The 59192-nt window shown below is 34.2% G+C and overlaps 5 protein-coding genes and 1 pseudogene across 8 annotated transcripts in view; 3 read left to right on the top strand and 3 right to left on the bottom strand.

Moving 5' to 3' along the window:
* Positions 1-17707: 17707 nt before the first annotated feature.
* Positions 17708-18932, top strand: LOC122308862 (probable methyltransferase At1g27930). Its single transcript, XM_043122133.1, has one exon. It carries the CDS (start codon positions 17908-17910, stop codon positions 18766-18768), a length of 861 nt encoding a protein of 286 aa, XP_042978067.1. The 5' UTR covers positions 17708-17907; the 3' UTR covers positions 18769-18932.
* A 6382-nt stretch (positions 18933-25314) lies between these two features.
* Positions 25315-26979, bottom strand: LOC122311710 (annotated as a pseudogene).
* A 15910-nt stretch (positions 26980-42889) lies between these two features.
* Positions 42890-49200, bottom strand: LOC122311186. Of its 4 annotated transcripts, XR_006242740.1 has the most exons (7): positions 48775-49200; positions 48571-48674; positions 48186-48299; positions 46751-46834; positions 46252-46402; positions 43447-43520; positions 42890-43151 (listed from the first exon to the last, which is right to left on the bottom strand). XR_006242740.1 is itself a non-coding variant. In XM_043125625.1 (5 exons), exons 1-5 carry the CDS (start codon positions 49040-49042, stop codon positions 46346-46348), a joined length of 627 nt encoding a protein of 208 aa, XP_042981559.1. In that variant the 5' UTR covers positions 49043-49199; the 3' UTR covers positions 45703-46345. The 4 variants fall into 4 exon arrangements, 1 of the variants encoding a protein (XP_042981559.1); XR_006242738.1 differs by lacking the exon at positions 43447-43520 and having other exon boundaries at positions 48775-49199; XR_006242739.1 differs by lacking the exon at positions 42890-43151 and having other exon boundaries at positions 43216-43520.
* Positions 49201-49970: 770 nt separating this feature from the next.
* Positions 49971-53493, top strand: LOC122308826 (alpha-ketoglutarate-dependent dioxygenase alkB). Its single transcript, XM_043122076.1, has 7 exons — positions 49971-50297; positions 50391-50542; positions 51135-51493; positions 52355-52493; positions 52605-52671; positions 52826-52947; positions 53326-53493. Exons 1-7 carry the CDS (start codon positions 50191-50193, stop codon positions 53463-53465), a joined length of 1086 nt encoding a protein of 361 aa, XP_042978010.1. The 5' UTR covers positions 49971-50190; the 3' UTR covers positions 53466-53493.
* Positions 53494-55350: 1857 nt separating this feature from the next.
* Positions 55351-55966, top strand: LOC122310996. Its single transcript, XM_043125326.1, has one exon. The coding sequence runs from the start codon at positions 55486-55488 to the stop codon at positions 55777-55779; it is 294 nt and encodes a 97-aa protein (XP_042981260.1). The 5' UTR covers positions 55351-55485; the 3' UTR covers positions 55780-55966.
* A 2109-nt stretch (positions 55967-58075) lies between these two features.
* Positions 58076-59192, bottom strand: part of LOC122311828 (chlorophyll a-b binding protein, chloroplastic) — a 1601-nt gene continuing 484 nt past the window's right edge. The window contains exons 2-4 of the mRNA XM_043126543.1: positions 59048-59192; positions 58396-58910; positions 58076-58309 (exon numbers count right to left, since the gene is read on the bottom strand). The exon at positions 59048-59192 is cut by the window's right edge and continues 79 nt beyond it. Coding sequence (XP_042982477.1) covers positions 58292-58309; positions 58396-58910; positions 59048-59192 — 678 coding nt within the window. The 3' untranslated portion in view covers positions 58076-58291. The remainder of the gene's footprint in view (positions 58310-58395; positions 58911-59047) is intronic.

A 59192-nucleotide genomic window follows, 5' to 3' on the forward strand; every position in this document is an offset into this window, starting at 1 on the left:
CATCTTTTGCATGTGCATGCCTTGATTAAAGGGTTGAACTTTAAAAATATTAAAGATGATTGATTGTCATCTTTCACATGTGTATGTTTTATTTGAATATTTTCAAAAGTGATTGATGCTTTTTTAGACTTATACAAAAAGTAAAAGATTAAGTTTGAATTTTTTGAAAAGGAAAGTGTACTCCTTTTGTCATATGCAAAAAGTAAAAGATTAGGTTTGAATTTTTTGAAAAGGAAAGTGTGCACATTTTATCATATGCCAAAAGTAAAAGATTAGGTTTGATTTTTTTTGAAAAAGTGAATGATGTTGTCTTTGACAATTGAAAAAGAAGAATCTTTTATTTGAATTTTTTGAAAAAATGAATGATGTTGTCTTTGACATGTGAATCTTTTTAAATTTGAATATGAAGTCTCATATGCCTATAAATAGATCATTTGAGAGCTTCACATTCACAACACCAAGAGCATACAACATTCATTCAAAGCTTTCATTCTCTCTTCTCTAAGCATTGAGCCTTAATCCTTGTTCATTTTGAGAGATATAGTTTGCGCTGTATTGTTCTTATTTCACTCATTGAGGAGTGTTTTCTGATAACCTACCCACTATCAGCTATTGTATCAGAAAAAGGGTGTGTATAACCCTTGTGTGTGTAGAAAGTATTCTACACGAGGAATAGTTGAATCACCACGTGTAAGGTGATTGCAAGTGTAGAGGGTGTTCTACACGGATCCTTTGTAGCGGTGTTGTTCAAAGGTGTAATAGGTTTCTATCTCCACCTGAAGGAGATTGAATAGTGAATTTGGAAATCCTCAAGGGGTAGCTTGAGGCGAGGACGTAAGCAGTGGGGCCGAACCTCGTTAACATACTGAGTTTGCTTCTCTCTTACCCTTACTCGGTATATTTATTGTTATTTCATATTTTGTTTATATTTTATATTATATATTTGATTTATAATTGTTATTTTTTTAATACAACTCAATTCACCCCCCCTCTTGTGTTAGTCATCTGGGCAACAATTGGTATCAGAGCTAAGAGCTCTATTATAAGACTAACTATTTTTTGAGTTAAGATCTTATGGCTAACATTTCAGCTTCGTTTGGTGAAAGTCAATCTAGCAGCCGGCCTCCACTCTTTTGTGGAGATAATTACTCATTTTGGAAAGTTAGAATGAGAATATTCCTTCAGGCTCAAGGTCGAGAAATCTGGAAATGTATTGTAAATGGACCTTATATTCCAACAAAAGTGGTTGATGGAGTAAAGGTCAAAAAGGAAGAAGAAGAGTTTGATCGTGAAGACGATAGACTTTATACTTTGAATTTAATTGCTATGAATTTATTATTTAATGCTCTCAATGGAAATGAGTTTAATAGAATAATGACTTGTACTACGGCAAAAGAAATTTGGGATAACTTGGAAGTTACTTATGAAGGAACTTCGCAAGTCAAGGAATCAAAAATTTATATTCTTACTCATGAATATGAAATGTTTAAGATGAATGATGATGAATCTATTTCTAGTATGCACACTCGTTTTACTAACATCATAAACAGCTTGACAGCTCTTGGCAAAGTTTATTCCAAGGTGGAGATAGTAAGAAAAATTCTCAACTCTCTACCAAAATGCTGGGAATTAAAAGTGACAGCGATTCTTGAAGCTAGAGACCTCAAGAAGCTCGAAGTCAATGAACTCATCGGGTCACTTATCACCCATGAGTACACATTGAAAAGAGGAGAAGAAGAAGGAAAGCCAAAGAAGAGCTTAGCACTTAAAGTTGTTCCTCATGAAAGTGAAAGTGATGAAGATGAGGAAAATGAAGATAAAGATGAAGAAGTTGCGATGATAACAAGAAGAATTCAGAGGTTCTTGAAGAAAAATAGAACTCCTCCAAGGAAATCTTTCAAAAAGCTTTCCAAGAAAGATTCAGGTAAAAATGACACTTTAATTTGTTATAAATGCAATAAACCTGGTCATATCAAACCAGATTGTCCTCTGCTAAAGAAAGATCGGAACAAGGGCAAGAAAACAATGAAAACTACATGGGATGATGATTCAAGTAGTTCAGATAGTGAAGCAAGCAATGGAGAATCAGCAAATCTTTGTCTTATGGCTAAAGATGATATTGAGATAACAAATCTTGATAATATTGAAGATCCTTCATATGAAGAATTGCAAAATATTTTAGAAGAGGTATATGAGGAATTTGAAAAATTGGGTATCAAGTATACTGCTTTGAAAAAGAAAAATTCTTCTTTAACAAACGAAATTGAAATTTTAAGAAAAGAAAGTATCATTTTGAAAGATGAAAATCTTGAATTGAATAAGAAGAAAACCGATTTAGAAAATATTGTTGAAAACTTTACGAATGGAAAAAGAAATTTTGAAAAACTTCTTTGTAGTCAAAGATGTGTTTTTGACAATGCAGGTTTGGGATATATGCCAAAACAAAAATACAAACCTTATAAAAATTTCTTTAATAATCATTCTACATCAAAGACTAATATTCAAAATTCTTTTCATAAAAATAAATTTGTCAAAAAAGGATATTATTATAATCATTCAAGTTTTTCATATATGTCAAATGCTATTTGCAATTTTTGTAATAGAAATAGTCATAATTATCATACTTGTCCTATTAGAAGAAATCATACAATGACTATTAGGGTCATATGGGTACCTAAAAATCTTGTTTCTTCTAATACTAATAAATAAAGGACCCAAAGAACTTGGGTACCAAGAAAAATCATTTTAATTGTTTTTATAGGGATGCATGAAGTCTTCCACAAACAAAAACAAATGGTTTTTAGATAGTGGATGTTCAAGACACATGACGGGAGACAAGACTAAGTTCTTTGATCTTAGATCTAAAGAAGAAGGACACGTGACATTTGGAGACAATTCGAAGGGAAGATCGTGGGAATACGTAAAATTGGTAATGAATCTTCTCTTATAATTGAAGATGTTCTACTTGTTGAAGGTCTAAAACATAATCTTTTGAGCATAAGTCAATTATGTGATAAAGGATTTACAGTTACTTTCAAAATGGATAAGTGCATTATTTTGAATGATCATGATTGTAATATTTGTTTTATTGCTTTTAGAAATAATAATGTTTATACAATTGATTTTGAAGAAATTAACTCACAAGATGCTATTTGCTTTTCAGTTCAAAATGAAACTAGTTGGTTATGGCATAGAAGATTAGGTCATGCCAACATGGAACTGATTTCCAAACTTTCAAAAAATGATCTTGTGAGAGGTTTACCAAAAACATATTTTCTTAAAGACAAAATTTGTGATGCATGTCAATTTGGTAAACAAACAAAAACTTCTTTTAAAACTAAGAAACATATTTCCACTACTAGACTATTACAACTGATACACATGGATCTTTTTGGACCAAATATAGTTCCAAGTCTAGGAGGAACATATTATGCATTTGTTATTGTTGATAATTTCTCTAGATATACTTGGGTCATCTTTCTTGCTCATAAAGATGAGGCACATAATGCCTTTACCAAGTTATGCAAGAGAATTCAAAATGAAAATGGCTATACTATTTCAAGTATCCGAAGTGATAGGGGAAAAGAGTTTGTTAATAAAAATATTGAAACATTTTGTGATGAAAACGGTTTTGTGCATAATTTTTCTGCTCTTCGAACTCCTCAACAAAATGGGGTAGTAGAGAGGAAAAATAGATCTCTTCAAGAGATGGCAAGAACAATGCTCAATGAGAACAACTTGCCTAGTTATTTTTGGGCCGAAGCGGTAAGTATTGCATGTTATGTTATAAATAGAGTTATGCTAAGGTCTAAGTTAGATAAAACCTCCTATGAGCTTTGGAATGAGAAAAAGCCCAACATTGGTTACTTTCATGTATTTGGATGCAAATGTTTTATTTTGAATGACAGGGATAATTTAGGCAAATTTGATACAAAATCTGATGAAGGTATCTTTCTCGGGTATTCTACTAATAGTAAAGCTTATAGAGTATTCAATAAAAAGACTTTGACTGTACAAGAATCTATGTATGTAGTATTTGATGAATCTAATTCTTCACTCTCCAAGAAATCTATTGATGAAGAAATAGGAGGTATAAATAATACGGAAAGTCTCAATCTCAACAAAAAGAAAAACAATAGAGGAAGTTCAACATGGAGCCATCAGGAAAGATCATCAAAATTTAATACAAGATGCAACCAAATAGTAGAAATTTGTGAAAGATCATCCATTGGAACAAATTTTGGGAGAACCTTCACAAGGTGTAAGTACTCGATCATCTCTTAGAAATATTTGCAATCATACTGCTTTTCTATCTCAAATTGAACCAAAAAATATTGATGACGCACTTCTTGATGAATCTTAGATTCTAGCTATGCAAGAAGAGTTAAATCAATTTGAAAGAAATGATGTTTGGACACTTGTTCCTAAACCCAAAAATCATACTATTATTGGAACAAAATGGGTTTTTAGAAACAAGAAAGATGAGTCCGGAGTCATTACTAGAAATAAGGCTCGACTTGTAGCCCAAGGTTTTAATCAAGAAGAAGGAATCGATTATGATGAGACATATGCACCTGTCGCAAGATTAGAAGCTATTCGAATGCTACTTGCATATGCTTGTTATAAAGATTTCAAACTTTTTCAAATGGATGTTAAAAGTGTTTTCTTAAATGGTTTTATAAATAAAGAGGTATATGTTGAGCAACCTCCAGGTTTTGAAAATCATATTTCCCCAAATCATGTTTTCAAACTCACAAAAGCACTATATGGACTTAAACAAGCTCCTAGAGTTTGGTACGAAAGACTTAGTGGTTTATTGATTGAAAAAGGTTTTTCAAGAGGAAAAATCGACACAACTCTTTTCATTAAATACGAAAATGATGATATTCTTTTGATTCAGATTTATGTTGATGATATAATATTCGGTGCTATTAATGAAAATATGTGTCAAGTTTTTGCTAAGACTATGCAAGAAGAATTTGAGATGAGCATGATGAGAGAACTTACATTCTTTCTCGAATTGCAAATTAAGCAAGCAAAAAGTAGGACATTCATCAATCAATCAAAATATATTAAGGAATTACTGAAAAAGTTTAGGATGGAAAATGCTAAGGAAATTGGAACACCAATGAGCCCATCAACTAAACTTGATAAAGATGAATCCGGTAAGCCAGTTGACTCGAAGATATATTGAGGTATGATTGGTAGCTTATTATATTTAACAGCCAGTAGACCAGATATTATGTTTAGTGTGTGCTTATGTGCACGCTTTCAATTATCTCCAAAAGAATCACATTTAATTGCAGTTAAGCGCATTCTTAGATATCTTAGTGGTACAATTAACCTAGGGTTATGGTACCTTAAGCACACATCTTTCGATCTAATCAGTTACACAGATGCAGATTATGCTGACTGTAAAATAGATCGAAAAAGCACTAGTGGAGCATGTCATTTCTTAGGTCATGCACTAGTTTCCTGGTTTAGTAAAAAACAAAATTCTGTTGCACTATCTACTGCTGAGGCAGAATATGTTGCTGCGGGTAGTTGTTGTGCTCAAGTTCTCTACATGAAGCAACAACTTGAAGATTTTAAACTTATGTATAATCACATTCCAATCAAATGTGATAATACAAGTGCTATAAATCTTTCAAAGAACCCAATACAACATTCAAGAACTAAGCATATTGAAATAAGGTATCATTTTCTTCGAGATCATGTGCAGAAAGGCGATATAATATTAGAGTTCACAAACACACACGATCAATTAGTATATATTTTCACAAAACTTTTACCAGAAGATAGATTATGTATGATCAGAAGAGAAATAGGTATGATGCATGCTATGAATATCTCTTAAAAGATAAACCAGAGTCAATAAAAATAGAGATAGATTTTTTAAATACTTTTACATAAACTTGAGATTCTTAGCCTCATGTTTGAGACGCTCATTCTCTTCATACAATATCATGTCATTCTTATCCATGGGAACCGGCAAGCGGACTGAAGAATCTAATAAAGATTTCAACTGTTTATTCTTCTGTCGAATGATTCATTCTCTTGTGTGAGACTCTTGAACAATTCGTTGAAGTACAACAATTTGTTCTTTGAGCTTTTCAACTTCATGATTTTTAGCTTGTAGCCGCTGAGAAAAAGCAACAATAGAGGAAGAGTAGCGAGTTTCAAGACTCACCAAGTCATAAATAGCATCAGAATCTGACTTATTAGTCAGATTATTATTTTCTTGCTGCAACATGGCACTAATGGCAACTGCAGAAAGGACAGGAGGTTGAGATGCAGAATGCCTCATGGATGGATCTAGAGAAATGTTAGAAGAATGAGCCATTGAGAAAAGAATAGAAGGCTTAAAACGAGAATGTTGAAGGAATGCAGATGAGTTATAGATATGGGAAGAAAACTTAATGCGGATTAGATGAACTTCAAGACTGATTTTATAGAGATAGCATAAAGAATAAGACAAACTATTGTCTCTTCAAATCTTATTTAGTCAAAAGAAATACAAGATATGCTGGACACACATTGTCAAAAGTTTTCTTACTAACCCAGCGAGATTAACAGTAAATTGTCCCTATTTTTCTAGTAAACGATGAACCTCTGCTGTTATCTGCCGATATTGACCTTGTATCTGAACCCTTTCTCGTTCTAACTCCTCTATTCGTGGTTGCAGATCATGAGCATACCAATCTGTAAATTTTTTCAACTCTTAGTTTTCTTGCTTTAGTCTTTTATTCTCACTATCCTTATTAGCAAGTTTCTGTCGTAACTCAGATATTTGCATGTTAAGATGATCAATCTCACTAACCCTCGCCATTAACCTTCGAGACAAGATCGTAACAGAGGCAGCATATTGACTACTGAGTATTCTTGATTCTGCAATAATTTCAGAATCAGCCTTACTAGAAAAATGGTTCACTGCTCCTATCATGGTATTGACGGCCTCAGGAGAGAAGATTGATAATTGATGTGTCAAGGGTTCCTGATTCAAGTCTGGAACATTAGTGGAAGAGAATTGCTCAGCCATTCTATCGTTGTGGTAAAACAGAACTCAGGTCAAGAAACAATTATTTTTTTGGCATCCGATAGATGAAAATGATCATTTTTTTATAGCAACTCAGAGCCTTCAATCACGTTTTTCAACAACATCAGGTGATTGTTTAAATCTCTAGCCGCACTAAATTCATAGAGTTAGGCCTCGAGTTTTTGCAGCATTTGTCGGGTCACGGACGGCTCCTTTTTCAACTATCTACAGTGACTATTAAATGCATCGTTTTCTTTAGTCCATTTATTTACTGCCGATCCTTTTTAATGATGCCAAAAGGGGGAGAAGTTTTAGACTAGGACATTAACATTGTTTAAATTGCTAAACTTGTTATATATGCTTGGAATTATATTTATACTTTTGCTTGAAAAACTAACGCATATTTTCAGGGGGAGCTTAAGTATTAATACAGGTTTCAAGTTCTATCAAGTATTTGTCATCATCAAAAAGGGGGAGATTGTTGAACTCAAGGTTTCAAGTTTCATGTGATTATAAATCTACACATGGATTTTGATGATAACAAATACTTGAATTCAAATAAATCTTGAATTTTGATGATAACAAATGAATTCAAAGAATAAAGGAGTTTCAAGCTCAAGTTGTTCACACAATGGAATCAAGCACATCAAAGAACCAAACATGAGCAAGAAGGAAACAAGTTCACATTAAAGTTATAGAGTAATGTTGTAAATCTCTTAAAATTCAAAATTAGGATTAATACTCAAAATTAATATTTTATCATAAAGCATTAAAATACATTTTCCACATGTGCATGAATATTTTTGAAAATTAAATTTGAAAATTTTGAAAGATGATTGATTGTCATCTTTTGCATGTGCATGCCTTGATTAAAGGGTTGAACTTTGAAAATATTAAAGATGATTGATTGTCATCTTTTACATGTGTATGTTTTATTTGAATATTTTCAAAAGTGATTGATGCTTTTTTAGACTTATACAAAAAGTAAAAGATTAGGTTTGAATTTTTTGAAAAAGAAAGTGTGCTCCTTTTGTCATATGCAAAAAGTAAAAGATTAGGTTTAAATTTTTTGAAAATGAAAGTGTGCTCATTTTGTCATATGCCAAAAGTAAAATATTATGTTTGATTTTTTTTTGAAAAAGTGAATGATATTGTCTTTGACAATTGAAAAAGAAGAACCTTTTATTTGAATTTTTTGAAGAAATGAATGATGTTGTCTTTGACATGTGAATCTTTTTAAATTTGAATATGAAGTCTCATATGCCTATAAATAGATCATTTAAGAGCTTCACATTCAAAACACCAAGAGTATACAACATTCATTCAAAGCTTTCATTCTCTCTTCTCTAAGCATTGAGCCTTAATCCTTGTTCATTTTGAGAGATATAGTTTGCGCTGTATTGTTCTTATTTCACTCATTGAGGAGTGTTTTCTGATAACCTACCCACTATCAGCTCTTGTATCAGAAAAAGGGTGTGTATAACCCTTGTGTGTGTAGAAAGTATTCTACACGGGGAATAGTTGAATCACCACGTGTAAGGTGATTGCAAGTGTAGAGGGTGTTCTACACGGATCCTTTGTAGCGGTGTTGTTCAAAGGTGTAATAGGTTTCTATCTCCACCTGAAGGAGATTGAATAGTGAATTTGGAAATCCTCAAGGGGTAGCTTGAGGCGAAGACGTAGGCAGTGGGATCGAATCTCGTTAACATACTGAGTTTGCTTCTCTCTTACCCTTACTCGTTATATTTATTTTTATTTCATATTTTGTTTATATTTTATATTATATATTTGATTTATAATTGTTATTTTTTTAATACAACTCAATTCACCCCCCCTCTTGTGTTAGTCATCTGGGCAACACTTAGATATCGCCTAAAACATTCCAATGCTTCAGACTTATGGTAGATTAAGTAGACATGACTGTAACGTGAAAAATCATCTATAAAAGTGATGAAGTAGACACCTCCGTGTCTTGCCCTCACACTCATTGGACCACAGATGTCTGAGTGGATTAATTGCAGTGGAAAAGATGCCCTAGTGGCTTTTCCAAACAGTTTTCTCTTAACTTTTCCCATTAGACAATGTTCACACGTGGGCAAGATGACCTTATCGAGATTGCCTATTAGGCCTTCTCTAACTAATTGAATCATTTTATCTTGCCCTATATGGCCAAGTCTAGCATGTTATGTGTATGAATCCAAATTATCAATAAATGAAGAAAGAAAAACAATAGATTTATTTATATTAGAATAAACCAAATTCAATATTATAAAACCGTCTTGAAGAAAAGCATTGCCATAAAATACATGGCCCAAATGAAAGGAAACATAATTGTTTTAAAAAACAATCCGTAAACCAAGTTTTAATAGAGTAATAACTGAAAGTACGTTTCGTCGGATTTCGGGAGCATATAGCACATTGTGGAAGAAAAGAGTGTGGCCACCCCGTAAGTCCAGCTTGAAGGTACCAAGTCCCAGTACCTTCACACTAGCTCCATTCCCCACCTTGATATCACGGCTCTCAGTTGGAATCCGGCGATACTCCACAAATTCGACTCTGTCTCGCGCTATGTGCTCGGTCGCTCCTAAATCAACATTCCACAAAGGATAGGAGTCAGCAACCATCACATGGCTAGTTACAAAAACAATGCGAGAAAAGTCAGAGTGTACCTTCTTCGACTCAGTGCAGTCACGAGCGAAGTGGCCAATCTTTCCGCAGTTGAAGCACTCTAATTTTGACTTGTTTTTCCCGCGCCTGCCCCTCTTGGTGCACTGAGAAGTTCCTGACACTTTTTTAATATGTCCAGCAGCCACTCCATTCTTGGACTTCTTATGCTTAGGCCTTGATGCCTTGCGTGAACCAGCATTAGCCACATAGGCCGTATGATTGGGCTTAGCAGCCTCTAGGCGCTCAGCCTCCAATTCCAAATGACGTGAGACATCATCAAAGTCTTTGATATTCTCGTTATGCGTCAAGTTCTGGCTCATATTCTCCCAAGAATTCGGCAGTGATCTTATCACTGCCTGTACTTGCTGTTCATATGTCAGGTTGTTTCCTGCCGACCTAAGTTCGCAGATCATAGTTGACATATCCCTAAGATGCTGCTTCATCATGTGGTCAGAGCGCATCTTATAGGAGTCGAACCTCATGGTTAATCCACGCAACCTAGTGGCTAAAGTTCCACCAAACTTCAACTTCAAAACCTCCCACATGCTTTGGGCAGTGTCATAGATTTCGAACTCACACATTAGATCATTGTGCATGCTGCTTAACATAATTATGCGCGTGCACCGATTTTTCTTAGCCCATTGGGTATAAGCTTATTGATTTATCTTGTGTTGTTTCGAGTTCCCTTCCTCGGGCATAGTAAGGGTTTGAGATAAGGCCTCTAAGACCTCTTGCTCATCTATGACATATTGGATCTTGCGATGTCATATGTCATAGTTTTCTCCATCTAATTTCTCTCATTTGTTTAAGTCGGCAACAATATTCCTGGATGTCATTTCACTACAATACGCAAAGAAGGGATATTACTTACACACCTAAGAAATTTGCCGTGTCCTTTCAAGTTAGAAAAAGAATAATTTAGACATGTCGCAAGATCAAAAAATCGCTAGACTTCAGAATCATCTCTTACGCTACAATAACCAATTATTAGATTTCTATCTCAATTCCCGCGCAAATTTTAAAAAACAAATATGGGAGAATTTATCATCATAAATCTCAACCATATTCCCACTATCTTAAGTAGTCATATAGGCCTAGTCACATGTAAAGACATAACCTACTAAAACCATTATAACCTTTTGGGCCAGTCTACAAGGACAGCTACCCAGACCATAGCAACCTGTTGGGCCAGTCTACAAAGACAGCCAGACTACAGCAACATGTTGGGCTAGTCTACAAAGATGGTTCATATGAGACCATTATAGTCCATTTTTCTTATTCCATCAGTGCATTTACAGTTCTTACTGGGACCACTGTAATCTTTTTGGCTATGTAGTGCATTTACAGTTCTTACTGGGGTCACCAAGGGCTTTTGGCTATGCAGTGCATTTACAATTCTTATTGGGGTCACTGTAATTCTTTCAGCCTATCATTCACACTGACAATTCTAACTAAGACTATTTAGTGGGATTTTCTATTTTAGCACTAAAAGAAATAAAGACTAATGTCTAAACATTCAAGTCTAACATTCATAGATGATAAAATAATCATATTTCCATATGTTCAATACACACATACATGTTATCACATTTAATCTCAAAATTAAATAAAAGATCATATGTAATATAACATTATGAAAAAAAATAGCATGAAAACAAATAAATATTCACATGTTATCACATTTAATCTATAACATTAAATAAAAGATCACATGTAATATAAAAATATATCTAAGCATATATTAAATCATGCCAATTTTTTTTTTCTTTTCGGTTTAAAAAAAAATCTCAGAAAAAACACTGGGCTGAAAAGCCCAACCCGTGTCTTTTTTTTTTCTTAAACCCAAACAAAATGGGCCGCAGGGCCCAAGCCCATGCAAAAAAACAGATGACATAAGTCATCTTCTTCCTCCAGCAGTTACTGTTCATGTGAACAGTAACTGCAAAAACCAGCCAAAAACAACCACTGTATTAGGATGTCACCGGTGCCGTTGTTCGCCGGAAACAACTTCCAGAGGAAGCTGGGTGCTGCCACATCACCTAGGCGGTGCTGGCAGCACCAACCTGGTGCGCGCAGCACCGCTGTGGTGCCCCCACGGTGCTCCGTGCACCGTGGGCTCCTACCGATGCTTGCTGCATCGTGGTGCACGCAGCACCATTACAGGGGTGCCGCGCACCATCCTTTGGTGCGCGCTGCACCGTCTGGTTCAGGTGGTGCGCATTGCACCACCGAATGCAGAGGTGGTGCCTTTTGCACCACCGTGTGTGGGTGGTGATCGCAGCACCCTTTGGTGCGCGCTGCACCCCCACGCATAAAGGTGGTGGGTGCTGCATAGTGGCTTAGCTCAGAATTTTTTTTTTTTTTTTTAAGAAAACACTGCAGCACCACATGTGTGTGAATCACATAAAAAAAACATAGTTTACATGCATATGCAAAAAAAAAACTGGAAGCAATTATAAAAGCTCTGATACCAATGTCAGAATGCACAGCGGAAAGTACCTCAAGCTTAGCTTATAAAGTTGCTCCACAAGTTTCTCCAGATCGACAAAAGTTTTCACTTAGTGGTAAAGCGTACTACTAGAGTAATGTTTTAACAATCCACAGCCTAAATACTATCTTAAGAGAGAATTAAAGAGAGAGAGCTTTTTGCTTTTTCTGATCATTACCCAGAATCAAAAGAGGGGGACTATATATAGCCCCCTACACGGCTGGCCTTAAAGGCTAGTCTTAATCTGCCATTTATTTGGCAGAAACACATGACTTTAAGCCATGCATTACAAGCAAATAACTCATGCATTAGGCAGAGTAAAGGAGGGGTTTGCCCCATGTGGGCGCCCCTCCAATTAACAATAATAATAATAAGATTCACTTTTTTTTATCAAGAACTTAGGTAAAAATTATCTATTATAGGCTTGTACTTATCATTAGGGAGATATTTAGAAACAATTATCTGATTCTATCTCATTTTATTATCAAATATCATTTACATATAAATATTTTAAATTAATTATCACAAAATTTTCAAACTAATCCTTATAAATTTTTTAAATTTTAAAATAAAAATAATATTAAAAATAATATTTTAATTTTATAATATTTTTTATTCAATTTTTTTCTCATTTTTTAAAATTTAATAAATACTTAATTCAAATTATTTCATTATTATTAATAAATTATATTATTTTTCTTTATAAAATTTTTTATCTTTAAATTCAATTTAACCACTGAGAATTTTAAAATGAGAATTTTGAGTTTTAAGATGAAATATTATTTTAATATTATTATTTTAAAATTTAAAAAAGTAAGATTGAGATGAAAATTATTTATTATATTGAAAAATAAAAAATTTAAATTATTTATTATATTTTATATAAAAATTTAAAAAAATTATAATGATGAGATAAAAATTATTAAAATTGTGATATATATTTTAAGTATTTCTGATTTCCAGACCATTGATTGCATGTTATCCGGTACTTGCGATCTTGCCGTGTGTTCGTTCAGCCGCTGTCGACTTCAGTACGGTTTGTTTTGTACCGTCCACGACTCCATGACTTTTGTTTTACCTCATCAGGTTATGGGTGGATGGCAAAATTAAGATTGGCGTTACTCCTGAGCTAATTTGCTTACAATATATCTCTCACTATTTTTTAAACAATTATCATATTCCATGCGTCGCTACCTATCCTTTTTTTTTTTTCTTTTTTTTTTTTAAAGGGATCACGACCTATTTTATTAGCCAAAGCGGAAAACAAGGAAATAAAAAAATGTACTCAGTTAATTATTATTCATTTTTAAAATGCACCAAAGTATATACAGCTCCGTCGACTGGTACCATGAAGAATTTACCATACAGCTTTTCATTACGAAATAAACACACATTTTTTAATTATCATGTGTAATAGAAAAATCTAATTATTCAAAAAAGTGATTAAAAAAATGATGTATTCTTTACATGTTCAAGTGATACTTTAATAGGGTAGAATTGGAAAAACCAAAGAAAAATTTTATTTTTTAAATATGAAGACTATGAAACTTTCAAATATAGCAAAGTCACTTTTCATTATATATTTTCCATTTTCAATCAAATTGATAATCTTAATTACCACAATATTAACTTAAAGTACTTAGATAAAATAAAGTCACTTAAATTAATATGATTATAGATATTAAATTCAAAATAAACGATAATATTTTTCTTCTTAACATAACAATAAAGATATTCATTACTTGTTATTAAGTTAGTTGCAACTTTTATTAAAAAAATAATGTTAGATGTAATTTTAAAATATATAAATTCACGCATTCTTTTAAGAGTATTTTTTAGAGTTTACATTTTTTTTACGTAAATTTCAAAATTTTCATTTTTTTAAAAATAATCATTACTTATATACTGTAAAGATGTATTAATCATATTCCAGTATTGAGTATTGACAGTTTAACCCCCAAAGCGAAACTGTTTTAAGTTGCAAAATAGTACCTGTACTTCATCCTGTGGTTGTTCAGAGTCAAACAAATGTCAGTGTGTCCTTACGTCGTCCAGACGGCCTCCATCTTTGGAGAGGAATAGCTAAGTTAATCCACGTGGTGCGTTGTGATAATGAATGAACCCACCAAGATCAAACTATCAATTTCGAAGTTAACATGTCAAGCACCACTGCAAGTATTCGTACAAATCATACCTAAAAGAGATTTTTTAAAGAAATTTAGTTCGTAATTTTCAGCTCACTGTATTAAAAATTAAAAAAATAAATTAATTAATGATTATATTCTAAAAAGATCTGTTCTTTTCTCTCCAAAGTTATAAAGTCACTACGTGAGCATACTGAAGAGTGCGTTACGCGTTCTAATCTTCAGACGCCACGTGTCCAGACAGATGAAGATGAGTAAATGAGTAAACAAAATACAAGTGTTTTAATTAAATACCCAATAAATTAAGTTAATAAAAAATACAACTATACAACTAGAAAAGTTAAAAATTAAAAAAAAAATTTAAATAAGAGCAATTATGATACAATTTGTGGTATTTATGTGAGCCCTACAGTGATAATGTCAGAAAGAGTTTTCGTCCAAACATTGATGGGTCGTATATGAACAAAAGATATATTATTATATATGGAGCCTTTTCTACTGTAGTGTATATATGGAGATCCACTATATGCTACAAGAGAAAAACTTATGACCGCTGCGAAGCGGCTTTATACCCTTTATTGTAAAGTGAGACTGATCTCCCCCGCACTATCACTTTTGCTAATAGGTCGAATGAATTTCATATTTAAAACTAAAAAACAATTAAGAAATAATTATAGATCAATTTTAAATTTATGATAAGAAAGTCGATGGTCATGGACGTTATATTTATGAGAAGTTTATAAATACAAGAAAATTAGGTAAAAATATATTTATAAATTGACGTAATTTCATATGATATGTTAGATTTATTTTATAATATAATATATTATATTAAGTCATGTCAATTTATAAATTTAGCATATGTACACATTGACCTGATTAGTTTGTTTTGCATAAGATCCACTGCGAGCCACCATATATGGCCAGTTGGTCACCCATATTTTTTATTAAGAAAAAAGTTAGTATGTCGTCTATCTTTGTCGTTCCATTTGATTGCTTAGTAATATTTTTTTCACTTAATAATTAAGAAAATAATTTTTAATATATTGATGTATTTTTTATTTTGTTTAAAAATGTTTTAAAATGATAAAAAATGTGAATAAAAAAATTAGATTAAAAAAAACAATATTTTTATACTTGCAGCCACTTGCAGCTTTACTCTTTTGATTAATTGTCTATACTTTGCTTTAGATATTTTAAAATTTGACGCGAGCTTATTGCCATAAGTGACAGTGTCATATGTTTATGTAATATGGTATTAGTGATAGAAATGCTTATTTAACAAATAAATTATATAAAAGTAGATATAATATAACTTGTTTAAAACCAAATTTGGCCACTTCGTCGGTGAACATTTCACATTTGGAAACGCCACTTCAACTTTAATAATGACTCGCGAGGCCAAAAGCATGTAGTTTAAATGACATGATACCTAGAACTATATAAAAGAAATATTGAGTTAAATTCTCCCTCCAAATCTCTTAATATCAAAAAAATAATAATGGCTCGGCATGTGATATTTCACACGTCACATGTATACAAACTTAAAGAAAAAAAAGGACTTAAAATAGAATAGAAAAGCCATAAATTGTTATAAATTAAGTAACAAAAAAGTTTAAATAAATAAATATACTAGATGACTGTGAAGCCACCGTGGGATGTTCTTACCAGACCTTTTATTACGATATTTATGCTTTATTTTTAAGTGTTTTTTAGTTTTAAAAAACCTAGGTGTGCTTTTTAGTTTTAAAAAACTTAGGGCTTTTAGTTTGATATTTTACTCTATTTTTTGCTTCTAAGTTTATTTTATTTTAATTTGTAATCTCTTAATTTGTTTTTATTTTTTTTTTCATTTTTAAGAATTGACATTGTATATATATATATTATATACATGCAGTGGCGCACATCTTTTTTGTCAACTGTACATATTATTTTTAATATAACAATATTTCTAATAGTTTACCTGTGGAATTTTGAAGAGGGGATGTTTTGATATTATTTCGATCATTAAAAATTTAATAAAAGACCATATTCTTAATCAATTGGCTAATTTGATATCCCAAATCCTAAATTGAAATAGTCATCTTCCATAGAAAAATGGAAAATGTTGGGGGATCCCGCTCTTTTTTTTTTTTTTTTTTTTTTTTTTTTTTTTTTTTTTTTAAGTTTTTTTTTTCAATAGTTAAGAAAATATTATTTAATAATATTATAATTTTTGTTATTTTTAAAATATTTAAAAAATAATGTAAAAAAAAAAAAAAACCTAGTGAGAGCCCCAACGGGTGTAGCACGTCCCTAAAAAAATTATGAGAAATACTTTTTGCAGTCGGGAGATGCAGTCTGCGTGCAGTCGGCTGTAAAAAAAAAATTAATACAGGACCTACATGAAAAAAAAAATTTATTTTTATAACTTTTTATAATTCATGTAGGTCCCCTTGAATATAAAAAAAAATTTTTATAATTTTTTTTATTCATTCTGTACAGCCGACTGCACGCCGACTGTATGTGGCGACTGTATGTAGCAAAGCTGAAAAATTATAATGACAAGTTACTGTGAGAGAAACTTTTTACCGCATTATCATGACATAATTCATAAAATAGTTTAAAAATTCAAATTTTATAAATCAAATTAATAAGATGTATGACACTAATTTACAAGCAAAAAGATAAATTTAGATTCTTTAGAATTTGGAGAGGAACTTGTCTTTAGGCATAATTTGGATGTTGAGATAAAGATGAATTGAGATAATAAATTTGTAAATAGTAATAAAATTATTTATAAATAATAGTAAAATAAGATGTTTTATGAGATTTTGAAAGAGAAAAAAGAAAAATTGAATAAAAATATTATAAAATTAAAATATTGTTAAAATATTAATTTTTAATATTATTTTTATTTTGAGATTTGATAAAATTGAATTATTTTTATATTTTTTTTAGTTTAAAAAAATTATAATAATTAAGTAATGATTTGATGATATTTATATTTGTAATATTTAAAAATTAAAATAAAATGAGATAAAATCCTCTTATAATTCAAACGAGACCTAGGTTTTACTATGAAATATACATGTAAAGGTTCAGTTTGACAATATAAAATTTTCATCTTATCATTATAATTTTTTTAAATTTTAATATAAAATATAATAAATAATTCAATATTTTTTTAATCTTTTCAAATCTCAAAATAATAATAATATCAAAATATAATTTATCTTAAAATTCAAAATTTTCATCCCATTTACTAAATCGAACTTAATCACAGCATTTATTAAGATTTTAATGTCATTCGAAAAAGTCACTAATATTATAATTATTCCAACAGTCATAGATATTAGATATTATACAACTTATTTTGATGTATTCGTACCAGTAGTTGTAGATCCTAAAATACCTATCTCTCTCCCTCTCTCAGACTCTCTCTATACTAACTCCTAAAATTCAGACAAAACTGTCTGATACATCTTCGAAAGACACCACTCGATATTAAGACCCAACCTCCACTTTGCCCATTAAAATTTAGGACATAAGATTCTGCTTGAAAATTGGACTGCCAAGAGAAACGTGAAGAAATGAAGAAAAGCCGTTCAGTTACCGAAAAGACAATGTTCATCGCCATGGCTCTGGCCGGTCTAATGGGCGGTGCTGTGCTCATCTCCAGCTTCATCGGATCTGGAGAGAACTACCTACTCTGCGCGCTGGCCGGCAGCCCAAGAAGCCTCGCCGTCGCCTCTCACTCACCCACGGAGACCCAGCTCCGAGCCATCCTCCACTACGCCACCTCGAGTGTGGTCCCACAACAGTCCCTGGCGGAGATTTCCGTCTCCTTTGAGGTCCTCAAGTCACGCGCGCCTTGCAACTTCCTCGTCTTCGGGCTCGGTCACGACTCGCTCATGTGGACCTCGCTTAATCCACGCGGCACGACGCTATTCCTCGAGGAGGACCCCAAATGGGTCCAGACCGTTCTTAAGGACTCCCCTGAACTCCGGGCACACACGGTCAAGTACCGCACGAAGCTCTCACAGGCCGACAACCTGCTATCCTCTTACCGGTCCGAACCGCAGTGTTCGCCGCGAAATGCTGTCCTACGCGGCAACACCCTGTGCCGGTTAGCGCTGGATAACCTGCCAGATGAGGTCTACGAGAAGGAGTGGGACTTGATCATGGTCGATGCGCCGCGCGGGTACTCTGCGGAGTTACCGGGTCGGATGGGCGCGATCTTCTCGGCGGCTGTAATGGCGAGGAACAGGAAGGGATCCGGGGTGACGCACGTGTTCCTACACGATGTTGATCGGAGGGTAGAGAAGATTTTCGCTGAGGAGTTCCTGTGTAGGAAATACTTGGTCAAGGCCGTAGGAAGGCTCTGGCACTTCGAAATACCGTCGGCAGCTAACGCGAGCGATGGTGGCAGTAACAGTGTTAGTTTTTGCTAGAGTACTGGACCGACGATCCTGGGTCCTTCTTGTTGTCAATCTTTTTTGTTAAACTGAGAGGCAATGATTATTTTACAAAAAATAACTACCTAAATTAATTAAGTGATAATGTTATGTTAAGGCAATTAAGGGAGAATCCGAATGAAGCATCTGCTGATTTGTAATGGGTTTTCCTATTCAAGTTTTCTTCATTTTCTTCAAAAATCTTGTGTTTTCTGTGATGAGGTTTGTTTGCAGAATTTTGACATTTGTTTGTCTTTCTGATAAAGACATTTTAAAAGAAAAATCACGCATACCTTTTGAATTTTGAATTTTCTATGGATATTGTCGTCGTGAGTGAGGCTGGGGATAAGTTAGAAAAATAAAAATATATATTGTCTTGTAGTTTATGCAATTAAAGAATGAATGGTCTCGACACCACAAAAGTCTCAAATCATTGCTTGGCTGTTTGGTTTACCTCAATATTTAAGCCCTAATCAGGGACACTGGTGCATTGCATCTCTCTCGCAATTAGCTTTTGTCAATACTTGTTAATTCAATGAAAGTGAAAGCTTTCAAATATTATTTCTTTCACTTTCTTGGGTCTCTGACATTCCAAACCGCGTAATCTATGGTTTCTCTCCAGTATGGATGGCGGAGGTAGGACTTTTCTATCCGAGTTAGGCTATTTATCCTTTAAATTTACGAGATTTTTGGACAGTTGGGCTGCACATGAACGACGATTTCATTCCATTTGTCATCCTATTTCACTCTTATCTAGATGTGTCCATCAATTATCAAATCAAATTTTATTCTTTTAACATAATAAATTCAATAATTGATGGGTAAAAAAGGTATCAAGTTTGATACGGAATGTATTACGTATTTTCCCTTATATAATAAGTTGGTCTGACTCGTCCATGGACATTACGAGAGTTTATCCATTGAGCTTATGCACGTATGGTTATATAGATAATATAAGATAAAATGAAAAATTTATAAATAGTAGTAAGATAATTTGTTAATAATAATAAAGTTATTAAAGTTAAAATTTTTATGAGATTTTGAAAAATGTGAGGAAAAAAATTGAATAAAAAAATTATAAAATTAAAAGAGGGTTAAATATAATTTTTAATATATTTTTTGTTTTTGAATTTAAAAAAATTGAATTATTTTTCTTTTTGTTTTGTTTAGATGTTTAAAAAAATTGTAACGATTAAGTAGTGATTAAATGAAAAAAATTAAAAAATTAAAAATTGAAAAAAGTGATGCTACTCAACTCCTTATATCCTACACCTCGAATGTACTGCTTGAGTTAGCAACGCACCTGGCATGGCAACGTGGGCTCCAAGTCGGAGTGGAATGAGATTTTGGGCTCTTTTTATTTTTTATTTTTTAACTTCATATTTAACCCATTTTTTAAAAAAAGAATTTTTGTACAAATGCATCACAAAAATGAAACTCCAAACTTATCCCTTACAAAAAGAATGCAACTACATATGTCCATTACATCATCAATCATTTTCCTTTGAACCAACAAGTGGAGTATTCCCAAAAAAATTAACCCCGATAATGAAATTGTTATGATGTAACTATTTTTCTCCACTTTTATCTTGCACCTCTCCGCCTATAGTTCAATATTCAATGCTGCTTATATCTTCTCAAAGTCACTTTTTGATCTAACAATTGTTTGCTGTAATCGTTGAATTGTCTTTTAGTCATATATTGGTATTTCAGGATTATATCAACAGAAAAATCTGCAAGAATGCCTAAACTACAAAATTGAGCATATGCTGAGAATAATATTCATACAAGCACATCTTTTATGATAAGCACATCTATTCATAAAAGCACTAGCTGAAAATATCAGTATGCATATTCATGTGTTCATTGGTTAGCAATATGCATACCATGTCACCTTACAGTGGGGAAGTTGAATCTAAGATGAACTTAAATGATGAGAACGAGTGATTTTAAATTAAATGATGAGAACGAGTGAATTGAAATTAAATGATAAAGAACGAGTGACTAGAGTGAAATTATAATACCTATTGCATATTCTAAGAGAAGCTTTTATCTTGAGTGAGTATAAAGTGTAATAAAAGGTTACAAAATCATTTTCCATGTAATAAGACAATCATTTATCAACAGTAGCAGTTGCAAAATCATTCTCCATGCAAATTAATCACTGGTAGAATCAGTGAGAGCTTTACAAGCAACACCAAAACATCTGCTTACTACCAAACCCACATCAAGATTACCCCTCTGAAACTCCAACGTATAATTACATTCAAACCCACGGCATTATGAAACTACAGTTCGAATTTTTAGAAATTCCATGAACACAGTTCATTCGAACAAAAATAAAATAAAATTGAGAACAACAACAATGATGAAAAGTTCGAACACAGTTCAAGTTCAGCAAAAATTCACAGTTTGAGTACCAACATTTACGCAAAATGCCCAGCAATTCCACAATGAACCTAACATTATTTCAATGCCCATTTTCCAAAACAACAAACAAAGAAGCTATAGACGCAGACCTATACTCACCAAATGCAAAAGAGCTTGCCTGCTCGCAAAATACTCGTGTTCCTGCGAGGGGTGGTTGCTTCGGGTTGGACAGAGTGTTACCAGGAGGATTGTTGCTTGGGTTTGGATTTTCACAAGCTCGGATGGGCTTGGGTATTTTTGGTTTCAGATTTGGGGTGATTGTGGTTTCAAAATGGGGAATGGAAGAAGATGATATGAAGAATGGACGAAGCTTCTTCGATTGAAAGTAGGACTACAAATGAACCGAATCGAGTCGAGTTCGAATAAAGATACTCAAGCTTGATTAACATGTTTATTCCTTCGAACTCGAATATCCTTACTTGAACTCGATTTGTTAACCATTAATGTTGTTTAAATTCGACTCGAGCTCAAGCGACTCAAATTTGAACTCGATTTTTTATTATGAAATTTTTAATCTTTATCTTTTAATTAATAAAAGTTTTTAAATTTTACAAAAAAGCTCAAACCATTGAACTATTCAACTAAATAATTTTAATTCAAAATTTTTATGGTATAACTTTTTTAATAAAAATAACTTATAGTTATAAATCAAAAGAATAATACACAAGATAAATGTAATAAACTAAACTATTTAATACATATAGATAATATAATAAATCAATAGTTGTAGTTGTAGGATATATTATTATACAAATTATCTTATACACATTTTGGAAACATAACATATCTATATTAAATAAGGTAAACTATAAATAAATTAATAATATATAATTAAGTATATAAAATATAAGTCACATGCAATATATATAACACATACATATAAAAAACATATTACAAGTTTCAAAACGAGCTCAAATGAGTCAAGTTGAGCTTATATGAATTTTGTTCACAAGTTTAAACCCAATCATACCGAGTTTATACGAGTTTTACTCGTTTAATATTCGAATCTATGAATATTTTATTTATTGAATGAACTAAATTTAAATCGAGTATACACGAGCTGAGCTCGAATTGTTTACGAGCTATACTATTAATTTGTAGCGCTAATTGAAAAGGGTCTAATGAAGGGGTTTCGGTTTCAAAGGTAATGATTTTGATTTCATGGGTTTCATAACGAGAGTTTCGATCTAAAGATGGGGAAGGAAGAGGGGATTGATTGAGTTTCAAACGAGGGGTTCGGGTTCAAGTTTCAAAGGGAAGGGTTTGAACTTTGAGTTCGAGTTTCATAGCGAGGGGTTCGAGGAGCAGTGAGAGGCTTGAGTTTCAGTGGTTTGATTTTTTTTCTTTTTTAAAATGCTAATGGAATCCTCCAAATTTACTGCTCATGCATTTTAATTTTTTTAATTTATTGTTTTACTTAATATTTAAAGAAGTGATTATTAATATAATTGTTTTTTTTTTCTTATTGATTAAGGATATTAAAAAAATATCTTAAATCATCTTATTCTACCTTATTTTATTTTATCTTATCTCAAAATTTAAATATAATTTAAATATAAATATTTTTCAATTGAAAAATGCTACCCAACCCCATATATCCTACCGCTACAACTTACCGCTTGAGTTGGCAACACACCTAGCATGGTCATATGGATAAAGAAAAAGAAAATAGATGATGCTTGCGGCCGCCTAGTACTTACCACTGGACGTACCATTAGCACAACTGTAGAGATTTTTTTAACCAATTTTTTAAAATCCTTAATCAATAAGATAAAAAAGTCTTGAGCCGCTTGATTTATCCTGCAACAAAAAGGCGACAAAAAATTACTTTATGGTTGATGATTCTAATTTCTATCAGCCAAATTTCATAGTCTAGAGGTTTGGATTAGTCTAGAGGCCATTGCAATACAGAGACTGTATTTTTCAAGTTTTTAACATACAAATTACTTTTAGTGCGAATATTTTTAGAGAAATATTATTTCAAAACAATAAATTCATAAATTAATATAATCTAATGTGATATATTAAATTATAAAATTATTTTTATTATAAAATAGATCTAAAATATTATATAAAATCAAATCAATTTATAGATTTATTTTTATAAAATCTCTTTATATTTATAACATTTCTCGTACCTTTAGCATAGGCACCTGTTCTCATTCCTATTTGGTACTGCTTCATTGGATCCTCAAAAGACTCATATCAAGTACTGCTCCTAAGCCAAAAGATTTGATTCTTAAAATTACAGAGAAAAAGAATTAATTCCATGGGTTTTTTTTTTTTGGGTCATGAGAGAGGAGGGGCGAATACCATTAGGCCGATGAAAAACTCTATTTAAGAGCATCTTTATTAGCTTGGCCAAATTATCTTTAAATTTGATCAATATTAATACTTCTTTACATTTACTTATTCCATCTAAATTCAATCCTTATATTGGATTACTCATTCATTCTCTATATAATAAAATATTATTAAATTAATATTTTTTTTAAAATTTTATTTTTATCACATTTTATAATTCTACGAATTTAATATTATTAAATTTGACCAATATCAACATTTCTTTACATTTACATATTCTATCTAAATTCAATCCCTACATTAGATTAGTTATTCATTCTCTATATAATAATAAAATATTATTAAATTAATATTTTTTAAAAAAAATTTATTTTTATCACATTTTATAATTTTACAAATTTAATATTATTAATAATTATATTATAATTAAATTAATATTAAAAAAATATATTTTCAAAGGCCATTTAATCCTTTGAAATGAAAGTGTAGAATATTTTAATATTTTAATTAGTGAAATGAAAGTGTAGGAGTGAGAAAGTAATATTTTATTTTTTGGTAAATGAAAGTGGTCTTTTATCTTTAACTAATGACTTTAGCTAAGATTGTAACAAAAATGTAAAATGTTTTAGATTTACCCAATCCAATGTAGGTATTTTTTATATAAATAATTCAAATTTTGGCTGACATTCTCATTTGGCCAAGCCAATAAGGTTGGTTTTATCATTTTCACACCGTATGCCATACATAATTTTTTTCTCTTATCAAATATGTGGTATAGAGATGATGAGTAGAAGAACTTAATTAGTTTAGATGTTAAGAGTATTTCAAATCAACTAAATAGATGTGAATAGTAGTGAGTTAAGATGTTTAGTGAGTTTTTTGTAAGAGTGTGGGTTCCATTGAGATGTGTTCGGATGTATGAAGTAAGTTAATATATGTTTAACTTTTTATAAGAAGATTAAAAAGTTGTGGGTTCTATCAATGATTGGTTTGTTGTTGTAGTGGTAAAACCACATGACCCACTTGAGATAACTTTAGATTGGCATGCCATGTGCGTTTATATATTGAATATAGTCTAATGTATGAAAATATCTCAATCACCTTAGTATCCAAATGCAACCTAAGTCTATACGCTTTATTGATGGATTTATTTACATTAGGTATTGATTTCATGTTATAAATTTGTAACTATGTACAACAGTATTCTTTTTAAGTCATATGTATAGAACTCTCCTGAGATGTAGAAGCCTCGAAAGAAGAAGCTGTTCTTGAATCATGACTGACAAGAAGTCTGTTAGCTCAGTACTTTTCTGCCAAGTGTGAAAATTACGGTTAAATTTGTCTACTCCACCATATGACATTCGTATACATCATTTTCCTACTATTTTTTTTTTTGGTTTTGTGTGTGTGTGTGTTGTTTTTTTTTGGGGGGGGGGGGGGGGGGGGGGGGGGGGGGGGGGGGGGGTGTTGTGGGCTAGTTGCACTTGCAGCCAGTAGATTTGATATCAATGTAAGCTCATTGGTGGATTAGAAGTCTTGTTTCAAAACGAAGATTTGTTACATAATAATTAGTTCCATCAATTTCCTTTTACCTGCCTCATAGTCACAGGACATCTGCTTTGGTTTCTTTTGTCACAGGCGTGCCCTGGATCATCACTGACCAGGAGGATGCTGAAATCAACCCCGTTGAGTTGCAATTTTCACATGAAGACGATCTTTCCTTCTTAGAATATATCAGAACTTCAAGAATCAAAATAAATGTCAGACGGGCTATTGTTTCTTAAATAAACATTGTTTAAAAGGCATAAACAATGAGAACCATCCAGTTAGAGCACCAGGGTTCTCAAGGTTCTGGTGGGAAAACTTATAGGGCTATTATTCTATGGATCTGTCAAGAACAAAAGGGAATACAAAACATGGTGCATAGAAAGTACAAAGGGATGAAGCTGTTGTAGACTCGCATCCTTAATTATCATGTACAGGCCCTGCTAATTAGTTATGAAACTAGGCCAAGGATGGCATAGTATATCCTTGGCCTAGTTTCAAATGACTTTTTCCTGATCAGGAGGCTGGTAATCTTGGGAGGCTGACCGTGTTTGTTATCAAGTAAACACAGCACAAAGTCAGGCCAGTGCAGTGCAAGGGCCAGCCGCTCCTCGCCAAAAACCAGGCCTGTCGCGTCAAGCAGAACATGCCATGAGTTCCGGTGTGCCTCTGAGATCCAATGCAGAGAGTATCTGGTCCCACTCAAATAGACTGGGTAAGAGAAAAGTCCCTTTGGAGTGTACTGGCTAAGTTGTGACCCTTTGATCCTCAAGTCCAACCAAGTTTCTGGTGCTGCAACCACCTTTGATTCTTTGTGAGCTGCAAATTCCTTTATGTAATCCAACTCCTCGCTGATAATGATCATGTAGAAATTGCCCCTGAAGGAGGGATAGCTCTCCCCAATCATCATCATAGCATCCTTGTAGTTGGGCATGAAAAGAACCAAGTAGCCCTTCTCTGATAGCCCACAATGATCCAAGGCTCGGTTCCTAGCTTGGATTTCCGGGATTGAAATGAAACTCCCTTGAAAAGAAGATTTCTTCGTGAGGATATCAAGAAGTCTCGATGGGTGCAACTGGGTTTTGTTGAGGTCGAAGAGAATACTACTGCAAACACTATTGGTTTTTCGTCGGGTAGGGTCTCTGAAGATGCCTCCTTGATAGAGAGATTATCGAGGTGATCAATTTTGTTGGTGTCCTCTTCCACAAGACCATTGCAATATTGAGGGTACCTTGCAAAGACATACTGCTGAACATATTGCATCTCACTCGGGGTTATCGGGCCTGACCACCTCAGGTCCAGGCCATGCAGAGTGGAAATGGCTTCGGCAACCAACTGAGCCGGTATCACACGGTGATTTCTGTTTTCAAAGTAAAGTTGGATCAAATATCTTATTTGGAAGGACACAGCAAATAATTCATTAGTAGTACAATCAATTGAACTTGCCTTGAAAACCATGCTGCTTGGCCTGCTAGTTTGTGATTTGGGTAAAGAATCCAAAAGAGATTCCTCGAGTTCATGAACTAGTACCACATCCTAAGCATCAACAAAGTGGGAAATTATCTCATAAAAACTGAAACAATAGTTACAATACTAACAAAGGTAGGAACAGAAGTGGAAATAAGTACCTTATTAGACTCTCCATCAAGAATGACCTTTTCTTCCACGTTCCCTCCCATGTTGTCTTCTCACGGCTTCTTACAAGTCAAGCCAAACTACAGGCATGAACACTTAAAACCAGGAGACAAATAAGAAATAAATGGGAGAAAGCCACAAAGATTGATGTAAAGAAAGAGACCAACGACACATGAAGAAGGGGTTGCTCAAGTAATGGATTGCATGAAAAGAACTTAAAAAGCAACTGATGACAGCAAAGGCCCACAAGACGGAAATATACGATGCATCCTACAAATGATGAACACGGGTCGAATAAATTACTTCTCGCCCAAAAAGAAAAAAAGAAAAGAAAAGAAACGAAAAGAGGATATAAAAGAAATTAGATTTCTAAAAGTGAGCCGATTCATTGACTTTTGAAATTCCCAACGTACCCCTGTAAAACCACGAAATTGTCTACCAATTTCCTTGAACAAATAGGTTAGATCTCAATTATCAAGATTATGAAACGAATCAAGTAATTTAAAATAAATAATCAAACTTGCAAGACACAACGATTGGTTACGAAGGGAAACCCTTTAAAGAACTCTTTAAAGGTAAAACCCTACGGGGCAGCCAAACCCAGGAAAGTCAATCTTATTATTTGAAGAACAATTACAAGCAATAATCAATTACAAAACCTTTGCAATTCGACTCTCTTACTTGCCTAGACAAACGACCCGTTTGTCTTCTACCGCAGTAGCAGCCAGAACCTCTGGCGATCTTCAAATGTTGACCTCCCTTCTGGAACTCCAAAGGCTGAAACACAATCGATGTTGCTTCGCACTCAAAGCACGATCACACTCAAGAAGATATGAAAAATCCCATGAAAATTCTCAAGTGAATTTTCTTTCATAAACACTCAGGATCTCCTCTGTATAATTCGTGGCTTGAAGTCCTTGAAAAGATGCAAAACCGAATCCCCTTTAAATAGAAGATCTGAAAAGAGTTCTAGTTGCAGTAGGACTCTGCTGACGGTTAGCAACAGACGCGAAAACGCGTCCCGACAGACTGCTAACATTTCGAGATAACTTCTTCTGATATAGACTGAATTCTGTTCCGATTTCTTCTGGATAAGTGTACTGCTAACAGAACTCGATTTTGACTTCAGGAACTTATCTAAACAACACCTAAGACTTCTAGATAGACTCAATATTGTTTAGATATAAATCAATACTTATTTTACATTCATCCAAATTTAATCAAATAATGATAAGATAAACCTTATCATTCATTCAAATTTAATCAAATAATGATAAGATAAATCTTATCATTTAGTCATCTAATCCTAGCCAATTTTTGCCTTTACAATCTTCCCCTTTGGCGGATTGGTGACAAAACCAATTTGATGAATGTCTTGGATATACAATCTTCCCTTTGGCGGATCGGTCACAAAATCAACTTGATGAATGTAGTGTGTACCTAAGATAAAAACAACCAGCAGACCAAGATCTCGTGAAAAATATCTTAATACAGTAATGATAAGAAATGACATAGAACATTCCTTGAAACTAGTCCCAATAATAATCAAAGGTTAGATGCAATGTAAACCTACAAAAAGAAAGTGTTCTAGTCATCATCAATAACCATGTTCAATACTTAATTCTCCCCCTCAATATTCTGCTGCTCCCCTTTTTTATTTTCAGCAAATTCATTAAACACCCACTTACTCAAACTCCCCCTAAATTTCACAATATCAAGATATTCCAATTTATTTATCTCCCCCTTTTTGTCACTAATCTGACAAGACACAAAATAGAATAAATATCTTATGTGAGTCAATATGAAGATACTAAGAAAGACATGGTGAACAACTCACATGTGTCTCAATTTTTCATGGATTAAATGCACTTGATGTATGAGCATGAATGCATGTTTAAACAATGAGCAAATGATTGAGACAACTTAGTTGAGAGAAAAAAAACAAACACTTGGTGGGCATTCCATGAAAACCGAATGACAAAGGCTAAGGACCCACTCAAAAACCGTCCTCAATACATGCAAACAAAATGCTCAACTGAGCAACCATAGTGATTTCAACGCAACCCAATCACATATAATGAATAGCCCCTCATAAATCGGCTTAAAAACATATCAACCCTAGAAATTTCAGAAGACCGAAAAACATATAAGCCTTACCTTGATTAGGATGCAAAGATGAGTAGAACTGGATGATCTTCAGAATTTCAAAAGTCTAACTAGTGATATGAGTGAATGAAGGATTTGGTTGGGTCTCAAAAGAGGAAGAAATGTGTGAGAGAGCTGGGCGCCGTGCAAAATAAGAGAGAAAGGGGGTGGGAGATCGGCGCATGTATGAGACACAAGAAGGAAAAACATAAGGCACATAAGTGTCGTGTGCCTAGGCACGTGCCCGAGGACAAAGAGTCCCACTGGGACTACTGCAACACTAGCATAAGTGACCAAAAAAACACAGATTTAGGCTCATATCTCAAACAAACAAAAAAAACTTCATATTTTTATTTCTGTATTTATTTTATAGAAACCAGAAAAAATAGAGATTAGTAAAAATAAAAACAACAAAAAAATTTTATTTTTAATTTTTTATTTTATATAAAGCAATAGGGCAAGTAACATGCCTAAATGCATCTTAGTTCAAACATAGTGTAACTCACAAAACAAATTCAATAAAGTACACCCTTTTATTTGCAACAATCACTATGGATATTCACTCCTCATAAGATCATCAATGTCAAAGTTCATGTGAGTGTGTGAGTGAGTATACTTATAACAAAGCATTTTTATGAACTCCTTTCTTCAATATCCTTTTTTTTTCCTTTTGATACCTTTATTCATGAAAGATTGCTTCTTATAGATGCTCACAAGAGTTTGTTGCTTCACCTTAAAAGTCAAACTTTATGCTAGGGCCTAGATACATGAGCATCTCCTCCAAACACTAGTTTGCACAATCCCCTTTTTTAAGTCCATTTTTGTTGCTCATCTTTTTCCACAATGATTAGAGCAACGATTCTTTCTATAAGGACTTAAGGAGATAGATCCGTGTAGGGTGTTTGTCTTTTTCCACAATGAATTAACACCGACTTTTTCTATATGGATCACTCTTTGTGTTTGGCAAGAAGAGAGCTCTTTATTGATGTACTAGGTTCAACTAGTATTAGTCAATTCAAGGTAGGAACTCTCTCTTTGATGAGCATCTCATTAAATGATGTGAACTTTAATTATAAAAAACATACATATAAGTTTTTCATTGTGCATTGAAAATGAACTTTGCTAAGATAATCCATAGGGTTAGTATACACAAAGTGAATTGCACAAAGTAAAGAGATGCATAGGTTCAGGAATTTATTAAGTAAGAACACAAATGCTCAAACTTTGACATATCAAGCATGCACTTTCCTTAAAGAAAAGTTATGAACCAAACCAGAATTTTTTTTTATATTATATTTTTCTTATTTAAAACTGAAAAACAGAAACGTAAAACAGAAAAATAAAATGCATGTCCTAGGCTAATGCAATAATATAACGGATGCAAGAACATGCAAGTAATCATATCCATTAATGTGACATGGCATCCTCTTTGACCACCCATTTTGCTTTAAATTTTGGCCTATTCTTTTTGTCAACATCACTTTGTATGATCTTTTCTTTATTTTGAAAGCAAAAATCTGCTATTTCACCAATTTTGAGATTTAAAAATTTGATTTGTTGACTCATATCACAAACTTGATTCTCTAAACTATTTCCTTTCCTTTTTAGATTTCTTTCACATCCATTTTTCTTCACTTTATTCAAGTTAAAGCAATTTGGTCTTATATGACCAACAATACCACAATAATGACAAATAGGAATAAACTTACCTTTGGACTTACCTTGTTTGGGCTTCTTTGTCATTGATCTATCATGTGAGGCTCTTAAAACATGAGTTGTAGATACGGCCTTCTTTGGAGTTTCCTCATCTTGACTTCCTTTAATAAAAATGATATTTTTTGATGAGGTGGCAGCGGATGATGAGTCTTTAAGTTCCATACCTTGAGAAGTCATATATCCCAAACCCGTGCGATCACAACTAGATTTTTGAATACTCAACATCTCTTCTAATTTTTGTGTTGCTGTTTTTTCTTGAACCTTTTCCAACTCTTTTTCTAATGCAATTTTTTGATCCCTTAATCTTGCTATTTCAATATCAGAAATTTTGAATGCCTCAAACAAGTTATTTTTCTCACTCTCCATATTAGTGAATTTCTTGTACAGCTTCTTGTTGAGTTTCTTTAATTTGATCACTTCTTCACACACATCATTGTAAGCTTCTTGTAAACTCAACTCATGATCATCCACAACTAGAGCAACCTCCAAATCACTATTGTCATCATCACTTTCAGATTTTGTTAGCTCAATATCAGAAAAATAATTAACAACAGTAGAAAAGCCACAAAAGTATTGTCATAATCAGATGATGAACTTGAAGTTTCAGATTCTGAACTATCACTAAGTGTGACATTCAATGCTTTTCCTTTACTTTTCTTGAAATTTGGACATTCAATTCTTATATGACCATAACCAGAACATTCATGACATTTTACTTTATCAGATTTTTCTTTATTCCATTTTTCAAAATAATTTTTCTTTGCAGAAAATTCTCTACCTCCTTTTTCCTTTCCACTATACTTTTTATTAAATATGAATTTTCTGAATTTTCTTACTATAAGATCTATATCCTTATTGTTAAGATTTTCTTCATCAGAAAAATTATCTTGATTTTCTTCTATAGTTTTTAAGGCAATAGACTTACATTTTCTTGCTTGAGGAAGCGAAGATTCATACGTTTGCAAAGAACCTACCAATTCTTCTACCTTTATTGCATCAAGATCTTTACTTTCTTCAATAGCGGTAACTTTGGGTCGAAATCTTTCAGGTAAAGACCTTAGAATCTTCCTCACGATCCTTGAATCCTCCACCTTCTCGCCGAGATTAAATCTGGAATTCACAATATCATTCAGTTTAGTATAAAAAATCATTAAAATTTTCATCTTCCAACATTTTAATCTCTTCAAATTTTGAGGTTAGCATTTGCAATTTCGAATTTTTTACTATTCTTGTGCCTTCATGTGTAACCTCCAAAATATCCCAAGCTTCTTTAGCAATCTCACACATGGAGATTCTTTTAAATTCTTCGGAGGATACCGCCATGAAAATAGCGTTAAGTCCTTTGCTATTTAAATTGCAATTGCTAATTTCATCTTTTGTCCAAGCATCTATAGATGTCTCGGGTTTAGTCCATCCTTGTTCAACCAAAGACTTGAGAAAAGCCCTCATACGAACTTTCCAATAAGCATAGTTTTCCCCATCGAAGTATGGTGGAACGTATAATGACGTCGACATGATCTACAAGGGCACGGATCACACTCGAATGAGTGAACCACGCTCTGATGCCAATTGAAATTCCCAACGTACCCCTGTAAAACCACGAAATTGTCTACCAATTTCCTTGAACAAATAGGTTAGATCTCAATTATCAAGATTATGAAACGAATCAAGTAATTTAAAATAAATAATCAAACTTGCAAGACACAACGATTGGTTACGAAGGGAAACCCTTTAAAGAACTCTTTAAAGGTAAAACCCTACGGGGCAGCCAAACCCAGGAAAGTCAATCTTATTATTTGAAGAACAATTACAAGCAATAATCAATTACAAAACCTTTGCAATTCGACTCTCTTACTTGCCTAGACAAACGACCCGTTTGTCTTCTACCGCAGTAGCAGCCAGAACCTCTGGCGATCTTCAAATGTTGACCTCCCTTCTGGAACTCCAAAGGCTGAAACACAATCGATGTTGCTTCGCACTCAAAGCACGATCACACTCAAGAAGATATGAAAAATCCCATGAAAATTCTCAAGTGAATTTTCTTTCATAAACACTCAGGATCTCCTCTGTATAATTCGTGGCTTGAAGTCCTTGAAAAGATGCAAAACCGAATCCCCTTTAAATAGAAGATCTGAAAAGAGTTCTAGTTGCAGTAGGACTCTGCTGACGGTTAGCAACAGACGCGAAAACGCGTCCCGACAGACTGCTAACATTTCGAGATAACTTCTTCTGATATAGACTGAATTCTGTTCCGATTTCTTCTGGATAAGTGTACTGCTAACAGAACTCGATTTTGACTTCAGGAACTTATCTAAACAACACCTAAGACTTCTAGATAGACTCAATATTGTTTAGATATAAATCAATACTTATTTTACATTCATCCAAATTTAATCAAATAATGATAAGATAAACCTTATCATTCATTCAAATTTAATCAAATAATGATAAGATAAATCTTATCATTTAGTCATCTAATCCTAGCCAATTTTTGCCTTTACAATCTCCCCCTTTGGCGGATTGGTGACAAAACCAATTTGATGAATGTCTTGGATATACAATCTTCCCTTTGGCGGATCGGTCACAAAATCAATTTGATGAATGTAGTGTGTACCTAAGATAAAAACAACCAGCAGACCAAGATCTCGTGAAAAATATCTTAATACAGTAATGATAAGAAATGACATAGAACATTCCTTGAAACTAGTCCCAATAATAATCAAAGGTTAGATGCAATGTAAACCTACAAAAAGAAAGTGTTCTAGTCATCATCAATAACCATGTTCAATACTTAATTCTCCCCCTCAATATTCTGCTGCTCCCCTTTTTTATTTTCAGCAAATTCATTAAACACCTCTCTCTCTCTCTCTCTCTCTCTCTCTCTCTCTCTCTCTCTCTCTCTCTCTCTCTCTCTCTCTCTCTCTCTCTCTCCACTTATTCCTCTTCACCGCCACACCCTCGCCTCTAGCAAAGCAAAACAGAGACACCACCGCCTCCGTCAGTGAAGCACGGTCTCTCGCGTCGGATCTCTGACCCGTGGTTTGATCATCCATCCTCCTTTCCAACCTCAACCCCGCATGCCTCCGGTCTTAGCCCGACGAAGACGAAGATGGAGACAAAGGCAGAGAAATACCATCCTCCATCTGAATGAGAAATAGAGGTCGGTGAAAAAGAATACCGATGGATCTTCCCAAAGCTAAGTTTTTTTTTCAAAATTTTTTTTTCAAACAACGAATGTTTGAATGATTACTTTACTGAACCATCAAAATCGGAAGATTTTGTTCAATGTTTTTGGTTTTTTTTTTTTTTTTTTTGGTGTGATGGACATCCATATGATTTCGATTCCTTCTGTTGGGGTTATTTTCTGTGAGAAAATGATCTATCGGATCATACGCATATAAGCATATGTGGCTTTAATTCTGTTGAGTTTTTATTCAGTATGATTTTTATTCACTGTTTGGTAATTTGTTTTCCTGTTGCGTATATGCATATGATGTATATGATTGAGCCGTTTGCTTTGTGTTCGCTGTGTGGTGGTTGGCCTTGCATGAAAGCTCTGGTTTTTGTAGCAGAGGAGCCCGTGTCATGCCGTGTTTAATCTAGGGCTCCAAACATTGGGTTTGAATTTCATTTTCTGAAAGTTTTTATTTTTGTTTGTTGAACTTCAATTTCGAATTCAATCCTCTTTGTGTTTGGTTGTTTTTTACTCATGCATATGTGTATCACGAATTTTTTACTCATGCATATGTGTATCATGAACTTCACTTTGAACTGAGAGGACAAGAAGCAGAAATCATACCTACGAAATGCCCAAATTATCTCTCTCTGCACTTTTTTAATTTATGTATTATTTTCTTTATGGATTTGATGATATGTTCTGTGATTTTTGTTTGCAGGGGAAGGAGAATATTACTCCGATTGCTCAAAGATCACAGTAATTTCAACTTCGTGCCTTGTTTTTTATGTATTTGTTTATCATAACCAGTGTTTCATTTGTTTGCTTAGGAATGCCTAATGGGTTTTTTATTACTCTGCTTGATTGAAGTGTTTGGTAAAGTTAAAAATTTCCTGAAATGTTTAATTTTAAATTAATCTCACTGCCTTGTATCAGGATCACATGCGACAAGCTGGGGATGTTTGTTTCTCCCAAGTCTTCCGTGAGAATGGTAGGTTTTTAGTTTGAGGATTGAGTTTAACAGTTTGTTGTGATTGTATCCGAACAGCTTGTGGTTTAGCCTTTTATCCGTGGTGGGAAGTAATATAGTTTGGGTGAGAGTTATTATGTGCTCTTGTTTTTACTATGGTGGGAAGATTAGCCGCTAAACGATAAAAAAAAATCCATTCGTGTCACTAATTTGGTTGCTTATAGAAAATCATTGTTGCTAATTTGGTTTCTTATGGAATTGTGTTATTTTTCTTCGTCTCAAAGTTTGCTAATTTGGGTCTATTAATTATGCCCCAAGGTTTTTAGTTTCTTACATTTGCTAGAATTATTGAGTGTGAAGTTTGGTAATAGTAGATATTAGCTCAACAAGATGATTCGTATGTTTTTTTAACCCATATGTTACTCTGTTTCTTAAAAGTAATGGGACACAAAATTACTTCACATATCTTGCTTTTTTATTTTGGGTTAAATTCATGCTTAATTTAAATCCTATTAATGATAGAATTCATGAAGTCCATTTCTTTAGTGTCTTGGAAATGAGGAATCATAATTCTTGGAGATTTCAAATCATTTGACTTTCTTTTTTCATCTTGGACCTTTCATCCTTTTTTTTTTTGCAATACATGATGGGATATTTGAATGAAAATAGACAGAAATGTATCATTTTTCGCATTTGAAATAGTGGGTTTGGACTTTTGGACGCACGATCACATCACATGGCCTCCTTTTGTCGTTATTGAATTCAACAAAGTAAAGGCAAAAATCTAGATTTATTGAATTCAACAAAGTAAAGGCAAAAATCTAGATTTTTTTTTGTTTGTATTTATTTTAGACATGAGTGCAAGAGTTGGTGATGACTTTCAAAGAAAAATACAAATGTTTTAGCAAATGGGAGATCACATATATGTTAATTATTTTCGGATGTTACCATATATAGATTAAAATATTTTTTTTCTTATAGTATCAGATGAGAGAATTAAAAAAATAAAAAATAAAATTGCATGTGCTCCCGCATATATATAATTTTAAATATAAATCCATCATTCAATATACTACATATCATCTATTTTTTTAATTTTTTTATTAAATTTTTAGTATATGAATAATAAATAAAAAAATTAAATTAATTTTAAAAAATAAATCTAAAAAAATTTAAAAAAGCATTTAAAAAATAAAAATATAAAATATGTGGTGTACGAGACTCATTGTATGATCACCGATATAAAAGAATGTTGAAATCAAATTTTGAAGGGATCAAGAGTGGATGCAGACGTTGAGACAGAGGAGGGATACAAAAATAGTTGGGGGACCTACATCTTGAAACGTGATAAAGTACTTTGAAATTAAGCCAACAATGATTCAGACAAATATCAATCATCAAAATAGACAAAATAAGGAAGGCAAGGGATAAGGTTTTAAATACGATCACTTTCAAATGTCCAATATGAGCAAGACTACTTGATTCTTTTCTGAGATGGTAAGTGGTAGTCTTTTAGGATATGGACAATTTCAAATTTCCATCACTTGGAAATTTTTCACATTTTATATGATTTGCTTTGCTTTCAAGAATCATATCGCACTTTAAAAAAATACCAAACACAAGAAAAAATGCATACGCGCCAATAATAGACCATGCACGAGCCAGTCTACCAGAGCGTTGATGCGAGACATTTTAAATTTGTTTGACAGCTAGCTATAGCTGATATGAATGAAGTAATACTGTTTGTCATGTAGTAATAGTAGTGGAATCAAGGTTAACAACAACCAAGACATCAACTCATTATAGTGATTAGGCAATTTTTTTAAAATTTTTTATTTTTAATCATGTCTACTTTTTCCTTAATTGGTTGTTGTTGTTTTTGATTGATTGAATTAAATAAATTATATATACGTGCATGACATGACAAATGTCACATGATCAGAAATAGTTAAAAATACAATTATTTTCTGGCATGTGGTCAACATGATTAATTCCTTCTAAATTGATATTATTCATCATGTATCCTATAACCAAAAGATTTTGGGGAAGTATACTTGTTATTGGCATCTCTCAGATACAGAGCGAGAGAGAGATCTAGAGAAAGAGATTAATTCTTAGTGGAGAAATGAAGGGTTGAATTATTGAGCACAAGCACCTTTTTTCTACATCTCACCAACTCTTTCTTTAGAGTCATTTTCAAGACTTGCTTTTTGTAAGATGAAAAATCAAACAAAGTCGCGCGTCTTATTTAACTGGAACGAGCCTTTAAAGTTTTTAAGTTGCCACACAAAAATGTGTTGGTTCATTTTATTTATGAATGCAATTAATCAATTCACCCATATAATTGAATCCACCACTCTAGCGACTCTTACTCACTAACCCACTCAAAATCACTATCAATCAATCATTCAATTACAGTATTACATGAATAATAATTAATAATTAATTGAGTTGATCATGATCAGTTTATTTCAATCTCTAACCAGCACGTTTTCTAATCGAATGGGGTCCACTCAATTATTTGAACCCATCTTATAAAAAGTATCAGTTACTATTCACGTGTCGGGAAAGAATCCAAAATTGATTGACGTGTTGAATTGAAGATTGCAAAAAATTAATAGAAACCGTTCAGTTATTTTTTTGTCGACTTCTCTCTCATTTTCTTTCTTTAACTTAGAGGTTTAAGCACAATTTTAATTTTTTAATTTTTAATTTTTTGCAATCTTTAATCAATCATAATTAATGTTTTTATATTTTTTTTGTTAAGACTAAATACCAATACTGTAATTCAATGATTGATTAATAATGAACGGGTAGTGTAATGTATTAAATATGATGTTATATCATGTTGATGGTGTTGCGAGTAGAGTAGTTAATCTAGGGATCTAACGGGTCGAAGACATACTTAGTCGAGCATCCAAACAAGTCGTAATTCACCAAAAAGCAAAACCGAAAACCGCTTTAAGGACACCTGGTTTTCATTTGGTGGGAGGAAATCCACTTCTCAGCACAAATACATTGCATGTAGGTTTCCCTTGTGTGTATTATTACGTACACAAACCTCCCACATTCCTCTCACGAAATAAAATTGTTTTCCATTGACCCACCCCGACTCCTATCATTTCGCTCCTCACCTTATCTTTCCTCTCACTTATTTTCTCTACTTATCTCATAGAATTTGCATGTGGGTTTCCGTTTTTGTTGATAAAGCTCTGTACGAAGAGATTTTGGCCGTTGTCTTCTTTGGTTTTCTCTTTTTTGCTCTGTTTGGAGGGTTTTCTGATGGAAAACGGTGCGGATTCAACCTCCCGGGATTTTTTCAGCTGTACACATGTCTAACATCTTCGGTTTCAGTGGTAAACTCTCGATTGCCTTAGAAAAACATAAATATTATACTATAAGTGTTCTTCTAAATAACATACTTAGTAAAGAATTCATCAAAATTAAGCAGTTAACTTCTCTCTCTCTCTCTCTCTCTCTCTCTCTCTCTCTCTCTCTTTCAATAAGAGCGGTGGTCCTCTGTTTTAGACCAGACAATTCTGATCCGTAAGATTTTTACAGGTCTTCTGTAGCTGTCAGGCGCCGCAGCTATGATACTACATCGCTCTTCTGTATCTGTCATGCGCCGCAGCTATGATGCTACATCTCTTGTCTCTTGTAGAGAGATACTTCACGAAAGATGTTATGAAGCAATAGAGTGATACTTTGTCATAATTTTCTCTATAAAAGAATTATTCAGCTCATCTTCTTTCGCATCTCATCTTCTTCACTTTTCTAAATTTAGTCTGCATTCTTACTTTGTAATCTCTTTCTGCTTTCTCACTTTGCAATGGCTTAGCAATCTTCTCATTACCAATATATGAGATATTCTGCATCTCGTTCACCAATTGTTTCTGCTTCTTCTGTAGGTGCTATAATGCAATCCAATAATGATCTGACTAATAAGTCAGATAATGAAATTATCTACGAGCTTGTGAGTCTCGGTATCCGATACTCATCAACCCTTGTCGCATATTCTCAGCGACTACAATCTAGGACTGGTGGGGTTGACAAACTCCACGAGAATATTTTTATCCTTCAGCGGCTTCTTATGGAGTCCAATATGAAGATGGAAGCACTAAAGCGAGAGAATAGAGATTTAAAATCTTTGCTTAACTCTTCTTTTCGAGTGGCTACTCCTTTAGATAGGAAAGACATGCAGATTTTTGAAGAGCAAGAGCGTTTAAAGATTGAGGTAAAGAGCCTCAAATTTATGTAATTTTGCTTTGTAATAATAAAATAATGCTTCACAAATATTCATATTTGTGTTTCTATCTTCTGTTAGATCTTCTATGTGTTCCATTTTATTTCTCATTTAATAATGCATAATTTCTTAAAAAACCGTAATATGAATCTGAAATACTAATTGTATTTAAAAGATGATATTTTAGATCTAATAATTTCATTCATCTCCTCCATGAATGTTCTCTAAATCCCAATTGAAGCTTGTTATTTTACAAATTTTTTAGTTACAATTCACTTGTAAAATCTTTGCTTGTTATTTGGAAAAATTCCAGTGGATCAAGATATCAACAATCATGACAGTGTTGCTGCTCTCCTTTAAACATGTTGATTCACATGAATAACCTCAGTTGTTTCAGTATACTGAATGAGATGTACTTATTTCTTTTGTTCTTTATTTTAGGACATTTTGAACTTTTACCATTTATTGTAGTAATAACATAATTGAAGATGAACTGATGACTACTGCATAATATGCATGGAATTCTACCTGCAGTGTACTAAAATGAAGTAATTTGCTATGTTATATGTAATCAACACATTTCCTAATCAATTTGTGCTATTATCTGCTTCTTCAAATTATTGATATGCTTTAGTGTTCCCAGAAGAGCAAAAGCATATAGTGAAACAGCTTCTGAATTTCAGGTCAGTGATGGAGAATCCCTCATTTCCCATTAACTTCTAACCGACACTTACTTATCAAATGACACCTAGACAGAAAAACAAATCCATAACTCATTTTGTTGTTTATATCTGTGTAGTGTAATATTTTGTTGTTTATATGTTTATTATGAAGAGGAAGAAAATTGTTAAAATATAGATGAAATTCTGTCTATTTATAGCTAAATTGAAAAATTTTTAAATTGTTACACTTAAGAAAAATATCGACTGGGCACACGTGCATCGCACGTGCTGCTTTACTAGTATATATATATATATAAATGTATATGTTAATTGTCCGGAGCTGGCTTTGGTGAATGTGGGGTTCCGAGGGGAGGGGGGGATGACACTCTCTTACTGACCATTTCACCTTATTTACTAAGAAAAATGCTGGATGCAAGTGCCGGATGTAATCGGCTTGCAAACGGCTTGTCCACATCATCTAATAAAACAGTACGTTTTTCATATATTTACATTTTTACTCTCCATTTCCTTCCATCTCCATCTCTCTCTCTCAATTTCGCTCCCCCCATCCCTTCCTTCCTAGTCCCTGCATCTCCATCTGACCTCTCCCTCTCTCACTCCATCTCGTTTCCTCCTTCCTCTTCTTCTGCAAGCCGGTAACCCTAAATCCATCCCTTTCTTCATTTCTTCCCCAACCCCCATCTCAAACCCTTTTCTCTTCCCCCGCTCATCAGCGCCGACAGAAATGATCCCATGGTGCTACAAGCCACCGGCGCCGTCACTCCACCAGAGCCCATTTCTTGAGCACTAGTTTCAGGGGCAGGTTTCAAATTTGCCTCGGTCTCTCTCTCGCTCTCTTTATTTCATCGTGCTAGCTTCTAATGGAGGACGCCAACACCTTCGATTTGCGTTCAGGACCTCGTTCATGCCATTTTTAAGCTCGTGTGGAACAGAAGAGCCCTCGGTTTGATACTCTCTCTCTCTCTCTCTCTCTCTCTCTCTGTCTACACTCATTTCGAATTTTAGTTTGACATTCACATCCATTTGCAAAGCGAGAAAGAAACGAAGGTGCTGATGCTTTGGATATCCATGAATTATTATACACTTTGTATTTGCTTTGGATATGCATGAACATACTCTTTCTGCCCGTTGTTTTCTAGATGAGTACAAAAATTTTGGATAGAGAAATTAAAGGAGGGAAGAAGCACTGTTAGTGGCAGACGAAGAACAAGGACTTGGAAAAATACTCCCGGAGTTCCAGAATAAACATGGGTTGCTTGGGATAGGCCAAACAGAGCAAAAGATTTAGGGGAAAGAGAGAGGTCTACAACTAATTGGAATGAATTTCCTTCACTTTTTAAATTCTCTGCCTCTTTTGCTCCGACCTGTTCTTGAAAATGGAGAGTTGAGAGCTCTTCTCGAGTTGAAGTCTTCACTGGACCCAGAGAACAAGTTGTTGCAGTAAGTTGAGACTTAGTTTTTGTTTTCTTTAAACGAAATGGGAAGAAGATGGTAAATAGGATTTTTTTTTTTTTAATAGATGCTGATGTCAGCTGACTGTAAGGCGATTGTATCCGGCGATTGGACGTAACAGAACTGATTTACTAAAGATTACTAAACATTACACACTCTTCCGATGACTTCAATAGCCATAAATAGACTATACAAAAGTAATTCTATAAACTGACGTGATTTCATATGATCAATTAAATTTACTTTATAATAAAAATAATTTTACAATCTGAAGAATTATATAAAGATACATCAATTTGTGAAATTACTTTTGTGTAATATATTTGTGGCTAAAGTATTTTTTTTTTATTAAATATAGGTAGTTTTAAGTTGCATTTAGGTAGTGAGGTGATCTCAGATATTCTGTAAATAGTAATGAAAAGGTAATGATAAAATATTGAATAGTAGTAAAAAATAATTGAAAAGTAATAATAAAATAATGAATAGTAAAAGAGAATTCTTAGAACATTCTATTCTATAAACCGGTGAATATATTCTCGTTGAAATGAGTATTATTGTGTTTTATATACGTAAAACTTAGGCAAAATTGAACAAAAATAAGCTGAGTGAGAAATGGGAACTAGAGTTGGGTCTCTGACCGAAATATCAAGTGCATGAGCTACCATTCAGGCTAATTTGGCTGGTATACTCTCCATCTTCGATTCTTTATAATTTTACTTCTTTTTCGTCTTTGGTGATTGACCAAACCAATAGGCCTAGATGATTTATGTCTCCTCCTGAATCGAATGGCCATTCAACCTTCCTTCCGGCATACATCTCATGAGTGATGAGACCCATCCATTATGACTACAAAAATATAAAAAATAAGAAATAAAAGTCTTGTAGACGATTGATTTATTTCTTCTACTTCTCAACTATAGACCCATTTATCTTCCCGAATTGCAGACAATTAGAGCAAGCGATTGCACAGAGCTCTACCCCTCAACTATGCATAAGATTGAGAGAAGAAGGGCCTGAAAATTAATGATTTGAAGAAGAAAATGAAATTAAAGAAATTATACATAGCAACTTAAACAATCATAGACCGACAATTTAAAGTCTGCATCATTCGGAAAAGACAAAAATACATTCCAATGTAAATCCACCCCATTATGCGATATAAATAAAATGCATATTTTGGAGTGTTTCTTTTAGAAATCACTTTCTCATGTTTTGTACAGTTCTTGGATAAACCGCACTAGAACATTTGGAAACTGCTTCTAGTCCGTTGAAAATGGTCGTCGCAAGTAGTATCAGCGTGGATTAGAGATACCAACAGGTGACAGACAACCAGCTACGATCGACATGAACCCATACTTATGCATATGGAGTTTTGTAGGAAAAGGCATCTTGCCAATTTCCAACCACCATTCCCTCCAATGTTCTAATCCAATACTAAAATACTTGTTCATAATCAAGTACAACAACATTATTTTCTCTTCTGAATACTTGGCAACGAAGATTAAACTGAAATGCTGATTTACACCTATGTATAGGCCTGTTCATCCGGGTAGACCCAAACCGAAACCCGGGCCGGAACCTGGATGAATCTGGATTTTTCAAAATCCGGATTCCGAGTTCCAGATTAAACCTGATTTTTTTTTAACCCATATAAAAGCCTAAATGTATATACAATATTTTCACATGTAGCTCTATTTTTTTTATAAAAATCAAAAGAATGAATTTGATTGTACACTTTAGAAGTTGAAAAACAAAAGAATAAACGTGTAGCTATGCATATTTCATTTGTTTGATGCAAAACGTAGTCAAAGATGACCAAATACACAGAAAAAACATACTCATAAAAACATAGTCAAAGCATAATATTTGTGTTCTAAAAATACTAGATGCATCTAAAAAAAAAATCCAATATTCATCTATGCATGTATCATAATGCAATCCACTACATATTCCATTATTTGCTATATATACATTACAAAATACAAAATTACAATATATAAATTACAAAATCAGATAAATTTTCATCAATTATTTAATCTCCACATCAAATAGCAACTTCAAGAGATTGGACTGAAAGAGATCCTACAAAAAACAAAAATTTGAATAAATCCATAGGTAGACTAAGATATGATTGGCTGAACAAGCATAATTTATGAGTAAAATAAAACAAAGTTGATTTCTTTCTTTTGCAGTCCATCTAATCCTCTAACACGCTCTTGGATTATGCCTGTATTTAGACATCCACTCAAAATATTCAGAACTTGAAAGTGTGATGGAAAGATTGATGCGTAATGATATCAATTATTTCAAAACAAATGGCCCTGACATCTTTAAATGCAGCAGCTATCACGGTGCCTTTTCATTTATGACATTGTACCTGTATTTAATATGCAGCATCTAATGCCTTCCTGAAAATTGATGGTGTGAAGCCTTTCACTTTTGGAGAATTGGCTACAAACAATTTCAACAGCTCCACTCAGATTGGTGGAGGGTATGGTAAGGTATAAAAAGGCATTCTAGCATATGGTACAGTTGTGGCAATAAAGCGTGCACAAGAGGGATCCTGGTGAAAGGGAGTTCTTAACAGATATAGAATTGTTGTCAAGGTTACATCATCGGAACCTTGTGTCGTTGATTAGATATTGTGATGAAGAATTTGAACAGGTGTTTTTTTCTTATCTTGATTATTTATGAAACAAAAAATAAGCAGATTGGATTTTCCATCAATTTTACTTCTGAGTTGATGAGGAAATGATTCCTATTAAGTTAGGAAATAATGCAACTAAACAAAGAGTTCATGGAAGCTAAAAAAATTGTAAAACATTGCATGTAGCTTTTTGAATTACGGTGATCAACAAAAGAAATCAAAACTCAATCTAGAGACATTACATATGAGATGCATTCTTTTCTGAAATATTTCACAAATATCCTCAGAAACTAGAAAGTAGTAAGGGCCTAATAGTCAACAGAGAATATATACGGAAAGAAAACAGATTTTTTGAAAATGTACCCAATGAAAGAAACACGAAAAGAAGTGCCTTTTTTCTGAAATATTTCACAAATATCCTCAGAAACTAGAAAGTAGTAAGGGCCTAATAGTCAACAGAGAATATATACGGAAAGAAAACAGATTTTTTGAAAATGTACCCAATGAAAGAAACACGAAAAGAAGTGCCTCAATAGGAAAATTGTTGAGGAAAAAACAGAGTTAAGAATTAAAAAAATTAGAATTGCACCTCTGTTGATATATAACAGCCTTGCTATTCTCTCTAAGCAAAACAAGTGAGCCCTCAAACTATTTAAACTTAATTCACGTTCACACTCCTTAACATTATCAATTCGACACCAACAAGTTCCCATTTTATTAGACACGATTCTCCTCTTTATTCTCACACTTACAATATTTACTACAGGGCTGGCTTATTTAAAATACAATACAATGCGATCTCCTCGTTTGCTTGATGAATGTGAGAAATTAAACGAAAGGAAAATACTCATTAATCTTAGATTAAGAAGACATATAAAAAAAATAAAAAAGTATCTTTTTTTAAACAAATAAGTGAAGGCACAACAGCTATCCTATTGGGTTGCCCTGAAAATTCAAGAAAAGGAAACACCCCATCATGAATCTAAAACTATTAATTGTTTTATGATCTGAGTACGACTAAACCAACAACATTGCATCTTCCAGTTGAGTTGCACTGTTCCGTTCTTGTTCTGTTCAAGGAAAACATAAAGGGAAGCAAACATCAAAAGAAGGCCGAATGGAGAGGATAACTTACTCGGTGAGGGTGAGGAAGCCGCGCGAGGAGACTCAGTGAGGCACTACTCGGTCGCTAAGAGAGGTGGTGGAAGGGATTATAGGAGGAAAAGTCTCTGATATAAGCTTGAGGCTACGAGAATTAGGGTTTCACCTCTGTTGATATATAACAGATTTCAAAAACTTAAGCTTACCGAAATGCTCAAAGATGGAGAGAGAGAGAGAGAGAGAGAGAGAGAGAGAGAGAGAGAGAGAGAGAGAGAGAGAGAGAGAGAGACTTACTGAAATGGTGCGAGAGACTTTCCCAAACACACTCACGTCTGGCGAGCCTCAGGAGCTGAAGGGTGGGAGAACCAGAGGGGTGAGAGCTTCCCGTTCTTGATGGGTGTGAGTGTGTTGGTGGAAGAAGAGGGGGGGTTGAGACCATCACAGCGGTGGCGGCGGCTACGATTTCGTAGCTAGGGTTGTGAGAGAGAGAGAGAGAGAGAGATGAGAGAGAGAGAGAGAGAGAGAGAGAGAGAGCGGATGAGGGGAGGGGAAGGAGACAGAATCGGGGGGGAGGGGAAGGAAACTTTAGGGTTTTTTGTTTGTCCTTTATATAGAAACCGGGTTTACCGGGTTATGGATATGGAACCCAGATTTTCTATCCTGGTCCGGACCGCATAGGTCTGGATTTTTCAATCTGGATTTAATCTGGACCGAAACCCGGAACCGGAATCCGGTAAAACAGGATTTCGGTAATTCGGCCCGGATGAACAGTCCTACTTATGTAAACCAATAAGGTGAGAATTCTATTTGTAATATCCAAAGTGCAACACGTCTAAGTTTTTTTTTTTCATTGATTGATGTAACAGACACATCAATGCATGCTACGCCAATAATACTAAGCTGAATATTACACTGAATGACTCTTTCGAATTTAACTGCAGTTTTTTTTTTTTGGAGGAGAGGGGGTTTCGAATTCCAGATCTCCATTTTGGAGACTGGGGGTTATGTACCACAGGCCTTTGGCTCGAATTTAACCGCAGTTATCAGTTACGACTTGTAATTGCATCATTTTAAATCTGTTACTGCACTGTTGAGGCATAGAACTTGAGAAAGTTTGGACCAGACATAATTACTTATATGGAATTTGGTTGAAATGGAATGTCGGGGAAATTTTCCAATCGGAATTCCTTCGAGTTAAAATATTATAATCTTAATCCACTGCAACGTGGAATGAGCAGCAAACAAAAGAGACAGATCTAATATCCAAAAGCAACAAACTCTATCACGAGCTTGATACAATGTTAAAACAATAGACTCGTGATCTTTCTACGTATGGTAGACCATGAATAAAAAAGAGATCTTTTACATATACCCTAGATTAATTTTGCGCCATCATTTTCCTCACCTACATTGATATCATGGGTTAGGACATACCAGGTTGACGTGAAAGAGAGCGAAAGAAAGTGTGGTAGACAGAAAGGGGCCAATCATACAGCATATTCGACCAGCAATCTATACAAAAATCGCACTATAAAAAGTACTTCATCCGTTCATCTCTCCTCATGGCATTGTATACAGCTTGGACCTGAAGAACAAAAATTTTCATGTTAAAACATACTATGACAAGTTGTAAACAATATTAGGTCACCAATTTTTCTGGCCAATGTGGATTTAAAAAGAAAAAGTCTAGTTGCAAGCACACTTGTGCACTAATATGTGCACCAATTTATTGTGATTGGTCAAAAGTAGATTTTATTGAAAACAGTGCTAATTTAAATTTTAAGTATGAAAGAATCAGTATTGGTACGCAGATTAGTACGCGACTTTGTTTGTATATAGCAAAACTCATTTAAAAAACAATAAATATTCTAGAGAGAAGAAACTTCATTGGTATCTGGTTGCATGTTTGAGAGAGAGAGAGAGAGAGAGAGACCTGCTCACTAGAAACGACTTGAATGGGTCCAATGTTAACCGATACATATTTGCCTCTTGATGAAACTTTCTGCCTGACACGACCCTGTTCAAAACATGATGTTGATTAGACTAGCATTTATACCATTATATTTCCTTGATAGGCTTCGTTCTTTATAAAAGTTCAGATGTCAAAAACACCAGTAAAAACACTTCAAAAATTATCTATATTATGTTGCAATCTTGGGAATAACAAGACAAAACTCCAGAACTAGATAGCATTACTAAATTGATGCAAACTTGGGAATAACAAAAAGTTCATCATGCACTGTGCTGATAAACTTTTATTGTGTTTTAATTCTCTCCATGTTAAGAATCAAATTTCCCACCAAGCCTCCGGACTGAAGATTAAACTACGAAAACTATAGTTCTGATATATTCTATGTAATAGCTATGTTAACCCACTATGCAATCATTGGCAACCTAGTTGATACTAAAGCACTTATTGCCCATAAATTAAGGCATAGTCAAAAAGAATGATTAAGCAGATGACCTTTTTCCTTAACTGCATCATCAAAACAAACTCAATAAGGTAGTTAACAATAATTCATGGCACAATAGTTCTTTGGACTGCAAGCCCAGTTTCATTCTATCCAGTTTGCAAGGTTAGCCAAACTACTTGATGCAGCATAACAAATCCAACCCTGGAAATAGCATAGGTTCCAAATGTTTTCCAATGTAATCACATGTTCCTTCCAGTCCTCCACCTCCCCCTTTAAGAGCATCCAATTGGAACAACATTCCTTCTGTTTGGCAGCATTAGAGACATGACTGAATTTTCTTGTAAAGACATATAATCGGAATGATTGATGCTCCCTTCTTATCAGAAGTTGCAGCAATATTGTGTAGGAGATTTTAGTTAACAGAAAGATAAGGGCCTGAAGGTCTCTCTACTTGTGGTGTAACCGATCCTGCTACCTAGCAAGCGTTGCCCCCATGGTGTGATATGGGGGAGAAAAAAGAGGATTCTGTCATCCCTTGAACCAAAACACTGTTTCGTCAACTTTCTCCTTATAATGAGTTGCAGAGGCATAATAGATATGGTCTGGTCGAACTTCCTTGACTGCTGGGACCAACCATCTACCCATCTTAACTAGCAAGTATGTCAACAGTACTTTGCTTTCATTTAACTCAATGTCATTTAGATTCACTAATGTCGAGTTTAAAAAACCAAAACCATATAATTTGAACATAATGAATTTGCAAAGGAATACCACCTATAGCATAACCCTTCAAAGAAGTTGGTTAACACATTCAAACTTGGTCCGGTATATAAGTACCCACACACTCTTGTCGCCACTCCAGTACTAACACGTGCTCCAAAAAGTCTATATCGCTATAAATCAAATTTTAACAATTACATAAAAAAATTCACCAAAAAAACAAGGGATAACTACCTCGGGGATTGGTTGTTGGATTACAGATTCAACGGCAACAACCATAGCTTGCACAAAATCATCACCACCAGTTCCAATCGCTGTAAAGCCTCTTACTGTTGGGTATGAGTTCACCTATCAAAAGTAGGAGACCACACATGCTGAACCACAAATGCAATAGCTTTGGGCCACGACTGATTCAATTTTTTTAATATATATATGCTGAAAAGGGGAAAAAACATATTTCCAACAAATTTACTTGAATTAAAGAACGTCTAAACTCTACGTGCATTAAACTGGCTCGCTGCAGAAATACGTGTCCAAATAACAAACAAATTGTTATTTTTTAAATGCTACCTAACAGCATGCGAGCTAACCACTTAATCTGGGTTCATCCGTATCATACCTTCTGATCCAAAGCGAGCCATTCCTTGGTTGAATCGTCTGCTACGGTGCCACCAATCACCACATTTGTGGTTTGTCCAACTCTTCCTTCCGCCTTAGAGACCTCTGCATCCAATACAAACAAGAATTTAAAAACAATTTTGTGAGAGAGAGAGAGAGAGAGAGAGAGAGAGAGAGAGAGAGAGCGTGTTTTTCGGAGTTCAACCTGAAATAGCTTTGAGAACAGCCTCTTGAGGCGGGCCTTGGTCTTCCTGAGACGACGACGATGGGGTTTCGTTGTGAGAGCAATTGAGTTGAGTTATTAGTTTCGCCGTGTGAAAATCTCGGGCTCTGAGGGTCCGGAACTTCCCGCTCGACGTGGGCGTAGAAGATCCACGGATCCTCAGCGAAGCGGAAGCGAAGGTTCGATCGAGACGAACGGGTCGCCACGGCTCAGCTAAAAAGACGAAACGTAACGTACTCCCGCACGCCATTCTGCTCCACTTTATCGATGGAAAGATTGTGTATATCAATATTTATATAGTCAAGTTTATATCGGGGCCATGAACTATGAAGTTACGGACTCATTGTGTGGAAAAGCCGAGGAAGATCAAGAAGATAATGTTGCGACTTCGTTGGTAGTTGGCAATTTGAGAAAATTTGAGGTCCAAACAAAATTTTCACGTTTTTATTTCCTTCCAAGACAGGAAAATGATGTGATTACAAAAAATTTTAATAAGAGTAAATTATTAAATTCATAAACTTTGTTCTACTGATTATGATTTTAGTCCCTCTTTTTTTATTTTTTTATTTTTTTTGGAGGTAGATTTTAGTCGAGTTGAACTACAAATCAACTGACAACTTGTGATATTTCCAAAAAAAAAAAAAAACACCTGACAACTTTTGATATGTTTAATTTTACAATCAAAATATTTAATAAGATAAGATTTTCTTTGCAATATGTCTTTTCAATATTATTTGAATAATAAGATATTCTCAAAAAATTTTATAATTTTTTTAAAATATCGCTTAAATATAAAATATTTTTAATTTTAAATTCTTATAATTCTTATCTAATAATTATCAAAACACAAAACTCAACGCAATTTTACCAAATTTCAAACAAAATTTAAAAAATAAAATTAACTTTTCAAATTTTAAAATGAAAATAATATTAAAAGATAATATTTAAATACTTTTTTTAACTTTATATAATTTTTATTCAATTTCTTTCACTACTTTCTCGTAACATAATATAACATCTTAAATAAAACAATTTTATTATTTTTTTATATAATTTTAAAATATTCTAAATATTCAAAGAAGTCCTAAATCTTTATTAGTTAAGTCTTTACGAACATAATAAATTATAATAAAACATATAAAAATTAAAATTAATCTTCCGAGAAAAAAATCCAAAGTAATATTATGCGTCTGAACATAACAAGTCTTAACCAGCGTCGCCGCAAAATGGCGGTGAAAACCCTACCGGCTGGCGGCTTTGGTCATTTCAGGACCTGTTTCCAATTTCAAAAGCGTTGGGGTAAAAAGATCGAGCCTTGACGAAACCCTAGTCCCAAAATCCTGAATTTGATTTATCCGTTGATTCCGATTTAACTAGGGGCGGACAGGACTAGGTGAAATGTACGGATCGGCGAGAGTCTCCGACGACTCTGACCGAACCGCATTCAGAAAAGCCGAGAAGAAGTACAAGCTTTACTACGACGACACTTCCAAATCCTCCAAAAAGTACTTAATTCTATGTTTGTCCTGAATTCCTTTTCAAAAGAGAATATTTACTTTGCATGCAGCTTGTTAACGTATTTTGAGTATTCCTCTCAGGAAAAAACAACCAAAACGAGTGGATTTATCCGAGGTCCTCGATTTTAAGTCCATCCTAAAATCTCAAGTTGAGAATGGAGATCTTCTACCAGGAATAATCCATCTTCAAAGCGATCTCGATCGTCCCGTGTTCTGCTTGGAAAGCCGTCCTGGTATAATTTTCTTTCGATCGATAAATTATTGTTTTTGTAGAGCAAGTTATGTAAATTGCTCTGCAGTGTGATTGGTGCGTTTGGTGGTGACTAAATTGGGTTTAGGTTCATTAGCAACATTTCAATGTCACAATCAGTTCCATGGGAGCTTTGGGTGAAGTGCTGGAATCATTGGTGAAAAAAAATTGTCATAGCTTACTGCATTACTAACTTTGTTTGACTCGCGCTGAAGACTTGCTTTCTGCAATTCATTTCAGTAAGGCAGCAAACCGAAGTTTTCCATTCGTAATTTGGGTTTCAACCAAAATAGAAGCCCGTTCTTCTTTGCAAATTTCGTAATTTCAGTATTTCACGTTTATAGAGTTGACAAACTGCGGATGTTAGAATGCCCAATATATCTGTGTGCGTGTTTATCTATGTATATATATTACTCGTGGCAATTTGCATATGTAAAATTTTATATCTATTGGTGTTTAGAGAGATTTGAATGCTCAGTATCTTTTCTGCAAGGATAGACTCACATCATCCCTTTGTATAGTTAGCCTTTGTTTATTTTTCCCTAAAAGAAACTACATTGTCTATTGCAATGCAGGGTTTTTCTTCATTCCTGAAGCATTAAGTGTAGAAGAACAATGCCAATGGATAAGGGAGAGCTTAAACAACTTCCCCCAGCCTCCGAATAGAACAAATCACAATGCATTTTATGGGCCTATACAGGACTTATTTATTGCTGCAAATGAAAACAAAGTATTAGTTGAAGAAGTAAGTGTTCCCACTAGTGTAGAGTCCAATAGTGGTCCTTCCGTCAGCAACAACAACGTCCATAGATGGAAATTTTATGGAGAACATGCAATGTCTTCGGGAGGAAATCCATGCAAATCAGTTTCAGCCGCTGTTCTTTTGCGGAAGTTGCGTTGGAGCACCCTTGGCTTGCAATTTGACTGGTCCAAAGTACATGCTGATTCATGTTCATTTTTTTCACTTTTATCTTGTTAAACCTTTTGCCACTATGTTTTTGCTGTATATATAATGAGTAATGCTAGATACAGTTATGGAGTGCACAAGCATCGCGTAATCCTTTTGAAAAAGAGTATGGTCCATTATTTAAAAAATTAGTTTTTTTTCATATGAATCTTGTATTTATTCACTTTTTTCAAAGGGATTACGCAGCGCCTGCGCATTCTACAAATGCAAATATAATTTCTCATATATAATTTGAGTACTAGAAACAGATTTGCCATCCAAAAACATTCAAGGAAACGTAGTAGCTCAGTTAGCAGATTATATTTCAAACTGTAGGAACTGTATATCACATATAATGCTTGTCAATCTATTTTAATTTAAGATTAAGTAGCCTCTGGAAGGTATGCACCAAGTTGTACACCATTTTCATGATACGGCACGCATATTGCAGTATTAGATGTCACCTAGTTTTGGTGGTCAAAGGTTTTTTTTTTTTTTTTTTTTCAAACAAGTATTTTATTGAGTTTTGACCACCAGTTTTGGTGGTCAAAATTTTAAGGGTGTTTTTCCTGATCTGAGTTTAATAGCTTAATCTGGGCTTTTATTTTAATTGATTAAAACAAACAAATTTATTGGTTAACGGAAACTTCATGTCTTAGGTGATATTTAAGATGGATTCGATGGAAGTCATATTTTGTTGGAGTAATAAGTATTCATATACTATTGTAATCACAACTTGGGCTCTCTCACTATGTAGAAGTAAACGTATGAAGATCCATACCATTTTGAAAGATAAGCAGCATGGTAATTTTTAATGAATTTCTAAACCTATGGATGTTCATGATGTAGCGAAACTATGATGTGTCTCTACCGCACAACAAGATCCCTGTTGCACTCTGCCAATTAGCTAAAAGAATGGCGGAACCTGCAATGCTCAAGGAGGAACAATTCCAGCCAGAAGCTGCAATAGTGAACTACTTTGGGATAGGTGCTCTTTGGAATGGCTGATCTAAATCGTTTGTTTTTGGATTAAAGAGTATTTTTCCTTTCTCCATTAAAAGTTGAAAAGAAAAAACTATTTTTTGTTGTATTTGCTCAGGTGATACACTTGGGGGCCACCTTGATGACATGGAAGCCGATTGGAGCAAACCTATAGTAAGCATGAGGTTGATCTCTCTCTCTCTCTCTCTCTCTCTCTCTCTCTCTATATATATATATATATATATATGTATGTATGTTTTTATATATTTTTGTTCTTTTAGAAGTACAAAGCAGGGAGCCAATACCTTGGGACCTAATTATAGCGTTCTGTTTCCTCAGTTTGGGCTGCAAAGCTATTTTCCTTCTAGGAGGAAAGTCGAGAGAGGATCCTCCTTTGGCAATGTTCCTTCGGAGTGGTGATATTGTTCTTATGGCTGGAGAGGCAAGGGAATGCTTTCATGGTAAGTGTAAACCGTCAGCTAGAATGCTCATTTTGGAGTATTTATGCATATCTTTGTTTCTTTTGTCCGATTTAAAATTTTTAATTATTTTATTGTTGATCTTTACAGAATTTTTTTTGGGTTTTGTGTTTTTTTTTTTTTGGGGGGGGGGGGGCGGAACTTGCTGTCAGTAGAATTTTTATATTCGATCTCTCTTCCACCGTGTTTTATTGGGTTTTATAGGGGGATGAGGTGCCATTTGAGTTGAGCTCATTGGTGCGTTAGAAGTCTAGCTTCAAAATGTAGATTAGTAAGGTGTTATATAATGGTTAGTTCCATGGATTTCCTTTTACTTGCCTCATAGTCATAGGACATCTGCTTTGGTTTCTTTTGTCACAGGTGTGCCCCGGATATTCACAGACAAGGAACATGCTGAAATCACCCCCATTGAGTTGCAATTTTCACATGAAGACGATCATTGTTTCTTAGAATATATCAGAACTTCAAGAATCAATATAAATATCAGACAAGTCTTTTAAGTTTTTTTTTCTCCCCTTCCCCCCCCCCCCCCCCCAAAAAAAAAAAAAATTGTTCTTAGAATATTGTATTCTTTAGAGTGGCAACTGACACATGAGAAGATTTATGGATTCTGGCCGCCGGGTGTAAGGAGATCCGGTCTTGAACCTGGCTTTGGGCTCCAAATTATTGGCAACAGAAGAACTGAAAATAAAAAGAATCGATTAGAAGCGGTCAGAATTGTAAAATACTAGCCAGGCTTCGACTGAGTATATGCATTTGTTTCGTTGCTGGTTGAAAGTACATCGTGGAGAGTGGGATTTGAACCTCTGGCTTTGATTTGTTTATGGTCTTTTATTGATTTTATATTCTTATAATTATATTCAAATCTTAATAACTAAATAGTAGCCTAGTAGGTGAATCGTTGTTATTATATAACGTCTCCTTACATTCCAGTTCAAAATATAAATCTTTGTGCATTGTTTATTAGAATCTGACGTTAAAATAGTCGAGAAACGAATCAAACTGATTCAAACATCACATTCTTAATGGCCAGATATAACATTGTAAACAATAAACATTATGCCATTATGGTGTCAATTAAATAGGTTGGGAATCTAAATTCTAATTGCAAAATACTTAGTTTATGGACTACGTTGTCAATGGATTATGATCCTCTAGATCTTTTAGAATTATTTATTGTGTGAATTTCTATAAAACTCTTGATAGTTGCTTTCAAATTCAATGATAAAAATCTCATCATATCAATATTTGTCACTTTCAAATTAGGAAAAAAAATGCGTTGAAAATTAATATGGAAATAAGAAATGATAATGTGGTAAAATCCCTGAAATTGAAATTGAAAACATTAGTAAGACAAAGATAAAGTCGGATACCATTCTTTCCCATTTTAGTCCCGGAAAGACATTCCTTGAGATAAATTTTACAGCCGAATGGAACAAACATATCGGATCTCGTTTGGTTACGTAGATGAAAGTTGAATAAAATATTATTTTTATTTAAAATTTAAAAAAATTAAATTATTTATTGTCAGAACCGGCTCAATGGTAAAGTCATTTAGACCATTGCCTAAGATCCCTAAAATAAAAAATGAGGTGTTTTTAAAAAAAATAAAAAATTAAAAAAAATAAAAATTTTTCATTAAATAAAATTTCAAATAATTTTTATATTTTTCAATGTGTGCAATGTCCCATAATATTAAATTTAAAATTTAATATAATGAATTATTTATACTTTAAATAATTTTTTTAAATCTTATTAAATTGAGGTACAAAATTTGTATTGAGGCCTCATTTTAAGTTATAGTATTAAATATAAATTCAAAACAACTTTATTTAAAGATTTTAAATGAAATATCATTTTATTGAAAATTTTGAAAATATTTTATATAATAATTTATATTCTATTGTATTATAATTATGAATGACTAATTTAAATTTTATTTTAGGTCTTAATTTGTATTAAGTCGCACTTATTTATTATATTTTATTTAAGATTTTAAAAATTTTATAAAAATTAAATAAAATAAAATGAAATCAGATAAATTAATTTGCGAAAACAAATGTAGCTTAGAGATATCATCCACTTGTAAAAAGTTTGCATGGACCTAAATTTGCCATTCGCCACCCAAAGTAGGCCGTGAAATAGAGAGAGCAAACGAACAAAAAACACCCAACTGACCAGAGAAAAACATCCTCGTAGTCTTTTAACTTAACTAAATTCCAAAAATCTTCAGCTTTTAAAAACCACCAAGCATATCAGGGACTACGTGTTCCGTCTCGTTACCTCTTCATTTCCGTTCCATTGTGCATAAGTGCATATGAATCAAGAAACATTACCATAAACATCTTGAATCATAATTTAACCAACCCCCCCCCCCCCCCCCCCCCCCCCCCCCCCCCCCCAACCCCCAAATAAATCTCTTCGTTCATCCTCTGTTCTCTCTCACCACATATACCTTAGAGGCCAGAGTTCTCTCTCTCTCTCTCTCTCTCTCTGTGTCAGTGGTCAGATAGATCGAGTATGGGTCCGATCGTGTTGACTCAACTGGCGACGGGTCTGAGCATGCTGGCCGGAGCGGCCCTGGTCAAGTCGGTCATGGACCAGAATCCCATGGCCGGCCCGTTCCCGCGGTGCGCCAGTTGCAATGGAACCGGCAGGGTCTCGTGCCTCTGCTCCCGCTGGTCCGATGGCGATATTGGCTGCCGGACATGTGCCAGATCGGGTGTCATGGCGTGTAGAAGCTGTGGCGGGACCGGTACGGGCCGGCCCTTACCGGCCCAACTAATTGTAAGGCCACCTAACCCGCCCGCTTAACGCGGCTTGTTCTGTATCTGTTGTTCTGTTGTAGAGCCCTATTACGGTCCGCATAACTCTTATATGTTCAGTTTCTCCTATATTTCCAGAAAGAGATGCTATGAGATCATCCTAGTTGTAATTTTAGTCACAATACACAGCCTTGCTTTGTTATCTTCATTGAAAATCACGATATGTTTCAAGTTGATTTGGTGCAAAAATGAAGTGCTTGCTTAATTGGCCTATAATTGCATCGAAACTATTATGAAGTGAGATATCAAGAGTTTTATAGTGATTAGAATCATGAAAGTCAGAAAACCAAACCAAATTTGGGCTAAAAAGGATAAAAGTAGAATCAGAAAGTTGGTTCACTTTCCAAATCAGTTCGGTCAAGACATTTTGATATTTTAATTACATTTCCATTAACGTTATTGGAAAGTTACGCTCCATTAGTAAAATTATAATAATGAGATAAGATAAAACACCTTGAATCATAGAAGAGAAGTTTAAAAATCAAGTTTCTTTTAGATCAAAACTTAGCATGTAAGTAGCGGGAAAAGTGTGTCCAAATTATGGTGATGCTAAACTTTTTACGTGACACTTGTGACTTGTGAGGGAAAGGAGACGATGAATAGAACTAACAAATTATAGTTTGGTAATTAAACTAAATCCAGGTATTCTATTAGATGGCAACCCAAGGGGCCTTCGCATTTTTCCCTCTGAACGAAAAACACACAAACTCGCATGGCGATCTCAATATTTACCATCTACGGCGCTGCAATCATTTAAATGGGGTTGTAAGATGTGTGTGGAACTTGGAATCCGGTTTGGGCCAAAAGTTTGAGCATGCCGCCCGGTGTATTCGTGTACTTTCTTTTATCCGGATTTAGTTCCCAAGAACACGAAACAATCAGATGTTTACGATCTCAAACGCAAGTCAGCTGGCTTCAAGTAGATGATTTGGGTGATCTTACGCACGAGAATCACTTCGAGGTCAAATGGAAACTGGAATTAGAAAATGCTTAAAAAGTCCTTTTCGACCATAGTTTGAAAGGAGCATTTTGCCTTTCCCACTCTCCTTTTTTTTCTTTCTTTCTTTTTTTATTTTTTTTTGGTAATGCAAGTAAGCATATCATAGATAAACTAAAAGGGTTACAAGATACAAGATTTAATAGGTTGAGAGTCTCTAACAATCATCTCAAGACCAACAAATACAACACGAGCGAAATAAAAAAAAAAAATAAGGATTTGGAGCCAGAAGTTTGGCTCCCACCCATTTTCCACAAGGGGAAACTGCTTGAAGCATCTTTTTATATAGTTTGATAAATAGACTATAAGACTATGACTAGAAGTTATAGTGAAATGATATGTACTGCATTTTGCTAGACTGGACTGGTTGAAGTAGACTTTCACCACCACTTTATCTTGATCATTGATTATGGACATGAGGAACATAAGAAAATGGCAACCTAAAAATGAGTCGAATTGCTAGCGAAAGACCGCCATTGGTTGTGAAGGCACGTGTAACTCACATGCCACCCTTGCCTGTAAAGTATAGGTTATACTTAATAGATTTGATGCCTTTGAACCTGATGGTGCCGCACATGGTGGCAAAAGACAGCTTCACGCGCAATGTGAGCTGCTCATGGACATATGCGCTTTTCTTTTGACAATTTTTCTTCTACCGCCTAATAAATCGGTTGCTAGAGAATTTGATAGTGGGGCGCATGGTGGTCGTAGAAGGCCGGTTGATAGCAAATCACATTTCAGTACTATGGGTGGGAAATTAAAGGAAAATCAAAGAAAAAAAAAACTTTGAATAGGTTGACAAAGGCCAGAAAATGGGGTTATATTGAAAACGGTGGTGGGAGGGTATATCGCAGAGAGAGAGAGAGAGAGAGAGAGAGAGAGAGAGAGAGAGAGAGAGAGAGAGAGAGAGAGAGAGAGAGAGAGAGAAGCCCTGTGCTTTTGAGTATGTATTTCCCCCTTTCCCACTCTCCTTTCACTTGAGAAGATCTTGGCAATGCTCGAAATAATAAAAGTTATTATTATTATTATCATGATTATCATCATCAATTATATTATGCAATCACTTTGAAAAAGAGTGGAGTCTACGATTAAAAAGTTAGTTTTTTTTCATGTGGGTCCCATATTAATTCATTTTTTTCAAAGCGACTGCACGCCGTTTGCACAACCACGATTGCAAATATTATTTCTCATATAATTATTCGTTTATATGACTACTTCAAATATTGGTTCTTCAGTTGCTCTGATTGCCGTGAAAGGGGGAAACCTCAGATGATAGTCGATAACTATAGAAGCGAATTTCATCTGAACTAATATTCAGCGCATCTAATTAAAAAGTGGCATTTGTACATTGCATGAGCATTCTGCAGAAGACATGATCAAATACGATATAAGTTCCACAGATACAAATATTCTTTCTGAAAACACACATCTTCTAAGCTGCCCTGTAAAAATGTTCGTCCAGTCTCTCCCATGCTTGAAATCATTGACAGCATCCAATCCATCCTCATTTGGGGGTGAAGGCCTGCAACAAACCATACAAGCTATAAGTACAAGTAATCGTATGTGGCTGTTACTAATTAAAACTCTTTAAAAGAAGGCTGCACTTACAGCAAAAACGGTGGCATGACCAGGATCAGCAAGGTGGGCAAAAAGGTTGTCAATGGGGCCTGTGCCAGTGTAGATATGTTGGAACCACGCACCCATGACAGCCAACATTGCCAACCTCCCATTCTTGATCTCTTTTGTCCTCAGCTCCTTGATCTTCTCAGGAGAACCACTTCCCCATCCAAGTGGGTCGAACCAAAGTCCCCCAGGGTACCCAACATCTGTTCCTGTGAGCTTGTTGTTGGGGAAGATGGGGTCGGTGTTTACAGATCCAGGCTTGAGGATGTCTGCCCAGCGTCTTCCCTCGGCCCAGCCGATTAAGATTAGCTCGATGACAAAGAGGGTGGTCGTGTCAGTGAAGTATTCCAGCTCACCGGCAGTGTACCATGATGGGGTGTTCAGGATGCCAAGCTTTGTTAGCAACTCTGGGATGAAAATACCCGCAGCGCCTAACATTGCCCATCTACAGTGCACAATCTCTGATTGCACGTTCCATCTTAGGGTCTCGGGATCAGATCCTGCAAGTAAAACAAAGACAATTCTTCATTTAAACAAAACCAACAAAAATAAATGAGAAATAAACGCCTCAATATTGAAAATGGGAGATTAGAGTTGCTACGAAAAACTGAAACGATTTAATTTGGACAGAACTTACCAAGACCTAGAGGATCAAATCCGAAGTCACCAGGGAGGCTGCCGTCGAGCCATGGAGGAGGGGTGCTGCCCGGGAACCAGAGAGGCCTATCTGGGTCAGCCGCGACTGCACACACCGAAAGTGATCGTGTTCCACTTGGTGCCGT

The sequence above is a fragment of the Carya illinoinensis genome, chromosome 5 (genome assembly GCF_018687715.1).
Source record: "Carya illinoinensis cultivar Pawnee chromosome 5, C.illinoinensisPawnee_v1, whole genome shotgun sequence".
NCBI classification, from domain to species: domain Eukaryota; kingdom Viridiplantae; phylum Streptophyta; class Magnoliopsida; order Fagales; family Juglandaceae; genus Carya; species Carya illinoinensis.

Bases quoted from the DNA above. Each gene is read 5' to 3' on its own strand.
- LOC122311186 (XM_043125625.1), bottom strand. From the start codon at position 49,042: ATGGCGTGCGGGAGTACGTTACGTTTCGTCTTTTTAGCTGAGCCGTGG. The intron at 48,300-48,570 runs GTATGATACGGA...TACTTTTGATAG, and splicing joins GGCTCGCTTTGGATCAGAAG to GTGAACTCATACCCAACAGT. The intron at 46,403-46,750 runs GTCTCTCTCTCT...TTTGTTCTTCAG, and splicing joins AAGTCGTTTCTAGTGAGCAG to GTCCAAGCTGTATACAATGC.
- LOC122308826 (XM_043122076.1), top strand. From the start codon at position 50,191: ATGTACGGATCGGCGAGAGTCTCCGACGACTCTGACCGAACCGCATTC. The intron at 50,298-50,390 runs GTACTTAATTCT...TATTCCTCTCAG, and splicing joins ACTTCCAAATCCTCCAAAAA to GAAAAAACAACCAAAACGAG. The intron at 52,494-52,604 runs GTGCTCTTTGGA...GTATTTGCTCAG, and splicing joins AGTGAACTACTTTGGGATAG to GTGATACACTTGGGGGCCAC.
- LOC122308862 (XM_043122133.1), top strand. From the start codon at position 17,908: ATGAAGAAAAGCCGTTCAGTTACCGAAAAGACAATGTTCATCGCCATG.
- LOC122310996 (XM_043125326.1), top strand. From the start codon at position 55,486: ATGGGTCCGATCGTGTTGACTCAACTGGCGACGGGTCTGAGCATGCTG.